This window comes from Podarcis melisellensis (assembly GCF_964234715.1).
Source record: "Podarcis melisellensis genome assembly, chromosome: 10".
Lineage (NCBI taxonomy): Eukaryota > Metazoa > Chordata > Lepidosauria > Squamata > Lacertidae > Podarcis > Podarcis melisellensis.
This window is the reverse complement of record NC_138542.1, coordinates 76,523,027-76,591,475: the sequence shown is the minus strand read 5'-3', so window position 1 is coordinate 76,591,475 and position 68,449 is coordinate 76,523,027. Positions and strand designations below refer to the sequence as shown.

Sequence of the window (68,449 nt, the reverse complement as noted above, 5' to 3'; positions counted from 1 at the left end):
GTGGAGGTGAGGATCTGCTATGATCAAGAGGACAATAAGGCCATTCCCAAGAAGAGTCACTAGATAGAGGAAGAGAAACACGACAAAGAGCACCCTGCGCATGAGTGGCTGGCTGGAGAGCCCAGTCAGGAGGAAGATCTCTGGTGTCGTTTCATTATCATCTTCAGGAACCATGGCGTTGTAAATCCTTCCCAAGATGTGGAATTATCTGCCGGGATAGTAAAGATGCCCCCAAACTATATTAATTGGAGTGTGAATCAATCCCATTACCATTATTGTTGGTGAAATGATAATTTTATAATGGTGAAATGCTTATTTTATAATGTCATCAAATAATTCATGTTTCTTTGAACAAGGGATGGATGAATATTTCAGATTCAGTTTCTCACTGTTTCTAAACCTTTTCAGTTTTAAATTCAGTTCTCCATATATCAACATTAGTTTGTGATTGATTGATTGATTGATTGATTGATTTAAAGCCCTTGTGAAATTTCATTAGCATCTTGGCTCTAATTTTTCCTAATATACACATTTTCTATGTGAAGAAAATTACACTCTGTGTGGAAAATGTATCCTTGGAGCAGAGCTATGAAACCCCAATCTTGCTACATACAATGGTGGTACAAATCCACCCCCTATGCAAATATCATATATACAGTGTATTTAAATGTTCTAGGGAAATCTGTGACTCTCCAGATGTTGCTGGACTACAACTCCCATCATCTCTGACCATCCTGGCTAGGGCTGATGTCCAACCATATGCAGGAGGGCCATGCATTTGTGCCACCACTGTAAGTAAACTGTGCCAACATACTTCCAGTGCTCCTTGCAAATTGAAGTGACCCAGAAAGGAGTTAAGTGCTAAGAACTTAACATCTGAAGGAGGATTCCCACTCCTTTGCTGTTTTATATTACCCTTCTCCTAGAGCAGCATTCATTGCTTTCTCTCCAAACATGTTGGTACCATCAGGTGTAACAAGCATGATATTTGACGAACGTGTTCTTGTTAATTGTCCTGTTTTATTTTGTACTCCACATGTAGCAGTGGACATACCATTCTTTAAGTTATATTTGCTGCCACAAAAATTCTTACAGTCATAGGGGTCACATCCAAATGCAGATGGAAGAAATTGTCATGTTTGGTTCTCTCAGGTTCTCATTTTCCCCATCTTAAAGTCAGTTCTCCACATGTCTGCTACAATTTGCATTATTATTATTTTAACAATCCTCATGAAAATTCTTCAGCATTTTAGTTTGAATTTCTCCTAAAAAAATAAATTTTATATGCAATTTTGACTGACGTTCACATTTGTGCAAGCACCTTCCCTATATATAATGCATTTTTGTATGTTATTATCAGTTCCACATTCTTTTTACATACATTTTCTTCTAATATATGCATTTCTGTGAACATTGAGAACTGCACCATAAAATTTGGATAAGTGCAAGGTCTGGAAGATGGCTGTGTTTCAGTTCTCATATTGATTCAGAAAGTGCAAATTTGGGGAGTATAGCCAGGTACTTTAAATGTATGCTGTGGGTGTGACTATAGTATGATATTGTGTGGTATTTATAGGGTGGTGAACATCTCTAATGGAAAAAAAAATTATGGGTGTTCTCCTAAAAGAATCAATTACAAAAGTCAGCTTGCTATATTACAGTTTAAATTTTTGACAAAAAATGTAAAATACATACAAAAGAAACTTGAAATATTTACCTTATGGGGTGTCCTGTTGGATAACATTTGTTGAAAGGGAAAATAGGTTGCCTGATGGATCTGAATCAAATAGCCTTGTGCAGCCTAATCTCATACACATTTCCTTAAAATTAAGTTCCATTAACCTCCATGCGGCTTCCTCCCAAGTAAATGTGCCTATAATTGCAGCTTTAGGAACACTTCTAAAAGAACATAAGAAGATCTAATCCGCTAACATTGCGAGGGGATTTCAAATGTTTTGATTAAATTAAAGAAATAAAACACTTTTCTGGTTATGACACCAGTCTAAGAAATAGCTTCTTATATCATCTGACTTAATTAGGCTGTGTTAACAATTTTTTTTGGGGGGGGCAGAATATCTCTGCTGATTCAAATGGCAACAATGGAAAGCTGAATGTATCTTCTCAACCAAGTTTCTGATCACAAGTGGTTACTTCTTGTCTTCATGGCTTGAGGAACCATCAGGTCTAGGCCCCCATCTGAACAGAATAAAATCCAATCTCTGTGTGACTAGAAAATAACAATTTTTATAATTAAAACTTGAAGACTCATTTATCATGAGTCTTTATATCCCTGAGAGATTTCATAAGTTATCTGTACAGACTTCATACTTCTGAGAATATATCCCAGACAGGCAATTAAGAGCAAACTTAGTATGGGTTATTTATTTATTTGAATGGGTTTTTAAAGACATGTTTTTCTCCATATGGCATTGAAAGCAGCATACAACAAAGCAGTAACAGAGCAGAACACAAAAAATGGCACGTCATAACATTGAAATTGGGCATATTTATATAAATTATACCAGTTCATATATGTAAAAAGAAATATTTAAGCAGTTTACATAAGACATAACCATGAAAGAAAAAGTCAATATGAATTCATATAAAAATAAAAGCAAAGTGCCATTTTGTTGCTGACATTTAAACCCCTTGAGTAACTTGAGACCAAAATACTGTACAGTGGTACCTCAGGTACTTAATTCGTTCTGGAGGTCCGTTCTTAACCTGAAACTGTTCTTAACCTAAAGCACCACATTAGCTAATGGGGCCTGCTGCTGCTGCTGCTGCTGCGCCGCCAGAGCACGATTTCTGTCCACATCCTGAAGCAAAGTTCTTAACCTGAAGCACTATTTCTGGGTTAGCGGAGTCTGTAACCTGAAGTGTATGTAACCTGAGGTACCACTGTATTGGAAAATCATGAAAGACCATTATTATCTTGAGGAGATTTGAGTCAAGCCGAGCGATTGCCCCTCACATGCCCAGACAATTCCTAGGCATGAGTCAACTAAGCAGTTCATTCAATTTCTTGTCGTCAGCATGATTCTGTGAAAGAGAGTACAGCTTAGTACCACCTGTCAAATTCTGGGCTATTCTTTATGCAGAGTCTGACAGTAGCACGCTGGATGGCACCGGAGGCTTGTCAGGCATTTAAGAGCATCTAGATGGAGAGCCAGAGAGGGATCTCCTTTGGCCCTTGCCACCTCTGGGGAGGAATCCTCTGGCCTTGCCCTCCAAAAGGGGCTCTCAGGCAGCCACGTTACCTTACAAACAGCCATAAACACAATCTGATTTCCCTAACTCTAGTTATAACCCTAAAGTCAAGGTTTTTTATTAGAATTACTTGTAACTTTTAAGAGATCACATATATCTATAGTTTTAATTCTATTAATGTTTAATTGCTTTTAATGATTGCTTCCCTCTATGCTTTTAGTTGTTTCTATTTTATCTGTCATCTTGAGTCCCTGTCAGAGAAAAGGGGGGGTATAAATCACAATACCGTATTTTTTGCTCTATAACACGCACCCGACCATAACACGCACGTAGTTTTTAGAGGAGGAAAATCCGTAGGCATGCCACCCATAGGCATTCCTTCCATAACACGCACAGACATTTCCCCTTACTTTTTAGGAGGAAAAAAGTGAGTGTTATGGTGCAAAAAATACAGTAATTATTATTTTAGAGTCACTGACCTATGTCCATTTACCCATAAAATACACCTTCCAGCAAAGTTGCTTTAGTACCCTAAGATCTCACCTTGATCTGCACATCCTTTGTGTGAGTTCCTCTGCTCATCTGTACATGCCAACTGTTACATCTTCAATTCATTTTTGTTGGTATTTGGTTAATATTAAAAAGAATTTCCCGGAAGTCTTAAATCACAAAAGCAAACAGCAAAGAGAAGTGACTTAGTTATGACTAAGTTAGGTCCATTAATTTCAGTGGGTCTACTCTGAGTAACAGTTGAATACCACCCATATTCTTCCCACTTGCCCTTCTCACCTTCTTCTGTTGTCCCCATTGTGTTCAAGTATACATTATGAGCCCCTCTGAGCAGAGACCTGACATTTAAAAGTCTGTAAGCAACATGTATCAATTAAAATTTTTAAAGCCTGGTCATGCTGCTCCACTTACAGTGTATTTTAAGACTAAGTCCAACATGCCATCTAAAAAAATTACCCTGCATGTTCTATGGCTATTTTTCTTTTCCCCCTGCACTGTCATGTATTTGTATATGATTAAACATTAGAATCATAACCTATTTACTTTTCAACAAAAAGTGTTCCAAGTGGCTTATATCGTAGATGTTCACTCCCAGTTGGTGCTGGACTACATCTCCCTCCAGCTCTCACTCTTACCCATACTGGCTGGGGCTGATGGGATTTGTAGTCCAAAATAGCTGGAGAGCAGCAGGCTGAGGAAGGCTGTTTTAAAACATTTTAATCTTAATTATGGTTCCCTCTAGAGTCTCACTCTACCTTGAGCCTTGTAGATTTCATGGAGCAGATGGTATCAACCCCTTACGCCTCACGAAACTAGGCAGAGGAGGTAGTGGGAAGTGTTTGGCAAGTATTTGTTCCAAAAGTCCTCTCCTCAGTCCTCATCTTCCTGCTGTCTTCTTGCCGGGCCACAGGGCTTTGCACCCTGGAGGCACATAACCAAGCACCAGACCCAGGCAATGCATGATGATAGTTGTCAAGAACACCACTAAGACAAGCTTTTTATTTGTATGTTTTATTTTTTATTTTTATGCCACCTCCCCACACCCCATGAGCTCAAGGTGGTGTACATGGTTAGACTATGAGATGGTGAAAGGCCTAAGATCACCCAGTGAGCTTCATGGCTGAAGGGGGTTCGAACCCTGGTCTCCCAGGTACAGTGGTGCCTTGCAAGACGAAATTAATTCGTTCTGCGAGTTGTTTCGTCTTGCGATTTTTTCGTCTTGTGGAGCGCGGATTCCCTGGATATTAACGGCTTTAAGAAAAAGGAAACAAACTCGCAAGACGTTTTCGTCTTGCGAAGCAAGCCCATAGGGAAAATTGCCTTGCGAAGCAACTCAAAAAACGAAAAACCCTTTCGTCTTGCGCGTTTTTCGTCTAGCGAGGCATTCGTCTTGCGAGGTACCACTGTAATAGTCCAACACTCTATCAAACAACAGGATAGCAGCTTCCCTGTAGAAAAATATCAGACCAGTTCACAAAGGCATTAGAAACTATCAAAAACAGATAGTAAAACACAACCAAACGTTTAACTCCACACCAGTACAGTAACAGCTTATTTCTTTCAAGCAAGTTTTCAGGCCACCATGATAAATAAATAAACCATTTCCCTCCAGTTATCCAAATTCAGTTTATGCGTTAAAAACACAAAGCTTTCTTGAAAAATAATCCCTGCATCATGCTCACCACACATAAGTAACCACACACTCCTGCTCACCTTTCTCTAAAAGCATCTGAGGTGAGCAGCCAGAGGGGTGATCATTTAGCCTTGTCTGTTCATTTTGTGAAAGAGCAGAACAGCATTTTATACTGTTTTTATATGTTTTAAGAACATGAAGTGGTTAGTGCATTTTTCAGATGAATGAGTAAGATAAAATAGTGGTTGGATCCCCAAAGATCGTCAGAGAAGCATCTTCACACTGGAACCAAGTTGTATCTTTCTCTTTTCCAGTTGGGCTGTGACAGGAGAGCAGGCTCTGTGCCTCAGCCAGGCTTTCTTTAGTTCTTATAAATACAATCTGTGAAACACTGAATTATTACACATATTTTTGCAAAACAATGCACTTGGAAACTACTTCACAATGTACATTATAGAAATGGAACTGAACTGAAACACAAAAAGACAGGGTAGGGAAATGCAGAACTGTCCATCTGGAGTCCATTTTCAGTAGAACGTTTCATCTATCCCTTAGGAAGAAGGCAACCCCGACACATCATCTTCCTAAGTGCTCCCTTCACTTCATTGTTCCTTAGAGTGTAGATCAGAGGGTTGAGCATGGGAATGAGAACAGTGTAAGACACCGCAAGGATATGGTCCTGGCCTTCAATATAGCTGCCTTTAGGTCTGGCATATGAGAAGATGGCACAGCCATAGTGAAGAAAGACCACTGTCAAGTGGGCTCCACAGGTGGAAAAGGCCTTGCGACAGTACTGAGATGAGCTCATGTTCAGGGAAGCCATAAAAATGCACCCGTAAGACAGCATGATGAAGGAGAAAGGGACAATGAGGATCATGGCAACCAAGGCTGTAACAGTAACTTCAATAGTTCCATAGCCAGGACATATCCTGCTCAGCACAGGAGGGATGTCACAGAAGAAATGGGGGATATGGTTGGGCGCACAAAATGGCAAAGAGAAAATCACTCCAGTGAGGAAGGAAGAAAGAATGAAACCACCACAGACAGACCCCATCACTAGGCCCCAACAAATCCGTTGGCTCATGAAATTCCCATAGTGTAGTGGGTGGCAAATGGCCACATAGCGGTCCCATGCCATGGCTGTCAACAGCAGACAGTCAGCCACCCCTAAGGCCACAAAGAAGAACATCTGAGCAGCACACGATGCCAAGGGAAAGGGCTTATGGGGAGCCAGCAGGTCACAAAGCATTTGTGGTATGACCACCAAAGTGTAGGCTGTCTCAGAGCATGAAAGGCTGCCCAGGAAGAGGTACATGGGTGTATGGAGGAGAGGATCAGTCCACACCACAGTCATAATCAGCCCGTTGCCTGCCAAGGTCACTGCATACATCAGGAGGAAGAGTCCAAACAGCAGTCGGGCCAAGCCTGGGTGACTAGTGAACCCCAACAGGACAAACTCGGTCACCATGGTACAGTTGACAGAAGGATCATGAACCATCCCTGAGCTGTAGCGGAAGTAACACAGAGTGACATAGATCTACATCAGTTATGAATGCCATTAGCAGAAATATGTAAGATGATTGGTAAACCTGAACTGTCATTGTTGGTTTGACCCTCTAGTCCAGGAGTCACCAATTTTGAGGGGCCTAGGTGCACATTAGAATCCTGTGAAACTATCATGAGAACCACAAATTACCCATGTTATGGAAGAAAAACCAAGGACATTCTCTCTCACACAAACCCAGTCAAAACAGCTAGCTATAACATCAGCCAATTAGAATACAGTCAAAAAAATGAGGCCAAACCTGCCAAAAAATAAGCCAACTAATTTGGGTTTGGCAATATTCTCTCATGCACCACAGTAGTTATAACTGTAGTATATAACTCTGCTGTGCTTTATCATGTAAAACAGGCTATGACCTGTGTTAGTAGTGAAGCAGAGGCGAAGCAAGGTTTCACACAGCAGAAAAATGCTTTGGAGCTATGGAAAACTCTCATATACCAGATTCAGTCCAGTGTTCACCACTTGGTAACTGTTCATATAACCACTATGAGCAATCACCTTGTGGAAGATTTTTTCTGCGCATGAGCAAAAATAGCCTCCAAAATTATCCATCCTGCTTGTGAGCAGCAAACTGGTGTATGTGTGCATGTTCTCTGTTGACCTGTGGAATTTTGAAAGATTTGGGGAGGAGGCAAAAAAGAAAATTCTCTTCTAAGAAATTTCAGCTCTGTTAATAAGGAGGGGTACTATTTACTATTTTGTGAATTCGTGCTGTTAGATGAATGAAGCAATGGGCTAAGGAAGAAAGGGATAGGAGCCATTCTTCCTGTCAAAAACAAGAGTAAGCAATATTTACGCAGGATCCCTATTCTCCACTTTGGGGGGGAAATTGGTGTGGGCCATTTTGCTAAATATTCTCAGGATGATGGTGGCATATGGCTGAAATTTTCCATCAGTTCAACAAGAACCTCCAAAAGAAAACCCTCAGAAAAATGGAAATGCTTTTCTGAGCAGATTTAAGCCCAGCTCTGGGTGGATGTGCATTCACCAAACTGGAGCTCATATTAGTATGAACTTTGCAAGCAGCATTAGAGCATGGGGGAAATGATGGTATGCTGGAGAGATATAGAACCTGTGCACCACAAGGTTGCCAGGGGCTCAGCTAGGACTTTTTACTGGACTCTGTTCCTGTGCCTCTAGCTCTTATTCAGAAGTAGTCTGGCTTCATTTCACACCAGGACTCTCTGCCAGGCCCTTCACTGCCCGTGCTTTGCACCCTCCTTGAGTGCTTTGTCCTGGCTGGAATGTGTCCTCAAAGTCTGAAAATGACTCTTGCTTCCTTGAATGGGGCATAGAGGGGGGTGAGTGTGTGTAGAAACTAACCTGTACAAATGTAAAATGTATAATCACTGTTCTCCTGCTTTTGCTTCTGGCCTCACCCACCACTGGCATTTGGCCCTCAGAAGGGAATGTGACCCTTCATCCGAGAAACACCCCCCCAGTGTCTCCTCAGTTCAGGACAGATGGAGAAGTTGTCCTTTTGCAATTTCCCATATGAACTGACCTGACCGGCTCTGGCCCAGCCTGCAGCTCCTGAGCTAATGGGCAGATCCTTCCGATTTCACCCTTCTCCAAATGTTGCAATGCAGGTCTCCACTCAAGAAGGCATTTTCAATTGCACACTACAGAATAAAATGCATAGATATGCTATAAAAGTAATCTAGAAAAGGACTGGTGAAGGTACAGGTGGGAAGCAAAACAGTCGTTGGATTCAGACCTGGGTTAGGAATACTTTCATATTTTCACTCTTTTCTTTTTTAAAAAATAAATTTTATTAGTTTTCATCCAGTTATACATTTTATCCCGAATACAACAAATTATGACTGTTTTGAACTTCCTTCAGCGTCTCTGACAATCATCCATGTTTATACCTTTAATACACATTCCCTTCTTTCGTATTTTCACTCTTTTCAGGTGGAATTCAATCATATAGCAACATATTCAGGTTTTGCAATTTTTGATTTGGCAAAAGTTGATTGGGAATTATTGTGCAAAAAAATAATTTCCTCTTCCTACCCCCCACCCCGCCACCACCAAAACCCCAGACGCTTTGCAATACAGAAAGTGGTAGAGCAATGCCCTGGGAAATGGAGGGCAGCAATTGTTTGATGCAACCTCGAATAAGCTCCCCCAAAACTATTCAGAATGAACATTCAGTGACTAGTTAATGTTATCTATGGTAATTTGCTCACAAACTTTGTGTAAAAAACAACAACACAAAAGCACTGGGATGTATAATCAATAAATAGGTCATTTTGCCTTTGGGGCAAAATATGTTTAGAATATATTTAAATATGAATGTTTGTGGAATTTTTTAAGGCAAATAAGGCAACAGGGCAGAAAGGATTTAGGAATGAACACATGCAAAAGTGGCAAACGGGAAATAGACTGTTCATTCAGGTTTTGCAGGTTTTGCAACAATGCAAAAAACAAACAAACCTGCCCAAGCTGGTGAAACTGGATGTGGGGGGGGGGTGCATATTACAAGAAATGATCCCTCTTTTGAAATGCCTTCAGCTTTCTTCGGAGAAATGTTACACACCCTTCAGCATTTCTCTGATGAAAATAGAGATGTCCTATTAAATAATAATAATAATAATAATAATAATAATAATAATAATTTTACTATTTATACCCCACCCAACTAACTGGGTTGCCACTTTGGGCAGCTTCCAACACATATAAAAACATAATAAAACATTAAACATTTTTTAAAAGTCCCTATACTATTCAGATGGCTCAGCAGTTGAATAACTCAACTGTTATTCAACAGGAACGGCTAAGGGAGCTGGGCATGTTTAGCCTGGAGAACTCAACTGTTATTCAACAGGAACGGCTAAGGGAGCTGGGCATGTTTAGCCTGGAGAAGAGGAGGTTAAGGGGTGATATGATAGCCATGTTCAAATACTGTATATAAAAGGATGTCACATAGAGGAGGGAGAAAGGTTGTTTTCTGCTGCTCCAGAGAAGCAGACACGGAGCAATGGATCCAAACTACAAGAAAGAAGATTCCACCTGACAGTAAGAGCTGTTGGACAGTGGAATTTGCTGCCAAGGAGTGTGGTGGAGTCTCCTTCTTTGGAGGTCTTTAAGCAGAGGCTTGACAACCATATGTCAGGAGTGCTCTGATGGTGTTTCCTGCTTGGCAGGGGGTTGGACTCGATGGCCCTTGTGGTCTCCTCCAACTCTAGGATTCTAGGATTCTATGAACTCCATACCCTTCAACATTTCTCTGATAAAATAGGAACATCCTAAGGAAAACGGGGCGCAGGTGGCGCTGTGGGTTAAAGCCTCAGCGCCTAGGACTTGCCGATCGAAAGGTCAGCGGTTCGAATCCCTGCTGCGGGGTGCGCTCCCGCTGCTCGGTCCCAGCGCCTGCCAACCTAGCAGTTCGAAAGCACCTCCGGGTGCAAGTAGATAAATAGGGACCGCTTACCAGCGGGAAGGTAAACGGCGTTTCCGTGTGCGGCTCTGGCTCGCCAGAGCAGCGATGTCACGCTGGCCACGTGACCCGGAAGTGTCTCCGGACAGCGCTGGCCCCTGGCCTCTTGAGTGAGATGGGCGCACAACCCCAGAGTCTGTCAAGACTGGCCCGTACGGGCAGGGGTGCCTTTACCTTTACCTTTAAGGAAAAATGGGACAGCTAGGATCAAATCAGAAACTGGGACGGCTTCTGTAAATCTGGGACATCCCTGGAAAATAGGGACACTTGGAGCGTTTGATGTTAGTGGTCCCCAGTAGGAATGGTGGAAGGTAGTCAATTTCATTAGCATTTTAAAGACAAATCTATTCACACTTTATGACACAGTACACAAATGGAAAAACAGGTACCCTTTGAAATCTGCACTTACCTGAATGTTGTGCTGCACTTCTCCAACCAATGTTTGCAAAAATGCATATATTAAAGAAAGTGTGCATAAAGATAAGTGTATTAGTGAAAATAACATACAAAGCTGCCTTCTATTAGAGGAAATTGCTTTCAAAAATGTGGACATAATTTCAAAGTGCATACAAAAATGTGTTTTTATGAGAAATTCACACTAAAATACTAATGAATTTTCATTAGGAATTTATTATTATTATTATTATTATTATTATTATTATTACAAATTGCTGAAGAAGTGTCATGAACTGAATTTGAGGTTGGAAAAATGTGAAACTGAGGAAACCAAAATGGACAAACCCTTCTACTCCTAGTCTCCTTCAATCACTAGAACAGTGGATCTCAAACATGGTGACATCCAGAAGGTAGAAAACAATGCAGCCACATAAGAACATGAATCCTTCCCCAAATATAATATTGTCCTTGAATCGTCCCACCCCAGTTGCCATCCTCTGCCACCACCCTTTGAGAGCCTCTGCACTAGAATAACAGAACAGAGCCCTAAAAGCAGAAGGCAGCTGGCCAAGAATGACATTGTTCATGGCTGATATATATATATATATATATATATATATATATATATATATATATATTATATATAAAATATTTTATTTATTTATTTATTTTGTCCAGTAGCATCTTAGAGACCAACTAAGTTTGTTCTGGGCATAAGCTTTCGTGTGCATGCACACTTCTTCAGATACACACATTGTTCAGGGCCGTGATATTAAAGTTCTGTACTGGTCCCTTTTTCGTCTCCAAAAGCTTCTATTTTTTCTCTGTCTATTGGTTGCCTCACAATAATTTCCATCCCCAGACTTCCTTCTGCCAGCCCCTGAGCCTCAAATCCCCTAAATGTGCAGCCCAGGATGTTTGGGTGGCCGAGGAGAGTGACAGATGAATATATTTGTTGTTGGTCCTTACCTCCAAGTATCCTGGGAGATAGTACATAAGATCTGTGCAGAAAATGAGAAATCGCCCAGCTACAAAGTATACCCTCCAATATTTATCTGATGAAAATAGGAACGTCCCATTCCATAATGATAATTTTGCTATTTATACCCCACAAATCTTACTGGGTTGCCCCAGCCACTCTGGGCAGCTTCCAACATATATAAAAACACAATAAAACATTAAATGTAAGAAACTTCCCTGTACAGGATTGCCTTCAGACGGCTTGGGGGTCAGATAACTCCATACCCTCCAACATTTCTCCAATGAAAATAGGGACATCCTAAGGAAAAATGGGACATTCCGGGGTCAAATCAGAAACCGGGATGGCTTCTCTAAATTAGGGACATCCTTGGAAAATAGGGACATTTGGAGGTTCTGGTAATGTATCTATTTTTAAAATAATTATTCATATGTTCTAAGATAAGTCATCTAACCTTGTGTGAAGCCTCCAAGCTGGTTGGTTGTATATATCACCTCTGGGGCCACAACAGTTCAACCCTTAAATTGTAGTTGCTGGGAGGCAAAATTATAGTTGGAGTATTCTGGGATTCCAGCCTCTGGGAATATAAATATGAGATTGTATCAGCTCTCATGTAATATGTGGCAATGGATGATTAAATGATTTGTTGATTAAGGCACTTTTAAAACTTGTGATTCTGTGTTTAGTTTTTCTGCCTATTTTAACTTTATTCCATGATGAGTACCGGTAAATGTTGAGATTTTGTTTTGTGTGCAGGTCAATTCAGAACTGCAACATTTTTTGCTATTGCCACACATGCACATATCGCAATCACCATCCTGTTTACCGTTTGGACACTCCAGGAGCTCTGGACTATAAAAGCCACTGGCAATCCAAGGGAACCCAAACATCACTCTCCAGGGACTTGCAGAGATGAAGGTTCTGGACCTCACTCTCTTCTGCCTCCTCATTTCGGTGAATGAAGCCAAAGTATTTGAGAAATGTGAACTGGCTGCACTTCTGAAACAGCATGGACTGGATGGATACCATGGCATTAGCCTGGCTGACTGTGAGTTTGCTCTCCTTTCCCTCCATCTTTGCATTTTTAGGTGTTTGGGGACAAATCCTGCCCAACCAGGATCCAGTCCAGAATCATTTTCAGTATGAGGCTAATGTTTAACTAGAGTTTTTGAAACCCTGATTAAACATACTAGTGGGGTGGGAGAGTGGAAAATAATGCCAATATAAAAAAGAAGAAGTAAAGGACCCTTGGATGGTCAAGTCCAGTCTAAGGCAACTCTGGGGTTGTGGTGCTCATCTCTCTTCAGGGTGAGGGAGCCAGCGCTTCTCCACAGTCAGCTTTCCAAGTCATGTGGCCAGCATGACGAAACCACTTCTGGCGCAACAGGACACCGTGATGGAAATGCTGTTTACTTTCCTGCCACAGCGGTACCTATTTATCTACTTTCGCTGGTGTGCTTTCGAACTGCTAGGTTGGCAGGAGCTGGGACAGAGCAACGGGAGCTCACCTCGTTGCAGGGATTCAAACCGCCAACCTTCTGGTCGGCAAGCTCAAGAGGCTCAGAGGTTTAGACCACAGCGCCACCCACGTAGCCAGTATATTTCATTCCTGGCAACAAATACACCCCTTTGCTTTCAGATAGCACATGGGTAGATGAGAATAAAAAACCTGGGAGATAAATTTTCATGGCCCTCTCGCAGCTATGGAGGCTCACTTAGCAGAAGTAGCAGCTTCTTCTAGCAGCTCTAGAAGGCTGAGTTTTGTCAGAATCGAGTATACACTTCTAGAGTTAATGCTAAATAAATTATTTCTGGTAAATAGGCCACCATAGCTGCTTGAGGGCCGTAAAAAATTGTGTCCTGGGCTTTTTAGATTCATCTACCCATGTACTATCTGAAAGCAAAGGGAAGCATTGATTGCCAGATGCGATCCCCCCCAGCTCTCTTACCCAACTAGTATACCCCATTGTGTCCAGCTCTAGGCAGCACAATTTAAGAAGGATATTCACAAGCTGGATATTCATGAGCAAGATTACCAAGGATCTGGAAACCAAGCTTTATGAGGAATGGTTGAGGGAGTTGGGTATGTTTGACCTGGATAAGAGGAGACTGAGAGGAGATATGATAGCTATCTTCAAATATCTAAAGGCCTGTCACAGGGAAGATGGAGCAAGCTTGTTTCCTCCTGCTCCAGAGAGTAGAACCCAAACCAATGGATTCAAGTTACAAGGAAGGAGATTCCAACTAAACATCAGGAAGTGCCTCCTGATGGGAAGAGCTGTTTGACAGTGGAACAGTCTCCCTCAGAAGGTAGAGGACTCTCCTTTGTAGGGAGTTTTTAAGCAGAGGTTGGATGGCCAGGGATACTTTAGTACTGCAGGAGGTTGGACTAGATGACTCTTCCAACTCTACAGTTCTATCATTCTGTGATTTTAAGAGCTGTGTCTGTCCCCACTTCCACCTTCACTGAGGATTCAAGGGGAGGGGGCTGCTTTGCAAAGCACATCACTCCAGGGCACAGTAGCATCAAATCCTTTGCTCATCAGCTGGTAAATGGAGGATTTGTTCCTCCTGGGTACTGGTTTACAAGTGCTAGGGCATGGGTAGGCAACCTAAGACACGGGGACCGGATGCGGCCCAATCCCCTTCTCAATCCGGCCCACAGACGGTCCGGGAATCAGCGTGTTTTTACATGAGTAGAATGTGTCCTTTTATTTAAAATGCACCTCTGGGTTATTTGTGGGGCATAGGAATTCGTTCATTATTTTTTCTCCAAAATATAGTCCGGCCCCCCACAAGATCTGAGGGACAGTGGACCGGCCCCCTGCTGAAAAAGGTTGCTGACCCCTGTGCTAGGGTTACCTGCCTCTCCCTCTCCCTGCTTGATGCCCCACCCAATAGCCCCATATATGCAGCAGTTCAGGGCTGCCTCCACTCATCTTGGCAAAAGCCCAGATCAGTCGGGTTCAGTTCAGGCAGTGCCTGAATCTGATGCACGACCCTAAACGTTTCTTTTCAATGCTGGGTTTTTTTTAAGTCACACACATTTGCTACAGTTAACTGACAGAATGTTTTAAAGTTACCTTGTTTCAAGTTATTGCAACTTTGAAGGGGGGGAAATAATCTCCCTCTCTCCTCTGCCCCCTCACACGATGGCCCTTTTCCTTCTCACTTTGTTCCAGGGATCTGCACAGCTTATCATGAAAGCAAATACGAAAGTAGCGCTGTGGGGCCACCAAACGCAGATGGCAGCCAGGACTATGGGGTTTTTCAAATAAACAGTCGCTATTGGTGTGACAATCAACAGGGCGAAACAGCCAATGGGTGCAGAATCTCCTGCAGTGGTAAGCAATTTGGTGCCATACAGATGGCCAGCAAAAGGCCTCTGCAATTTTCCAGAGAGGATGGGTTGTGTTTTTGAAGGAAGCACCCAACTTGTCTCCCTTCAGTTACCATTCTCCCTCTGCAATCCACACGCTCACTTAGAAACCTCATTCCCCACCTTATCACTACATTTCTATTGCCACCCACCCCCAAGACATCCCAGCCTGTGCCTCTATTCTAATAAGCAAAGACCAGGGACAGTCTAGCCTTGCTTTGCCCACCTCAACAACCTCAGGCTTCTCTCTTGTTGCCCTGACCCACCATCTATCTTGGGGGCCCAGGCTCCCTGCAGTCCAGAAGGTGAGGCCAGCCTGCTTGGGAGACCTGCCTCGTCACAGCTTCACAGAATAATAATAATAATAATAATAATAATAATAATAATAATAATAATAATAAATTTTATTTATATCCCACCCTCCCCAGCCAAAGCCGGGCTCAGGGTGGCTAACAACAATCAAATAATCAAACAGTTAAATAATTACACATTCTAAAAATATTTCATTATAAAAATTAATTAAAATCAAATTGATGGCAACCGATTAAGCAAAATTCCGTGCGGGTTGCCAGAGGAGGGAGTCAGGCTGCGCCCTGACCAAAGGCCTGGTGGAACAACTCTGTCTTGCAGGCCCTGCAGAAAGATGTCAAGTCCCGCAGGGCCCTAGTCTCTTGTGACAGAGTGTTCCACCAGATTGGAGCCGCAGCCGAGAAGGCCCTGGCTCTAGTTGAGGCCAGCCTAACCTCTCTGAGGCCTGGGACCTTGAGGATGTTATTATTTGCAGACCGTAGGTTTCTCTGTGGGGCATACCAGGAGAGGCGGTCCCGTTGGTAATTATGGGGATAGTCTGAAAAAAAAAAAGCATCTTTGGTAGTTCTGATGAATTGCTCCTCTTTGCCCCCAAATCCAGTTCTTGAACTTAGATGGGAAAGCATCATCAACCCAGTGGCTCCTTCTGTTCCCCTTTCTCCAAACGTCAGCCAAGAATGGAAGGCGAGGCCTTGAATGCCCCCCCAATTAAAAAACCCACTACCTATTCCCAGACACACTCTTTAGCCCCCCATGATTCTAATGTAAGAAAATACATTTTCAGGCTTTCATCCATTCATAATGACAGCCAGAATGCTTTGAGTAAGGTGAATTAATTGTGTGAATAAGTAGTGCTGTTAGGATTCCTACAGCTGTTACTGAGTAGCTAGCACAGGGTGGAATCTAACACAGCCCTAAATAAATGTTCCATAAGCCAAGGATTTCTATTTCCACATTGGAACATTATGCCCCTCTCCTCTCCCAGCAGGACCCCTCAATCTGTTCTAAGGATCCCCCTGACCCTCTGGAGCAGATTTGGCAAGGGCACGGGGCACACGGGATGAGGGGAGAGGGGAAACCTTTCTCTTGAACTTGCAGTCACTATAATTAACCCCCACACAGGGAGGGAGACCTTCAGGGCAAATGTGGCCTTCCAGACCTATCTCTCCACCTCACATGACTTTCCCTTGACCACGCCCTCTCTCATGGCCCTGTGCTGTGTGCAGCCCAAGTGCTTCACCTGAATGTGCCCTTGAACTGCAATGAGATCCCCTTGCTTGCCTGCCTGGAGGATAAAGAGACAAGATGGGGGTTGAAAACTCTGACTGTTCTGTGGCTACTGTAGCTGGCTGCATAAAGAGTCCTATCCTTTGACCCACCCACTTTTGCTTCTGCACTAGCATGTGGCCCCCATAAGACTTCCCAAGAGGAATTGTGGCCCTCAGGCTGAAACATACTCTCCAGCCCTGCCCCAATATCTGAAGGCCAGTTCAAAGGGGAAATGCTCTAAATGCTCCCCCAAAGTATTCCGGCTTTGAGTTTGAAGGGAAAAGCGCTTCCACAATTCTGAGGCAACCCAATTTATCCTTCCTGAGGGCAAAGGCAGGATGTGCTTTATGGGGTTGGGAAAAAGCTCTTTAGAAAACCAAACACCCTCCTTTTCTTTCTCCTAATTTTGTCAACAGCTTTCACAAATGACGACATCACAGATGACATTGAGTGCGCTAAGACAGTTGTTCGTGACCCCCAAGGGATGGATGCCTGGTGAGTCTTGCTAACGTCTCACTGCTGGCAAGACTCAAAAGCAGCTGAGATTTCAATTGTTGTGACTGCATAGAGACATGTCTTTCACAAGGCTTTGTTGCAGCTAGCAGCTAAAGATGCTTCCTCCCTAGGCACTGGTGGTGCCTCAAAGATGCTTCCTTAAACGTACAGCAATGACTTTTGGTGGCTCTTGCCTGTTGGGAGCTGTAAGTACCCAGGTGTGAGTTTAAGGGAACAGTCTAACAACTGAGCCACTGTAAAGCAGTGGTCAAAAGTGATGGACCTGGGAGGCCTGAGTTCAAATCCCAGCTTACAGTGGTGTAGCATGGGTTGCCAGCACCCTGGCTGTGCAGAGGGGTCAGTGGGAGGGAGGGAAACGGATGAAGTACACATGCGCACTGCCTAACAGTGGTGGTGTCACGCTGGAGATCGCAGCTGCAGAGATTAGAAGAGTTGTTCCGTTGTCTGGAGAGGTCACTTCCTGGTTCACACGGATAAACCATTTCCAAGAGAGCCCTGCAACAGAAGGGCACAGCAGTATTGAGGCAGCACTTGAGGTGGTCCTTGAGGTGTTGCAGTCTTGAGCCAGTGGGAGAGTCTGATTTCTTCCAAAGCAAAGTCCTAATAAATGCCTGGCAAATTGCTGAGGAACATGTTCTTACATTCAAGGCCACTACAAGGCGTGGCATTGCACAGCACAGCAAGCGGTTCAGGATGCTTCCAGAGATGTTCCTTCCACCTGATCCAGCTGGGCTCTTATTAGGCTCATGCACTGCAGCTTTCCCATTTGCTCTTGGCCCTGGGGGTAAAATGTGGTTTATGAGAAAACTAGGAGAAGGGAAACAAAACCAAGGATCTTGAGCACCTTTCCCCAGTCTGGCGCCTCCCAGTTGTTTTAACTCTAATTTCCATCACCTTCAGCCAGTGTGGCCAACGGTCAGGGATGATGGGAGTTATGGTCCAAAATATACAGAAGGCACCAGGTTTGAGAAAGCTGGTTTTTAGCAAGCTTAAAGTTCCATGACAATAAGGTTTCATCAGGTAATTCTGGGGTGTGGATAGGTAGACTCTACATTGACCACCAGCACTGATCATTCTTCTGATGGAATTGCACCTCAATATGAAGGTTCTGGTCTAATGTCCAAAGGGAACTGATTAGCATTACAAGTGATAATATTGAATTTACTCCAGAATGTTTTTGGCTTTCTATGTTTACAGGGTATAATGAGCTTATCAAGTTTAAGAACTTAATTTTGCATTTTCTAATTGCAACCAGATAAATCATCACCTGACAGGGGGAAAACCTGGGTAGCTTAAACTTAACAGTATAGTACAGACCAGTTTGGATTTTAGCAATAGAAAGAAAATTGCCCTTAAAATGCAGATTATGCAAGGAAAAGGGGAAAATAATCATTTTACACCACTGGAAGAACCTTGTTACACATGCATCTTGTAAGACTTACAAAAATACACCACAAGGGCAGTTATAGGCATTTGGCAACTTTAATGTATGTAACATGAACTTGGGAATGATTTATTTCTTGAAGAAGCCATGATGTGCCTTGTAAATTGCACCAGTCCCTTTGTTGTTAAAAGAAAAGAAAAAAATCAGGGATGGGTTTTAAATAGATTGCAGGGGAGCAGGAGGGGGAGCAGGGGGCAAAACATTATGTGATTCTGTGGTTAGTCTGGCCCAGTCAAGGTCACACAGTGAACAGGAAGAAGGAATGAGCAGCTGATGCTGAGGCCTCACTGGGAAGCTTTCTGAGGTTTTTAAAAGCAATCCATTTCACCCATTGCAGTCCAAAGAGCAGTCGCCTTACTCCCCGCCATCCTCATTTTTTGCTTTCATTTTTCTTTCTTTCAGGGTTGCTTGGAAGAACCATTGCAAAGGAAAGGATCTCTCCGAGTGGACAGCTGGTTGCAGCCTTTGAGCTCCATAGTCCTGTATGAGATCCAGCATTTCTCTGGATTTTCCCTTTAGTGACAGTGATCTCTACAAGCAAAATCCAGCTGCTTCTTTCTGTACAAGCATTTGCATACTGTAACTCCCATGGTGTAGTAGAATAGCTTTCTTTCTACAGGAAGGAGAGAGTGTATTTTTTTAAAATGTGTCTGGAGTGGGCAGCGATCTTGCTGGCCATTGTGGGTTTCTCTGCTTTAAGAACTTCAATAAATTGAGTCCAGTTAGAACTCTTTTCCTGTTTGATGGGTGAATGGGAGGGATAAGAAGCAAGAAGCCATCAAACATTGCTCTGTTCCCTGATTCCACTGAGTATTTATTGATTATTAAGGAAAAACTATTATTATTATTATTATTATTATTATTATTATTATTATTATTTCATAATTGGGAGGCAAGGTTAAAAAAAAAAAGATAAAGGACCCCTGGATGGTAAAGTCCAGTCAAAGGCGAATATGGGGTTGCAGCGCTCATCTTGCTTTCAGGTCGAGGGGGCCAGTGTTTGTCCACAGGCAGCTTTCCGGGTCATGGGGCCAGCAGGACTAAACCGCTTCTGGAGCAACGGAACACCATGGCTGAAGCTAGAGCGCATGGAAACACCATTTACCTTCCCACCGCAGCAGTACCTATTTATTTACTTGCTCTGACATGTTTTTGAACTGCTAGGTTGGCAGCAAATTGAGAGGTAATTTGGGCTGCACCACAATACTTGTGCAATAGTATCCAATAACCAGCATGGACAAGCTGATGAATTGTTGATTACTTTCATAACCATGCTAGTCTCTGGGAGGTATAACCTGTGTAGAGACAGAGCACTTCCGCCTGACCCATGCCTGGAAAGCACAGGTCCGGAAGTTTCTGCTTGTCCTGTGCTTTCTAGACACAGGTTTTGCCTTGGCCCTGCTGCTTTCCCATGGGAAACCCACTCTTTAGCTCTAAATCAGAACAAATAGCATTCCACAGAAAATCCCATTGCTGTTTGTTTCAATTCAGCACAGTTCTCTTTAGCTGATTGCAGTCTCTGGGAGCTCAAATCCAGGAGTTTGAGAGGGAGACCCGGAGTGCTATTTCACAGTGTGCATAGGACCAAGAGACATGAACAAAAAGGGAGCTGATGCAGTGACCTGCAATATCTGTGCCATGTTTCATGGGTATAGCTAGGATTTTTGTTGAGCTTTTTGGGATAGATTACTCCACCCACCCACCCCTTGGCTACGCTCATTCCATGTTTGTCCTCCTGCCTGTGAACGTGCAAAACTACTCCTCCAGCAAGTGCAAGTTGGTTGTCTTGCTGGAAGAGAAGGTACAGCCACTTGAGGCCCACCTATCCACACTTTGAGCTAATGGGAAATATGAGGAATTTCTCGATAGAACAGAGTGAAGTGTCCTGGAACAGAGACGATGACAACAACAACAACAACAACAACAACAACTTATTATTTATACCCCACCCACTTTGTGCGGCTCCCAACAGAATATTAAAAACACGATAAAACATCAAACATTAAAATCTTCCCTAAACAAAGCAGTTTTCAAATGTCTTCTAAAAGTCAGATAGTTGTTTATTTCCTTGACATTTCTGTGGGATGTAATCCACTGGGAGCAGTCAAGTACAACATTCCTTGTTCTGCTAGAGTGGACATGCAAGGGGATGTTGGCCCAGCCAGTCGAAACTTCCTGTTCCTCCTGGCCCGGAGCATCCTTCCTTTTGCATGTGACTAGTGGGTGGGAGTGATCTTTCCAGACCTGGTCAAAGGCCAAGGCATGCTGCCACTCTCTCCTCTTTTCCATCTTCTTTTCATCCTGCAAACTTCCTGGACTGAACTCCTGGCTGCCAGCCAAGCAGTTCCCCAGGTCAACTCCCTTAAGGGATAAACCTGTTAGTATACAGTAAGTTTGTAACTTTAAGCCTAAAGCCTGCCTTCAGGGGTCACACTGTGCTCTGCCTGATCATGAGTAAATTTAAAAGGGGATCTTTCCAGGAACATACAATTCAATCTGAGGCAGATTGAATTGCATAATAGTAAAAGGTTCTTACAAGCCTGCAACCAGCTTTCTACTGAAGGGGAATGTAAACTCTGCTAAGTAAAGGAACTTGCTAGTGCAAGTTAGGAAGGATATTAATAAACAATATATCCTCTCCTGCAACCCTGAACATTCCCGCAATCTGATGGGAGGGCATTCCACATGGCGGGTGTCACTACCAAGAAGGCCCTCTGCCTGGTTCCCTGTAACTTCGCTTCTTGCAGGAAGGGAACCACCAGAGTGCCCTCGGAGCTGGACCTCAGTGTCTGGGCTGAATGATGGGGGTGGAGACGCTCCTTCAGGTATACTGGACTGAGGCCGTTTAGGGCTTTAAAGGTCAGCACCAACACTTTGAACTGTGCTCGGAAACTTACTGGGAGCCAAAGTAGGTCTTTCAGGACCAGTGTTATATGGTCTCGGCAGCCACTCCTAGACACCAGTCTAGCCGCTGCATTCTGGATTAGTTCTGGTTTCCAAGTCAGCTTCAAAGGTAGCCCCACGCAGAGCGCATTGCAGTAGTCCAAGCGGGAGATAACCAGAGCATGCACCACTCTGGCGAGACAGTCCGCGGGCAGGGAGGGTTTCATCCTACATACCAGATGGAGCTGCCCTGGACACAGAATTGACCTGCGCCTCCATGGACAAAATGACTCCCAGGCTGTGCACCTGGTCCTTCAGGGGCACAGTTACCCCATTCAGGACTTCTGTCTTGTCAGGATTGTTACCGGAAAAATCCGAGGGCTCCCTTGGACAAAATAAAGACACCAACCAAGACGATTTGGAGCAAACCAGCAGCCTGTAGGCTTGGCCTTTATTTGATACTGTCATGACAGGACTCCCACCACCCACAAGGTGAAGCAAAACAGAAGCCCCAAACAAAAGAAGACCCTAACTTTTATTAGTTTCTAATCCCCTAAGTTACACCCCTAGAAATACATCATAACTACATTTAAAAAGGAGGGGTCAGGGGAGGGGTTGCACAGGTAACCTGAGTATCATGACACCTGGCCGGTGCCCCTTCTCCCCCTCCCCATGAGTTATTTTCAGAAGGCAAAAGGGTAGGTGCAGTTTCCTGCCCCCTGAGGGGGAATCCGATCACTGTTCTTTTGTCATTGTCCGTAGTCTGTTGTGTTCTTGATAGTCTTCTGTCTGAGCCCATCAAGATGACTATCAAGGTTGCCATGCCAACTGGGAAGGGCTGCAGAGTACGTGCCCCCTCGCTCAAGGAATTATGGCTGACTACTATCAAGCCCCCCCCCTGATAGTCCTTGTCATAAGAAGTAAAATAAAAGTGGTCTGAAAGAGAGAGGTTTCAGAATGAGACAGGTTTGACCGTGGTTAAGAAAGTGAAATACCTGGGGATTAATATGACAGCTAAAAATGGGAACTTATTTAAAGATAACTATGAAAAATGCTGGAAGGAAGTGAAAAAAGATTTAGAAATTTGGTCAAATTTGAAGCTTTCCTTGTTGGGTTGAATTGCAGCTATAAAGATGAATGTATTGCCTAGAATGTTGTTTTTGTTTCAAACATTGCAAATTGTGGGAAAGATGGACTGTTTCAAGAAGTGGCAGAAAGATATTTCTAGATTTGTCTGGCAGGGCAAGAAACCCAGAATAAAATTCAAGATATTAACTGATGTAAAGGAAAGGGGTGGATTTGCCCTGCCAGACTTTAAACTTTACTATGAATCAGCAGCATTCTGCTGGTTGAAAGACTGGCTGCTTCTTGAGAACACAGACATTTTGGATTTAGAAGGTTTTAACAATGTTTTTGGGTGGCATGCATATTTGTGGTACGACAAGGTTAAAGAACATAAAGCATTTAAAAACCATATTGTCAGGAAAGCATTGCTCAATGTCTGGATAAGATATAAGGATCTATTGGAAAATAAAACCCCAACGTGGTTGTCACCAATGGAAGCAAAAGCTCAGAAAAAGCTCAATATGGAGGCCAAATGGCCGAAATATTGGGAAATTTTGGAACAAGAAGGAGATAGACTGAAACTGCAGAGTTTTGAGAAATTAAAAAACAAAGTGCGAGATTGGCTTCATTATTACCAGATAATGGAGGCATATAATTTGGACAAGAAAATTGGCTTCCAGGTGGAAAAATCAAAATTAGAAACAGAACTGTTAGAACCTAAAACTAAGATTTTGTCAAAAATGTATAACTTGCTGTTGATATGAAACGGTGAAATCTGCTATGATTAAATGGGCACAAGATGTTGGACATAACATCATGTTTGCTGACTGGGAACAGTTATGGACCACAGGTATGAAGTTTACGGCATGTAATACCTTAAGAGAGAATATTATGAAAATGATATACAGGTGGTACATGACCCCAGTCAAGCTTGCAAAAATTAATCATTTGCACGATAATAAATGTTGGAAATGCAAAGAAAATGAAGGTACATTCTTTCACCTTTGGTGGACGTGCCCAAGGATTAAGGCTTTCTGGGAAATGATCTACAATGAAATGAAAAAGGTATTTAAATATACCTTCCTGAAGAAACCAGAGGCCTTTCTCCTGGGCATGGTCGGCCAACTGGTGTTAAAGAAGGATAGAACTTTCTTTATGTATGCCACAACAGCAGCAAGAATACTTATTGCAAAGTACTGGAAGACACAGGATCTACCCACTCTGGAAGAATGGCAGATGAAGGTGATGGACTATATGGGATTGGCAGAAATGACTAGCAGAATCCGAGACCAGGGAGAAGAATCGGCGGAAGAAGATTGGAAGAAATTTAAAGACTATTTACAGAAACATTGTAAAATTAACAAATGTTAGAATGATGTTGGATAGAAATTAAGTGGTTTCCAGCTGTAATGCTTAAGAGAATATGAAAAAAAAAAGGTTTAGAAATAGGTAAAAATTTAATGGTAAGGATTTGCTGAACTAACAATCTGAATTGGAATACAAAAAAGGGAGGTATGAGGAGGTCCGGGAAATAAGTTAAAGGAAAATAAGTAATGGAATTCTGTGTGTTTTTAATTATTTTTATTTTTGTATTTTTGTTATTTTTTCTTTTTCTTTTTCATTGTATTATTATTGAAAATCTTAATAAATATTCTATAAAAAATAATAAAAAAATAAAAAGTGGTCTGGTGCAAATCCAACGTACGGCTGATTTATAGTGAATTTATGAAGAAACTGTCCAAAGAGTTCAAAAGGCACTTTCACTTTTCCGGAAGCGGCTTGTTACATTTTGATAGGATTAATCACGGTCAATTAAACCTGGAAACTTTGTATTTGAGGGCTGTCAAAGTATAGAGAAGCATACGCCTTTGCCTGCAGTACCTGCGAGGCCGCCACAAGGGGCGCTGTTCGGTAACGCTGATTGGCTGAAGTGGCAGCCGATTGACCTAGGGTTCAGAAAACTGGTCTACCCATTATAAGAATAAAGCGAAGAAGCGTTTTACGGTCAACTCACAAAAAAATATACATGAAAACAAAGGGGTTCCGTGCGGAGCTGTCAAATTAGTGCTTCCTTATTTACGGAAGGCTTTTCAGGGGATGCCCCTCTAAAAGGGGCGTCTCCGGGCTCGGGGAAGGTGGGAAGTGTGTGTGTGGTGCTTGTGAATTACAGTGTAATGAAGGGGGGGTCTCCTGCTACAGGATTCAACCTCAATCTGTTAGCCACCATCCATCCTGCAACTGCCTCCAGACACTCACAAAGGACATTCACTGCCTTCACTGGTTTTGATTGAAAAGAGAGGTAGAGCTGGGCATCATCCGCATACTGATGAACACCCAGCCCAAACCCCCGATGATCTCTCCCAGCAGCTTCATATAGATGTTAAAAAGCATGGGGAAGAGGACAGAACCCTGAGGCACCCCACAAGTGAGAGCCCAGGGGTCTGAACACTCATCTCCCAACATTGCTTTCTGAACACGGCCCAGGAGGAAGGAGCGGAACCACTGTATGACAGTGCCCCCAGCTCCTAACTCCTCTAGACACTGCAGAAGGATCCAGCAGAACTAGGAAACAGCTTTTGATTTTGTCCCTAGCCTGCCAGAGATCATTAACCAGCTCGACCAAGGCAGTTTCAGTCCCATGATGAGGCCTGAATCCTGATTGGAAGGGATTCAAATGGTCTGCATCTTCCAGGTGTGCCTGGAGTTGTTCAGCAACCACCTGCTCAATCACCTTGCCCAAGAATGGAAGATTTGAGACTGGACGATAGTTGGTCATATTGGCCATACTGGCCAGGTCTAAAGATGTTTTTATGAGAAGTGGTTTAATGACCGCCTCTTTCAGCAGGTCTGGGAAAACTCCCTCACAGAGGGAAGCATTTGCTACTCTGCATTCACCACCTATCATATGTTTATGTTTTATATCTATGCTATCTTTTTCTTATTATATTATGTATGACTGTAACATAGTATGTGTTGACAACGAGATATGACAGAAAAGCCAAATAACAACGAAAGGGGGAGACCACAGATCTGGGCACAGACCACAACTCACACCTGTGCACATCATAGCCTTTGCAACCTCGTGCCTCAGATGTGTGGGACTACAAGTCCCATCAGCCCCAGCATGCAGGAGAACCATGTGAGGCTGAGGCCGATGGAACCTTTTCCAGCTTTACAATCTTCTTCTTTAGGTGAGGTGACCAGAACTGCGCAGGATTCCAAAGGTGGTCACACCATAGGTTTGCATAATGGCAAGATGATATTGGCCGCTCACATTCCTATCCTTTTCCTAATGATCCCTTGCATGGAGTTCATCTTTTCCACAGCTGCCGCACACTGGGCCCACATCTTCTTGGAGCTATCTACTATGACTCCAAAGTCTCCTTGCTGGTCTGTCACCACCAGTTCACACCCCATGAAGGTACACCAAGAACGTGCAGGCCCTGGACCCCTACAGGCTGTTGACATTTGGGGGCCTTGGCACCAAGTTATCCAGTTTCCCATCAGTAATCCTCATGTGTGTTAATGAAGTCATAGTCCTGCTCTCTTCTGCCTTGGTAAGATCCCACCTAAAGTCCTGGGCCCAGTTCTGGGCACCACAATTTAAGAAGGATGTTGACAAGCTGGAACATGTGCAGAGGAGGGCAACCAAGAGGATCCAAGGTCTGGGAGCGAAGCCTGGTGAGGAATGGTGGAATGGAGGCAGTGAGAGATTTTACTTTCTTGGGCGCCATGATCACTGCAGATGGTGAGAGCAGCCACGAAATTAAAAGACACAGCAACAAATTAAAATTAAACAACACAACAAAGCAACAAATACAGGAAATACGCAGAAGGAATTGTGGAATAACACCACCAGATAATCCAGAAAGCTGATGCTGCAACTTTTTTATTATTATTTTAAAAAATCACTAACTTAATGGAAATTAATGGACTATCTTTTTATATCAGCTCATATATATCTGCATGTTCAGAGTGTGTGTGTTGTGTGTGTGTGTGTGTGTGTGTGTGTGTGTGTGTGTGTGTGTGTAGTAGCCTTATGGATATATTTGGTGAGTTTTAAAATCTTAGTTTATCAGAATAAGGTTCTCAGTCTCATTAGAAATTATGTGAGTGTCTGAGGGCCCTGCTCCTTCCTGCCACTCACCATCTGGCCCGGGGCGGGGCCTGAAGCCTCACAGGGACAGCTGCGCTCCGCTGCCCAGGAGGACTCTCCTGTGTGAGTGTCTGGGGGCCCTGCTCCTTCCTGCCACTTACCACCTGGCCCAGGGCGGGGCCTGACAGGCCTCACTACGACAGTTGCAGTTACTGCTGGAGGGGTGCAGAGTGCTTTTAAAATGTTTTTAAATTTTTATTTTGAATTTTATGTATGGGGGGTGGGGGTGGGATGGATGTTTATTGGGCCTGGGAATTTGTTTGATTTTATGTTTTTGTAATTTTTATTGTTTTTTGTTTTTTGTTTGTATTGTTTTATTTATTGTTTTTTTAAGGTGTTATTTTGTTCTTAAGGGGAGGGGTCAGGGCTGCTGGGGAGTAGGTCCCAGCCAACAAAAGGGCTGGGAAATGTTCCACAGGGGGGAATGCACTGGGACAACCGATCTCAGTGATCACGGGTAGGAGGAGGAGTTACGCTAAGAGCAGACCATGTCATTACAGAGGAGGCAGGTTTAGTCGTTGTCTGAGGACTATCCCTGCCTCCCGGTCTGGTCCTGACCGGATGGATACTAGAATCAGCAAGGGATACCCACATGACCTGAAAGTGTTGCTGTGCAATGCCAGGTCAATGATTCATAAGACCACTGCCATCCATGACTTGATCATGGATGGAGGACTTGACATGGCATGTATAACAGAGACTTGGTTGGATGAAGCAGATGGGCCTGTCCTTGCCGCTGCTTGTCCACCAGGTTTCTCTTATGCACAGCAACCCAGGTCATGTGGGCGGGGAGGGAGGTTGCAGTGATTTTTAGGAAGTCATTAGTTTGCACCAGGCTTCCTATTGGGAAGACCCAGTTTTCCGAGTGCATGTTCTGGAAGTTGGGCAATAGGGGCAGTACAGGATTCCTTTTGGTGTACCGACCTCCCCGCTGCACCAAGGATTCCCTGCCCGAGCTGCTTCAGGTCGTGGCGGATGTTCTCCTGGAGACACCTAGCTTGGTTGTCCTAGGGGATTTTAACATCCATGCTGACACGACCTTACAAGGGGCCGCTCGGGAAAGCATGGCCTCCATGGGGCTGTCCCTGAATAAGTCTGGCCCAACCCATAGCCGCGGACATGCCTTGGACCTGGTGTTGACCTCTATGGATGTTGGTGATCTGACACTAAGTAAAAGCGAAACGAAAGAAGTGCCATGGTCAGATCACTTCCTGGTGCAACTGGACTTCTCTGCGACCCATCCCCTCTGCAGGGAGGTGGGACCGATTCGGATGGTACGCCCCCGCCACTTAATGGATCCAAATGGTTTCCAGAGAGTGGTAGGGGATGCTTTATCCCATGTTGATGGCCTTTCAGCCGATTCCCTGGTGGCCCGCTGGAATGTGGAGTTAACCAGGGCTATTGACTGTTTGGCTCCGAAGCGCCCTCTCCGATTGCATGGAGCCCGGAGAGCCCCGTGGTTTTCCACGGATCTGAGGGTAATGAAACAATCGTTGAGACGGCTAGAGCGCCGGTGGCGGATAACTCGTTCCGAATCTGACCGGACACAGGTTAGAGCTCAACGTCGAGCCTACCAAGTGGCGATAGCGACGGCGAAGAAGACTTTCTTCACCGCCTCTATTGCATCTGCAGAAAACAGCAGCAGGAGACTTTTTCAGGTGGTTCACAATTTAGCGGAACCACCTGCAACATCGAGGCCCAGTACGGGCCACATGTTCTCCTGCAATGATTTTGCAAATTTGTTTGCAGATAAAATCGCTCAGATTCGGGAAGAAGTAGACTCCACTGTGGGAGCAGGGCCAGGGCGGGAGAGTGCTAGAGTCCTGTCTAGTCAAGTTGTGTGGGATCAATTCCAATCTGTTACCTCCGAGGATGTGGACAGGCTGCTTGGACGAGTGAAGCCAACCACCTGTCTCCTGGATCCTTGCCCATCCTGGCTTATAAAAGCTAGCCGGGAAGGACTGGGCGATGGGCTTTGTGGGGTGGTGAATGCTTCCCTCCGTGAGGGAGCCTTCCCAGACCCGCTGAAAGAGGCGGTTATTAAACCGCTTCTTAAAAAAACATCTTTAGATGCGGCCACGATGGCCAATTATCACCCAGTCTCAAACCTTCCATTCTTGGGCAAGGTGATTGAGCGAGTGGTTGCTGAACAACTCCAGGCACGCCTGGAAGAAGCGGACCATTTGGATCCCTTCCAGTCGGGATTCAGGCCTCATCATGGGACTGAAACTGCCTTGGTCGCACTGGTTGATGATTTCCGGCGGACTAGAGACAAAGGTGAGAGCTGTTTCCTAGTTCCGCTGGATCTCTCAGCGGCGTTTGATACCATCGACCATAACATCCTTCTGGACCGTCTTGAGGGGCTGGGAGCTGGGGGGCACTGTCCTACAGTGGTTCCGCTCCTTCCTCCTGGGCCGTGTTCAGAAAGTGGTGGTGGGGGATGAGTGTTCAGACCCCTGGGCTCTCACTTGTGGGGTGCCTCAGGGTTCTGTCCTCTCCCCCATGCTTTTCAACTTTTACATGCAGCCACTGGGAGAGATCATCAGGAGGTTTGGGCTGGGTGTTCATCAGTATGCAGATGATACCCAGCTCTACCTCTCTTTTAAATCAGAACCAGTGAAGGCGGTGAAGGTCCTGTGTGAGTGTCTGGAAGCGGTTGGAGGATGGATGGCGGCTAACAGATTGAGGTTGAATCCTGACAAGACAGAAGTACTGTTTTTGGGGGACAGGAGGCGGGCAGGTGTGGAGGATTCCCTGGTCCTGAATGGGGTAACTGTGCCCCTGAAGGACCAGGTGCGCAGCCTGGGAGTCATTTTGGACTCACAGCTGTCCATGGAGGCACAGGTCAAATCTGTATCCAGGGCAGCTGTTTACCAGCTCCATCTGGTACGTAGGCTGAGACCCTATCTGCCTGCAGACTGTCTCGCCAGAGTGGTACATGCTCTGGTTATCTCCCGCTTGGACTACTGCAATGCGCTCTACGTGGGGCTACCTTTGAAGGTGACCCGGAAACTACAACTAATCCAGAATGCAGCAGCTAGACTGGTGACTGGGAGCGGCTGCCGAGACCATATAACACCGGTCTTGAAAGACCTACATTGGCTCCCAGTACGTTTCCGAGCACAATTCAAAGTGTTGGTGCTGACCTTTAAAGCCCTAAACGGCCTCGGTCCAGTATATCTGAAGGAGCATCTCCTCCCCCATCGTTCTGCCCGGACACTGAGGTCCAGCTCCGAGGGCCTTCTGGCGGTTCCCTCACTGCGAGAGGCCAAGTTACAGGGAACCAGGCAGAGGGCCTTCTCGGTAGTGGCACCCGCCCTGTGGAACGCCCTCCCATCAGATGTCAAAGCGATAAACATCTACCTGACATTCAGAAGACATCTGAAGGCAGCCCTGTTCAGGGAAATTTTTAATATGTGACATTTTAGTGTATCTTTCATCTTTGTTGGAAGCCGCCCAGAGTGGCTGGGGAAACCCAGCCAGATGGGCGGGGTACAAATAAATTATTATTATTATTATTATTATTATTATTATTATTATTATTATTAAAACAACGTATTGAATTTGTAATGCAATTGGTCATCAATAGTTAGCCACTTGGCCAATCTATATAGACAACAGGGGGAGCTGACCTGGAATAAATAATACAAGTGGCCTTGACCACTGAGGAAGACCCCTGGGGGGGTGTCAAAAACACAATTGGTCTCTAGTCATTGTTTGCCCCATCGGGTTGATATATGGCCATCATTCTAGACAGATATACATCACTATGTTTCAATAATTTTATTCACATTTCAATTGTATGTTGATGTTTTTTGTGGGATTAAATGTTGCTGTTTTGTAGCCATTTTATCAACACTTTATATACAATTTTTGCTCTTGCTCAATTCTGTGTAAAGCTAGCAACTTCTGTTTAACAATGACTCCCCTTTCCATGACTCTCAGTGTTCCTTAGGTACATAGAAAGCTGCTTTACTGTACTGAGTCAGACCATTGACCAATCTGCCTCAGTAAAATGGCTTTCCAGGGTTTCAGACAAGTTCTGCAACTTCATTCTCCATAGCAGATGGCAGGGCTGTTCAAGGGGATCTTGGCTGACCTCCTGGCAGTGGAGTTACTGGTGCTTACCAGGAGCGAGAGGGAGAGGTGGCAAGGGCAGTCAGTGCAGTGCAAACGCAGCACTGGGAGTGCAGGATTGGCTCACTCATTGTGTTTGCTAGAGTTGCCATACGTCTGGAATTTCCTGGACATAACTGGCATTCGGCCCTCATAAACAGCATCCGGGCAGAAATCTGCAATGGCCAGGGAATCCAGACATAGGGCATCCCATTTCAGAAGTTTTTGAAATATGGCAATCCTAGTGTCTGCAGACCTCCCCACTGCTTTGCCCCTCCCAGGAATGGGAACTGTGGGAACTGTGCTGCTGGGAAGTCAGGTCAGTTATAATATAGGGTTGCCATACGTCTAGGAATTCCTGGACATGTCCTCTTTTCGGGGTCCTACATGCCCATCCAGGGGGAACTTTCACATTTTACAGTAAATGTCCTGGATCTGGGGTTAAAAAAAATGTGCGGGGTGTGTGTGCTCTGGTTCAGGCTTTGGTGTGGGCACAGGTGACCCAGGCTCTGGCTCTGGCCTGGCGGTGGGGGGGGGGGGCTATCGGGCAATGGCCCTAAAAAACCTCAAGAACTTTTTGTGCCCATATTTCTTGAAATATGACAACCCTAGTATAATAAGTTATCAAACTAACAGCAGCACTGACTGATTTCAGTGGGATATAATTGTGCATAAATGAGTTGGAAAGCAGCCCGCGAACTTGGACATTCCTGGCTCTATGCCTGGATTACAAGGGGGTGGATGCTTCTTAGAGAGACCTCTGTCTGTGCTTCTTCCCTGCAGGAGATACCAGTCACAGAACGCCATGGGACTTGCAAATGAGACTATGGTGACAGAGTTCATCTTGATTGGATTATCCGAATACCCCAGAGCTCAAACCATCTTCTTCCTCTTCCTCTTGGTAGTCTACCTCACTAGCTTTCTTGGCAATGGCCTCATTATCATGCTAATCATTGTGGACCCCAGGCTTCATACTCCCATGTATTTCTTTCTGTGTGCTCTATCTTCTATAGACATCGCCCTCATCAGCAATACAGTTCCAGAGGTCTTGGTCAACTGCTTCATTTACAGGCCTACAATTTCCTTCTACAGATGCCTGTCCCAGATGTACATTGGTCTATTACTTGTCTCCACTGAGTGTGTTCTGCTTGCGCTCATGGCATATGACCGCTTTGTGGCTATATGCCAGCCCTTGACTACATGAAGATCATGAGCTGGAAATTTTGCCTTTGCCTCGTGGCTGCATCTGTGGGCTTTCCTTTCCTGATAACTCTGATCAATGCACTGTTGCGGCCTACTGACTTCTGTGGACAAAATGTCATCAATCATTTTGCATGTGAGCTGGAGTCGTTCCTCAAACTGGCTTGCTCTGACATTCATGCTAGTGAGCTCTTTATGCAAGCTGCCAGCATCTCTATTTTAATACCTCCCTTTGGTTTCATAGTTGTGACATATGGGCGCATAGGCCTGGCTGTACTGCGCATCCGTTCAGCACAGGGTCGCAAGAAAGCCTTTTCCACCTGCAGCTCTCACCTTGCTGTCGTCAGTGTCTTCTATGGCACAATCATGATCATGTACTTGAGGCCACAAGGGAAATCAGTTTCTGAAAAGGACAAGCTCATATCTGTAGCATATGGAGCTTTGACACCTATGCTCAACCCTTTGATCTACAGCCTGAGAAACAGGGATGTGAAGGGTGCCCTTTGGAAACTGGCTGGAAGGAAAATATCAGAATAAGTATCAAATGGATTGCATTTGATAGTGGGCAATTTCTGATAACAAGAGGAAGTTGTGGTAAAGAAGAAGAGGAGGAGGAGGAGGGGGAGGAGTTTGGACTTGATATCCTGCCTTTCACTCCCTTTAAGGAGTCTCAAAGTGGCTAACATTCTCCTTTGCCTTCCTCCCCCACAACAAACACTCTGTGAGGTGAGTGAGGCTGAGAGACCTCAGAGAAGTGTGACTAGCCCAAGGTCACCCAGCAGCTGCATGTGGAGTAGGGGGGAAACGAACCCGGCTCACCAGATTACCAGTCCATCGCTCTTAACCACTACACCACACTGGCTCTCTCAGTGGGACAAATTACACCCTCACTGTAGAGTTGAAGCAAATTAACCTTTCCTGTTCAGCCTAAGTAATTTCTGTGATAAAAATTGTGAAGGTTCCCAAGTCTGACAACCAGGCAGACACCTTTGCTGCTCTATGGAAAGCCTCCCAGCTTAACTATGCCTTCAAAACTTGGGAACACATGAAAAAAGAGATATGCTTATTCAGTATAAGAGAAAGCCAGTTGAGGAGGAACAGTGTGAAGTTGTCCTTTTGTTGAACAAAATATTCCAATGACCAATGTTGTCTGTCCTGAGAAATGCTTAGCTTTGATATACAGAAGCAAACCAGTTTTCAGTCTCATTTCTGTTCTTATTGGAATTCCCCAGCATCTTTACTCTTCCCACAGCTCTATTTCCATGTCCAGGAGCAGAACAACCACTGGATAACCCCCAGACCCACGTGTGTGTGTGGAGTATCAATTCATTAGGCTTCAGAAAAACTGAATTTTTAAAATGTCTCTACTTTTGATACATATAAAGACCTTCAAGCCAGGCTATCCTAATTTTGTACCATGAGCTGTTATCTTTGTCTCGCAAAAACACAAAAACACTTTCCGGAGTGTCTGCATAAGAAAGGGAGACGTGCCTTGCTTCATGTCCTAAACTCCCTCAAGGTAAACCCATATAAGGAAAGGAATAGAGAGTTCTTTGTGAGCTTGCTTAGTGTATATGCAATTAAGGAAAGACCATAAATGGTATACTAATAGGGCAATGTAGCCTAGGATAGGAGGGATTTTGCCGCAGTCTATGCATATGTAGTGCCTTAAGAGATAACAGAAATGTATATATGAAGGAGCCCCTCCCTTTTCTCAGGGCTCAGACTTTGGAACTGATTCCTCTGAGTCAGCTTGCTGGCTAGCCAAGTAATAAACCTTTTGTTATTCTTCATTCACTGCGTGGAGTTTTCTTTCAGCCAAAACGCTGCTATTTTGCAACACTTTGTTAAGAATTGTTGCAGGAAAAATCCGAGGGCTCTCTTGGACAAAACAAAGACACCAACCAGGATAACTTGGAGCAAAACAGCAGCCTGTAGGCTTGGCCTTTATTGAACTGTTGCAACAGGGTGTTCCCCTCACGTGCAGAAGAGAGGAAAAGACCCAGAAGAATAGTGTGCAAGGTCTTATAAAAACTTTTGAAATTCCCCTCCTCTAGATCAAGCCCACCCCCAGAAACATCATGCATACATTACAGAAAGGAGGGGCTGAGGGAGGCATACATTACAGAAAGGAGGGGTTGGGGGAGGAGTTGTGGTGGTAACCTGAGTGTCTTGTCACCTGGCTGGTTCCTCCCTTCCCCCTCCCCCTGAGTCACTTCCAGGAACTTCCAGGAGACAAAGGGAATTTTGCAGTTTCCTGCCCCCTGAGGGAAGATCTGATCAGTGTCCTTTGTTTCAGTCCATGTTGAATCCACTCCCATATGCAAGTTCTTTGTGATCTTGATTGTCTTCTGTCTGGGATCATCAGGGTTGGCATGGGCAGGGCTCCTGTGGATGTGCTGAGACGGTGAAGGGATTATGGCTGACCAGGACTAAGCCACCCCCCTTTGTTAGTTCTTGTCATATGGAGTAAAATAAAATGGAACAGTGCAAATCCGATGTATGGTTGATTTTCTATGAATTTATAACAGAAATGTGGTGTATATAGTGTGTGAGTGTGTAGTTTATACAAACAGAATGATTGGGGTGGGGGGGTTCCTGCTACAGTTCCCCCCTTCGGAGATAAGATTGCAAAGGTGGTTACTTTGCAATCCTTTTCTCCGCACAATTTAAGGTGGTAAATATTAACCTGCTATTCTCCGTCCCAGATGCGTGTGTCCATGTGAACTTGAAAGGGACTTGGATGTCATGCTTCTTAAGGATATTTGTATAGAAATATAATGGTGTAACAGTGCACATAGTTAGACACAGGATATCACGTAAAATTAATATTTTGTTGCTCAGTTACTTGTGGTATTTTAGCACCTTGGAATAAATATTTTCTCAATAGTGCCATATGCTTTACATTTAGCAGCAAGGTCCACTAATGACTGAAAGATGCAGTTTGCTTTACCCTCCCACCATTTTGTGTTCTCAGGTGTCAAGGTAGCTCTTCTGTGGTCTCACACCGGCCTGGTGTAACAGTAGTAGCAATCCCTGGTGAATAGGGCTTTCATATTGACCATGTTGCCTGGCACTCATCACAGCTGGCACAGGTTTGGGCACGTCAGGAGTGAAATGTCCTCGCCTGGCCATTCTATGGGATTTTATTATTATTGGCTATGGTCTTGCAGTCATGGGACTTGCACTTAAAGGACCAAAAAGCTAATTGCAGCCTGGATACACTTGCCCAATTCAAACTGAGTCTAATTTGAATTTATCTTGCCCCATGGTTCTCAACTCTTCAAACCAATCTGTTAAAAGAAAACCATTCTTAAAAGGGCACTTGTCCAAATAAGTCAATTTAACTCTATAAGGGATTCTTCCTGCTAAACCAAAGCATATTCACTTTCATGTATCTTAGAAGCTTCTCATTGGTAAAGTGAGTTTTTAGCACATTTTTTAAAAATGGGTAGGGAAGCTGGCAGAGTGCCAGGTGAAACAACTAAATGTAGTTATAAATTTATCTGATTCTAAACATTGGACTACATAATAGCCTGATCTGTAAAAAAAAGCATAAAATGTATGAGAATGCTCAACTGGGGTGTAAGGAATAAGACATTAAACATAAAAACAATTACACACAAAAATAGCCACAAATAGCCCCCCCATTTGTGGAAATAACACACTGTCAGACACATTTCAACATTCCCACACAATAACACATAATACAAAACAAACTAATTAAGTATCAGTTACATATCTTGAGACAATTGTGATATTTTTACGCATGTATCTTGAGGTTCAAAAGTCAGAAAATGTCCTTGCAATTCAACTCCACCCCCCATTTGTCAGCCCCACTCCCCTGGCAGTCTATATCCTTTGAAAGAGATAGCTGTGGCCACTTTGAAACTTTGGTGTCTTCTTGGATCTGTAGTAACACACTTGTAGAAGTGATATCCTGTAAGGGGTTAGGGTTTGTTTTTTGTTTTTTTTTAGGGACTTAAAAAGACAGTTAGAAAAGGGAGAAGCAAAAACCCCCTCCCCAAGAAAATCTCCTTGAGTTATTAGCTGCAAATCATAAAATCTTAGCATGTTAAGCATTTTACTCATTTTAATATTATTATCACATTTTCATATAATTACTGTTATTATCTGCTAAGTTTGTTTGCTTTCCTTCACTTAGTTTTTTGTTGTTGTTGTTTTTTCCTTCATATTATTAAAAAAAATTACTCCACATGTAAAAAAATACAACAAAGGTTAAAAATAAAAAAGAAAGCCAAAAATTAGATTACCAGTCAGATGAAAACACACTTGACACAAAGATATCAGATTTAGAAAGGAATTATTATTAAATAATACAAAGATATTATCAGAACCACAGATTACTACTGGACTGAAAGAATGAGAAAACAATGGAAAAGGGCTTAAAATGACTTTCAATATGTGATGGACATGTCCCCAAAGTAAAACACACACACAATGACCTATGAGGAACCAAAAATAATAATACTCAGGCAAAAGGTAAACAAATACAATTCCACAAACAATGTTTGGTTGTGCTTCGATTAATTTCATAGACATCATGGAAAAACTGATTAAATAAATGAAAAGAGATTATTTGTAACTTAAAGTGTCCAAGCCACAAAGAGATGGAAGTCACTAATACAGCAGGGATTCAGACTTGTTTCACAGAACAGGAAAGAAAGTTGCTGTGGGAGAAAAGAAGGGACAAACACTTTGTTATCGGGGTTCACATATCCTGTTAAAAGGGAAAATTATTTCATGTGAGAAGTCTGTCAGGAGATGCTGTTCCTAAAATGCACACAAAGTCTGTGATTTTAATCCCTTGGGGGAGGGGAGTGCTCTGATATTTACCTGTGAAAAGAATTTGGCATGTTAATCATGTTAAGATTTGAAACTACTTAACACCTTTTGTCTTATGTAGCCCCTGGAGCAAAAGAGACATTAAGGGTGATTTCCCTCAGTGGCTCCAAGTTTTTTTTTACATAAGGAAATTTGGATACATTTTCCCCTTCAGCCCAAGCTCCACTCACTCCCTACAGTTCCCCCTCCTTCCTCTATCTCTCTCCCCCCTTTGTTGCTGATCTAGCCTCTGTGCATGTGCCATCTCAGCAAACCTTTTATACTATTGAAAATGTTGAAACCTTTGGCTAAATTACCATTTGAATAAAAGAAATGAAGGGTAAGGAGTAGATTTAAAAAAATAGGGTTAGATTTTTTAAAAAAACAAAAAAGAGAAACTGAGCAATTAAAGTATTCAATAAAGTTAGCAATTGTAGCCCAAGCAAAAAGGACTGCTTCCTTTATGTACAGGAAAGGGCTATCATTTTGTGTGATTTCCCTCTGGTCATTCACGGAACAATGCCACGCCCTTATATATGGGAAAAAATGGCCAGAGAGTCAGAATTTATAGGATTTTTTTAACATTCTCAGTCATTTCAGCCTTACCATTTGCAGACAAATTTTTCTGCCCTTTATTTACAGGATAAATGGTCAAGACTCATATGTATTTTATGTGCTTAAACTTTGAATTGACTTTGAAGTTTGATTTTTTTTAATAGTAGAGAAAATGATAAACACTGTAATCACTCAAATGCTTGAAATTACCAGTTCTGCTTCAAAACATCACGGATTTTACCTCTCACCTTTTTTTTTTTAAGTAAAACAAAGAGCAAAGTTGGGCTGAATTTCAACTCATCACATGCTTGCAGACACATGGCCCTCCACACAGCCACAAATTGGTAAAGCTAAAAGGGACCCTTGGGTCATCTAGTCCAACCCTAAATACAGTGTTCATAGCAAGATTTTCAAAGCAAGATTTACACTACCAAAAGGACATATACATTTGAGTACAGATTTTCAACTGTGAAAGGAAACATCTATGCTCGTATCATGTACTAAGGAAGAGAAAAAGAAAAGTAGCCAACTTTACACAGAACCGTTTTAGCAGATCTTGAGATAGTTTGAGTTTGCTTCCTTCAAGTTCCTAGAGAAATTATCTTTAAAGGAAGATTGAAGTGAACATTTTTCCTAAGAGGGAGAGGATCTCTTATAAAGCATAGTTAAAACAGCCATAGATTTGATTTAAAAGGAATACAAAAGTGAGTTTTTCCTGAACTTGCAGAGGAATAGTAAGCCTAATCTATGCCCCCCCCTTTTGCAGTTTCCTTTAAAGGAAGCTTACTTGGGAGTAAATTTACCTGGCACAGAAGTAAGAAGGAGAAAGGGGAAAAAACCCCTGAAAGAGACAGAATGAAACAAAGGGGCATTTTTTTAAGAAAAGAGGCTAGGAAGACTGATATCAGGACTGGACTCAGATAGACAATTTTGCTGGCTATGGAAGCTTCTACATTTAATACCAATTTTAATACCAATTTTTCTTAGAAAGAACACATTTTTATAGGCAGACGCTTAATGAAATACATACACTGCATTTTAGCTTGAGAGAGCAGTTGGCTCTACTAGGCTTTTGCAGCAGAAACATTAGTTTCTTCACAGCACATTTCAAAATACTGGGAAAAAATACTGGAACACGGATATAAACTCATAAACTCAAACGTTGCAACATAACATTATCCACCATCAACTTAAAATCATACTCCTCACTCAAGCTACTTGGAGGAAGACTCATTGGAGCCTCTCTCAAATAAACATTTGCACACTTCATTCTCAATTTTTTTTGTCCTGTTTAAGATTGATAAGGCCCAACATGGCTTCCTTAGATTTAAAAAATTTTTTTAATCAAGCTTGCAATTTAAAAACTATGTGCATTTAAGAGCAGTCTGTGGATGTCGGAGCCAATGTAAACACAAACACTTTAAATATTTCCAAATCTTTGAGTACATCTCTTATCCTTTTTTTTTCTTCCTTTTTTTTGGAAAAACTAAGATCTCAAATGCGTGGGCTCCCAGGCTGGGCTATTATATCTACTGCCTTCTGAGCACCATTAAATTTACGGTTTCATGTTCTAGCTTTAGGTTCTAGTTTAACAACACAAATTTGATGTGTTCAGCTCTCCCTAAGGGTTCAAACCCTGATTTTGTTGAAGGATCCCTGGGGTGGCCACTGTGCCCTGGGTTCCAGGTGGTGGGCCTAAGCCACCCACTAAAAGTTACAATGGTCTCGTACTTTGCACTTGGAAAGACCATTTTGCCCCTTTATTTTTATTTTATTTTTATTTTTTTTTCCCAATTGGAGATGACAAGCTGGAGGGGCATATTAGAATCCTCTCTGGGGCAAAAAAGGCTTCATGGAAGCTTTGTTGCCAGGAGGAATCCAGTTAAGGTGTTTAGTGAGCTCCCATTCTCTCATATGTTATTGTTAGGCTTTTTTCTTTTCTTTTCATTAACGAAGTACGCTAAAGACAGAAAGAGTGGACGCACACACATAAGGGAAGAGGGGCAATGGGAAAGAAAGGGGGGACAGACAAAAGATCCTTTCAGTACTCGAAGTATCCTTGACTAACACAATTCCTACTTATCTATAAACCACGAATTAATTTCTGGAAATCTCAAACCTGAACCTGAAACAAAACCACGGGTCTCTGCCCGGAAACTAAACCATGGGTCTCTCTCTGCCCGGAATTCCTTTACCTCAGCGCTGCTTACAAGACTAATCCTAGTGTGGGGCCCCAATTCCCCCCTCTACCCTCCACGACAGCCTCCTGCCTAGCCTTTGAGACTAAGTTCAGAACCCCTACTGGACGCTTGCGCAGTGCAATGCCAGATTAAGGCCCGAGAAAATGAAGGTTTGGAAAGGAAACAAACAACCTTGCGTTCTGACGTACCCGGGTCATCCCTAACAAAGGTCGCCAGGCAGCAGGGGCGGCTTTGTTTGCATAATAGACGAGAAAAGAGAGAGAGAGAAAAAAAGCTTGGATGGGCGCCTCTGGACGACTCCGAAAGAGGGACGTCAGAGAAAAACAGTAAAGAGCCACGCTTTCCCGGACTCAATTCCAAGACGGAAAATGGGGGAGAAAAGGGATAGAGAGATCAAGACGTTCCTGGACGACCCCGAGGGGGAACGTCGGAAAACAGCAAAGTACCACAATTTCCCCGGTCACATACCGCGTAAGAAATTGGGGGGAGAGAAAGGGAAAGGTTTTGACGTTCCTGGACGACCCCGAGGGGGAACGTCAGACAGTAAAGTTCCGCAACCTCCCTGGCCACTTTCCGAAAGGGGAGAATCGGGGAGAAAAGAATAGAGGAAGAACGTTCCTGGCCGACCCCGAGGGGGAACGTCGGAAATTATAGAAGGAAAGTCTGGCTGTCGTGAGGACGTTACTTCTCCACCCCCCTCCCAATGTATTTACTTCAAACCATACTCACGTTCGAAGATGTCCCCCGCGGATCCCGGGATCCTTTTCTTTTTTAGCCGGCTTCACCTCGCCTTTGCTCGCCTGGTTGGGCTTTTGGTGACGATTGATTACCGCCCGCAAAGAGGAGGCAGGGAGAGGAAGAAGGATCCCTGGGCTAAGGTTGCCCAGTGGCGCCCGATCCCCTCTGTCTCCCCTCTCACCTCTGCAGGAGAACCAAGTGTCCCTGAGAATGGTCGCCAACTGTTGCAGGAAAAATCCGAGGGCTCTCTTGGACAAAACAAAGACACCAACCAGGATAACTTGGAGCAAAACAGCAGCCTGTAGGCTTGGCCTTTATTGAACTGTTGCAACAGGGTGTTCCCCTCACGTGCAGGAGAGAGGAAAAGACCCAGAAGAATAGTGTGCAAGGTCTTATAAAAACTTTTGAAATTCCCCTCCTCTAGATCAAGCCCACCCCCAGAAACATCATGCATACATTACAGAAAGGAGGGGCTGAGGGAGGCATACATTACAGAAAGGAGGGGTTGGGGGAGGAGTTGTGGTGGTAACCTGAGTGTCTTGTCACCTGGCTGGTTCCTCCCTTCCCCCTCCCCCTGAGTCACTTCCAGGAACTTCCAGGAGACAAAGGGAATTTTGCAGTTTCCTGCCCCCTGAGGGAAGATCTGATCAGTGTCCTTTGTTTCAGTCCATGTTGAATCCACTCCCATATGCAAGTTCTTTGTGATCTTGATTGTCTTCTGTCTGGGATCATCAGGGTTGGCATGGGCAGGGCTCCTGTGGATGTGCTGAGACGGTGAAGGGATTATGGCTGACCAGGACTAAGCCACCCCCCTTTGTTAGTTCTTGTCATATGGAGTAAAATAAAATGGAACAGTGCAAATCCGATGTATGGTTGATTTTCTATGAATTTATAACAGAAATGTGGTGTATATAGTGTGTGAGTGTGTAGTTTATACAAACAGAATGATTGGGGTGGGGGGGTTCCTGCTACAGTTTGTAATAATCTCAGAACGATCTACTGCTTCATAATAATCCAGTGAAAAGACACAGGGCCTAGAGGTCAGACTTAGATCTTATGTAATAATGGATATTTCTCTCTTTTACTTATTTCCTTTCTTGGTTGTGTAATCCTTATCATGAAGCCATAATTGCTTTTGTTTATGATTATCTACCTTATGAGAGAATATAAAAAGACCACAGCGCCACCCGCATCCCATTGTGAGGGGAATACGTTCCATCAAATGAAAGATTGGAAGAAAGAATAGTGAGGCAGAAGAAAAGTAAATTTATGTTGCTAATATGTTGGTGGTGCTTACCATATAATTTCCCTCCTTCCTACCGTGTTCATAATATAGTCTTATTTAGATTATGAAATAATAAAGTCCAAAATGTTAATGTGAAGTATGTTCCCCCTGGGTTCAATTACATACCATTACTTGTGGGATTCACCTCTGGGCTTACCTTACTTACTCCAGAAGGACCTATAATACAAATGCAGCTTACGAAAAAGGGAAAGAAAATGAGAGCAAAATACTTACATTCTTTATCTCAAGGACTAAGCAGGACTCTTCCGTTTACATGGAAGTGAACTAGATTTCAATTCATTTCACTGACCTTAAAAACAAACATCACCCTCTTAACACCAACTTTCCCGCTACAACTTCTTTGTGTTCTGGGTCTGTGATGTATTGTGGGGAGCATATTGTTATAAACCTCTCAGATCAACATTAGGAGAAGTACCAGCAGGTAAGCATTTTAGTGAAAAGGGGATGACCATGCTTTGACTTTTCAGTAGTATTCATACTGTTTCCAACACTTGGCCTGATGAAGAATCAGAGGCATAACTATTCAGGGCTTTGGGAGTAAGTGAGCTTATTATCTGCATGTAAATGCTACATCTGTAGTTCAGATTCAGTAGCTCTATAGCAGGGACAGGGAACACTTGGCCCTCCAGATGCCGCTAAACTACAATTCTCATCAGCCCCAGCAAGTCAAGCTGGTTTGTGCGACTACCTACAATTGAGATGGTAATCCTATCTCAATTCTTCTTTCTTTATTTTCTTGATTACCTGACTAAATAGAACTGAAAGGTTGGGAGAAATTTGTGTTAAAATTTTATTTTGGGAAATGGGCCACTTATTTTTTTTTTTTAAAAAATATTTATTAAAGTTTCAAAAAGTTACAAAAAAAAAGAAAACAGAAAATACAAAATACAGAAGAATAAAAACAATTAAAAACAAGTCAATCTTTCCATGTCTTGTCTTTCATTTACTTGTTTCCCTGACCTCCTCACACCTCCCTTTTTTGTATTCTAGTTCAATTAGTTATTTCAGCAAATCCTTTCCATCTTTACTTTTATCTTAATAATTTATCTTAATATATTGTAACTTTACATTCTCACCTATTCATATTCCCATTTTACTTAATTCTATAACATTACTGCTAAAACCACATAACTTCATTCCGGCATCCTTCTAACATTCCTTAATTTTACAATGTTTCTGTAAATAGCCTTTAAATTTCTTCCAATTTTCTTCTACCGACTCTTCTCCCTGGTCTCGGATTCTGCCAGTCATTTCCGCCAGTTCCATGTACTATTCCATTCTTCCCGGGTGGGTAGATCTTGTGTCTTCCAACACTTTGCGATAAGTATTCTTGCTGCTGTTGTAGCATACATAAAAAAAGTTCTATCCTTCTTTAACACCAATTGGCCGACCATGCCCTGGAGAAAGGCCTCTGGTTTCTTCAGAAAGGTATATTTAAATACCTTTTTCATTTCATTATAGATCATCTCCCAGAAAGCCTTAATCCTTGGGCACGTCTACCAAAGGTGAAAGAATGTACCTTCAGTCTCTTTACATTTCCAGCATTTATTATCAGGCAAATGATATATTTTTGCGAGCTTGACTGGTGTCATGTACCACCTGTATATCATTTTCATAATATTCTCTCTTAAGGCATTACTTCATACCTGTGGTCCATAAACTCTTGGCCCAATCTTTTATTAATCAATACTTTCCTGTGTAGCCTTATCACATGTGTTTCTTGTAGGCAAATCAAGTCCAATTGTTCCTTTTTTAATAAATGAAAGACTCTTTTCCTTTTTTAAGGGGAGTTAAGTCCATTAGTATTCCAGCTTAGTAGTTGCAGAGCCATGATGTAGTTACTCTGATTTTCCTCCAACTGCACCAAGTGCTTGCTCTTGTTCTGTCAGTGGTATTGTCACTTTCTTTGGACAGTCCAATCCGAAGGGTAATCTTGCTATGTCTAGTATTCCTCTTTTTGGTAATCCTCTGTCCAATGCTTTTTGTTCTGGTCCTCTGTCTGATGGTTTTCTGTCCAATGCTCTTGGCTCTTCTCCAGATTCTTTCTGCAAATCTTCTCCGTAATCTTTCAAAAAAAATTCTTTATTCTCTACTGATCTTATTTTTATCTTTCTTCCTTTAAAGCTAAAAGATAGGGGAAATGCGCCACTTATACGTAAGACTATAAGTTTACAACTTCTGACTGCCAGTGGAGGCAAAGCATTTCCACAGTGGGTGGTTTGTTTGGGTTTTTTGTCCTTTAAACATATGCTCAGATATTTGTCGATGAGTTTATGACTTCCACAAGAATTCATTTTTTTTTTGACAGGGTATCTACTGAAGAAGGAATGGCTATCTGGGTGTTCCATATAACCTTTTTGATTTCTTAGGTGTGCATTAATGTGGGTTTTGAACAACACACAGCAGATATCTTCAAAACCCAAAGCAAAGCAAAGCAAAATAGGCACCCATGGTCCATACATTTGTCTTGGCTAGGTCTTCTGTCTTGGATAGAGCAGTTTTTTAGGGATGACCAAAATTGCATACCTCCCACTGTGACATATTTCTAAATACTTCATTCTTTTCACCCTGCAGGAAAATGTTATGGCTGCTGAAAATGAGACTGTGGTGACTGGCTTCATCTTGATTGGATTATCCGAATACCCCAGAGCTCAGGCTGTATTCTTTTGGTTCCTCTTGATTGTCTACCTCATTAGTGTGCTTGGCAATGGACTTATTATCCTGCTGAGTATAAAGGATCCTGACCTTCATACTCCCATGTATTTCTTTCTTTGTGTCCTCTCATCACTTGACCTTATCCTTACTAACAATGCACTTCCAAATATTTTGGTCAACTGCTTCATATACATGCCCACAATTTCCTTCTCCGGATGCCTGCTGCAGATGTACATTGGTTTGTTAGTTGTCGCAACAGAATGTATCATCCTGGCCATCATGGCATATGACCGCTTGGTGGCTATCTGCCAACCCTTATACTACATGCAGATCATGAGCTGGAGAGTTTGCATAGCCCTGGTGGCTGTCCCTGTAACACTTTGCTTCCTCTGCACCGTAGTCACAGCCCTGTTGCAACCTAGGGACTTCTGTGGCCGACATATCATCAACCATTTTGCATGTGAGTTACAGTCATTCCTCAAATTGGCTTGCTCAGATACACGTATCAGTGAGTTATTTATGCATATTTCCAGCCTTTTTCTCCTAATACCACCGTTTGGTTTCATAGTTGTGACATATGGGCGCATAGGCCTGGCTGTACTGCGCATCCGTTCAGCACAGGGTCGCAAGAAAGCCTTTTCCACCTGCAGCTCTCACCTTGTTGTCGTCAGTGTCTTCTATGGCACAATCATGATCATGTACTTGAACCCACAAGGGAAATCGGTTTCTGAAAAGGACAAGCTCATATCTCTATTGTATGGAGCTTTGACACCTATGCTCAACCCTTTGATCTACAGCCTGAGAAACAAGGATGTGAAGGGTGCCTTTTGGAAACTGGTTGGAAGGAAAATATCAGAATAAGTATCAAAATATGATGATAAGGCCATAGCTTTCAATTAGTTTTATTAGCATAGGTCTGATCTGAAGATACTCGAGGGAAAATGATGTCCTTCACCCATATTTTTTGTTAATGACATTTAACCAGCCCCTGTTCCATTATAGCTCTCAGTTCTGTTAACCAGTTTCCCTCCCAGACATTCATGTCCCCTAGAAGTGCCCCCCCCCCACATCTACATCCAGAATTGAAGGAAACTGCAGCAAGCGGTGACAGCTCTGGACTTGACTTAATTTGAAACCTTTTCCAAATCATATAAATGTTTGGAGTGACAGAGTTTCATTAAAAAACTGTATGTTCTCTCCTATATTTATGGCATAGGGATTTTTTTATTTCAGCAGGTGAACCATTTTGGGTTTTTTTTTGTTGACAGAAAATTTTGCAAACCATTTTTTTATATTCTGAGCATGGCTGTGTTGTAATAGCCTTATATGTTGGAAATATCAAACCACCTGATATTTGTTGACAGAATATTTTTGATGTAATTCTGAGTTTCCTGCATGCCCATAAAAAACTTAGATATTCCTATTTTTCATTCATTTGTCACTCATTGTCAGGGGAGTGCCATTGGGACAGGGGAGGGAGGCAGGGGGATACAGAGAGCCTCCAACGCTTCTGAGGAGCAGCTCCTTGTCCAACGGTGGGGAAAGCCACACCTCCAGTGCAGCAGAGGGGGAAGGGGGAAGCTAACTGAGAGCCCAAGCGCCTCACCTAGCCTGGCCAGCCGGGAAACAGGCACGCCCTTTTGTCGCCCAGTTTGAGCAGAGGGGTGAAGTGTAAGGAGGGGAGGCAGAGTTTGGGGTGTCTAAGTATTTATGCTGGGGGAGAAACCAGAAGGGGCCACTCCCGGAATCTGCAAGTGACTAAGACGGACATGAACTTTGGGGTTCTGCACTGTAAATAGTTGCACAAATAAAAAGCTGCAAAAGACAGGTTGGAGTCCTGCCTGGTTACTCGTGAGCAACCACATCACCACCTGACACTCCTGTTTAATATAATAGTATTAGAAACAGAATATCTGTATTTTTTATAAAAGAGCTTCTTCCTGCCCCTGAGAAATTTAAACTTTCCCAGTTTGATAGATCTATTTTTATTTCTCTAATTGATTTGGAATGATTGACTTGACTTAGATCTTCCAAATCTCCAGATTCTCAGATATCCAGCTGGGGTCTCCTTTAATCTACACTTTCTGTTTCCCATGTGTGTTACAAAGTTAACTGGCTGGCGCTGTCCACCACCAGCCACATCAGCCCCCCAGGGAACAGTGGGCAGTGCCCACTTAGCCAATCGGAGGCAGGGGCTTGGGGGTTGCAAGCAGCCTGCCCCTACCCTACTTAAGAGGGCGGCCAGGTGTGAGGATCGTCGTGGGATTTTTCCACCCACCTAGTCTTTAAGGGCCCATCCATGGGGGGGGGGTGAGCACGTTGCCTATGAGCCTTGCTATGGTTTATTCAGTCGCCATATCCAGGGCCAAGGGACTTTTCTCCTGCAAGCAAATAGGCTAGCTTGCAGGTTTTTGCCTACCTCACATCAGCTTTCACAACTTTGGCAAATAAGGCATTGGTCTGGATACAGTGGTACCTCGCAAGACAAATGCCTCGCAAGACGGAAAACTCGCAAGAAGAAAGAGTTTTCCATTTTTCGAGGTCCTTCGCCAGACGAATTTCCCTATGGGCTTCCTTCGCAAGACGAAAGCCCATAGGGAAACCTCCGGGGACAGCGGGGAAGTGCAGCGCGTCTTCCCCACTGTCCTCGGACCTCCTCTGAAGGCTGCCGGTGGGGCGGAGAGACCTTCTCCCCCCGCCAGCCTTCGGAAGGCTGCTCCAAAGGCTGGCGGTGGGGCGGAGAGCCCTTCTCCCCGCGCCAGGGAGGTGTGAGGAGGTCAAGGAAACAAGTAAATGAAAGACAAGACGTGGAAAGATGGATTTGTTTTTAATTGTTTTTATTTTTTCCTGTATTTTGTATTTTCTGTTTTTCTTTTTCTTTTTTTTCTTTTTGTGATCTTTTGAAACTTCAAAAAATATTAAGTTAAAAAAAAAAGAAATCGTGCTCCAGAGGCATGGCAGCAGCACGAGGCTCCATTAGCTAAAGTGGTCTTCAGGTTAAGAACAGTTTCAGGTTGGACATCCGGGGTGGCGCCTCCCTCTGAACTGGAGGGACCAGCTCCGCACGAAACGGGCGGATGAAGCCTGTGACCATGGGACTCGGCGGGCACCTTTAGCGCCCCCCCCAACCCACTAAGGAACCCACCAATGGGCTCCAAAGTGAAGAGGGGAAGTGGCGCGGTGCTGAGAGTCATCGGCTATTTCCGTGGAGCGAAGCCGCATAGTTGTTGCCAGAGAGCGCTGCCTTTTTCCTGGAACAATTGGGACTTTAAAACAACAACCCGTGAGTAGTACGGAAATTGGATTCTTTAAATATCTTTAAATTCGACACTGATCGGGGAAGGTCCAAACAGGAAGTCTGCCTCCCCTTTCTGTAAATATTCTAAAGCAAAGAACCTCCAACTAAGGTCGTGGAGAGCTTTATCTTTTGCAAAAGATTTTAATTCTACCGATTGAGATCACAAGAAAATTTATTTGGAACCAGGGGAACCTGCGGGAGAAGAACTAAATTTAAAAATTGATGTGCCCCCCCCCCCGGACCTGGGAGTGGGCTGTGGGAGCCGGCTGATGAGCAATTGAACAATTTGACAGCTGTCAAGTTAGCTGTCAAGATACAAAAAGAGGACTTTGTCTCTGCTGCTTATATTGGCTACAAGTTTATGTTTTAAAAGAAGGAAGGACTGCTACAATTTAACGTATGGAACTTTTGGTTTTGTGCTGAAAGGAGTAAAAAGAAACTTAAATCCCCCTAGAGGGAGTCTTGGGACATTGCATTAAGAACCAGCTGAGAAATTGTTTTTTGACCTTGATATGCTTAAGAATGGCAGCTGGTAAGGAAATCCAGTCTGAACTGAACAGGACTTTCTTTCTCTTGGGAAAGTTGCAAGGTCAAATAGGTGTTTTGACTACAAATGTTACAACTTTGGGCACAAGAGCTAGTACTAGCAATGAACTTGATAAGAACTTGGTACAGGAATTCTACTTAACTGAACAAACAGAGAAAATTGAGAAGGAGAATAATGTTGCCTTTGAAGAGAAAAAAGGGGGGGACTCAACACTGCAGATGCAAAAGGTGAGCTGCAACTTGAGGCTTGACATGATGGTAACAAGAAGAAACAAATTTCTGAAGATGGAAGCCTGGCCTGAATTGGAAAATGAAACATGGAGAGACCTCCTTATCTGGAGATCATATGACCCTTGGATTATAAATTTGATCCAGCTGGAAGTTGGAGCTATGGGGACATTTGGAATTCAAAGGAGAATGAAACAAGATGTGGAATACCCTATAGGCCTTATCTTCAAGTATGTAGGCCTGGCTGAAAGAAACGTGGATGCTGCAGGGTGGGAGTCTCCCCGAGATTTGGTCTTGAATATTAAAGACTATCAAAAAGACTGGCAGAGGAGTTATGAGAGAGATTTAAGAGCCTCGGACATAAGATCACCGGGTTGATGGTCTTATTTTGAGATTTGTTGGGGACTGAAACCGGGAAGGGGGTATGGGTGGAACGAAAAATGGGAATTTAAAGTGTACATGTCAGGGGCTCAGGAGCAGAGGCACAGGAGAGGGAGGAAATGGAGAGCGAGGGGGAGGAATCCGAGGGAAGCATAGGCGATGACAGTGATCCGAGGAATTCCCTGAGTCTTTCCAGTGAATCGGAAGATTCGCAGAAGGGGGCGCCCATGGCCAGCGCAAGGGGAGTGCCAAGGGGGACACCCCAGAAGGAAGGGGCCAGCGGGAGCTCAGAGAGCAGCAGTTGGAAATCAGGACCAGCTTCCCCACCAGAGCGCAGTGGGGGGGAGGAATCCCAGGTATCGGGACCAGGGTGTTCACCACCAGCGAGAGGAGATGAGTCAGGATGAACCACGCCTCCATCGGAGAGCGCGGAAACGGTCAAGAGGAAAGTTGGCGCCTGGGCGCGCACGCCAAGTTCAAATGTACAGGCGAGCGGCACAGCAGGTAGCCCGGGTAGGGAACCAGGTCCTAAAGCCCGCCGAAAGGAGGGACAAGAGTCAGGGGGGTCAGCGTCAGAAGAGTCCAGAAAGGAGGAGACCCCGGGGGGCAGAAGGACCCAGAGGAGGAAAGAGCAACGGAAGAGGTGGAGTAAGGCTAGAGCCTTAAACTGGTGTACAGGGGGTGGAGACTCAGACGGAGCTTCGCCGGTCTAGGTTCTAAGACGTAGAGCTGCACGCTGCGGCTTGTAAATGGAAACTGAACTTCAATAAAGACTTTTGTACATTACCACCGGCTGGCGTTGGTCCTCTGTGAGCTGGGACCTGGAGGCAGCTCTGACAGTACATAATATAAGTTGCTTTTTTGTTTGTTTGTTTGTTTGTTTTTTGTCTTACTTTTAGGAGAATTGGAAATTCGTGGAAGGGAATTTTCTTTCGACCTTAGGGAAATGTTTTAAGAACAAGTACCATTATATAAGTTTGGGTGAGAGTTAAGTTTGGATAAAATTAAAAAGTGGTTTTTAAAAATATGGTAAAATTAAGGTTTTTGTTGATAAGTTGTTTGAGAAAGGAATTGGATAAGGATTTGCTGAACCAACAATTTGAATCAGAATACAAAAAAGGGAGGTATGAGGAGGTCTGGGAAATAAGTTAATGGAAAATAAGTAACAGAATTTTATGTGTTTTTAATCATTTTTATTTTTGTATGTATGTTATTTTTTATTTTTTTATTTTTTTGTATGTATGCTACTTTTTCTTTTTTTCTCTTTGATTTTTATTGTATTACTATTGGAAACTTTAATAAATATTCTTTTAAAAAAAAAGAACAGTTTCAGGTTAAGTACGGACCTCCAGAAAGAATTAAGTACTTAACCCGAGGTACCACTGTATTGGCTTGTCCACGGGAAGTGAATCAACAAGGCTTCATGGTAACATAGTGGCTTCAATGTTCTCTTGTTGAGTTGCCCTCACCTCTTGAGTTGCCCACTACTCTGCCAGGAGTCTTCTTCTTTGGCGATCCCTCGTAGCCGAGTAAGATTGTCTTCCATAAACATGGTTTTAACAATGAGTCCATAAGTGATTGTGGAGGCCAATTCTGGATCCACACGTCCTTCCACAGTGGGGACCTTGGTTTCCAGGCGGGAGTTCCTCTTGGCACAGTTCTCCCTTGCGTCCTGAGTTCAAGCATCTTCAAAGCCCATGACACCTTTGGTGAAGGCTGTTCTCCAATTGGAGGGCTCACAGGCCAGTGTTTCCCAAGATTGATAATTTTGGCATCACTAAAGTCTGCTGGGATCGCTTCTCTTTCCCAGATTTTTTCGATTAGCTTGTGAAGTTGTTGTGCAAGTTCGATTCCACCCACTTTGAAAATTTTAGCAGGTATCCCATCAGGTCCACTGGCTTTCTTGTTTTTCATTTGGTTAATAGCTGTACACAACTCTCCTATATTTGGAGATACTGCAAGCTCGTCTCTAATTTGTTTTTGTGGAATTTGTGAGAGGACTTCAGCAGCTACGGGGGAGATGCAGTTAAGGAGATGTTGGTAGTGTTCTTTCCAGAGCAGTGCAACAGCTTCTTTATCTTTTAGAAGTGTGGTACTATCTGCTGAGTGTAGGGGGCATATGCCATGATTTATTGGCCCATAGATGGTCTTTGAGGCTTTAAAGAAACTCTGTACATCATGAGTGTTGGCTAAGTGCTGGATCTCTTGAGCACTTAGATAAAGGTAAAGGGACCCCTGATCATTAGGTCCAGTCGTGGCCGACTCTGGGGTTGCACCCTCATCTCACTTTACTGGCCGAGGGAGCAGGCGTACAGCTTCCGGGTCATGGCAAACCAGAGCAGCACACGGAAACGCCGTTTACCTTCCCGCTGGAGCAGTACCTATTTATCTACTTGCACTTTGATGTGCTTTCGAACTGCTAGGTTGGCAGGAGCAGGGACCGAGCAACGGGAGCTCACCCAGTCGCGGGGATTCGAACTGCCGACCTTCCAATCGGCAAGTCCTAGGCTCTGTGGTTTAACCCACAGTGCCACCCGTGTCCCCTTGAGCACTTAGTATAAACCTATTGGATATAGGTAACCCAGATCAGAGGGAAGGAGTCCCACAATGAAGTCATCTAATCTGCTTTTTTTGGAATTGGGCAGATTACTCAAGCTATGTGATGAAGCCATCCTTTTCCTCCTTTTGATCATATTAGGGAACAAACACTGTTCTTATATAGGGCAGCAAAATTCCAGATTCTATGGAGTCCTGTCTAGCTGCTAAGCCAAAAGTGGTGTCTTTGCTGTTGTTAAATTAGGCAAGCAGTCAATAAGCAGTAGAGGCACAATAGTCTTGCAATAATTTTGCAGGTGTCAGCAAATAACTTGGCAGTGAGACCTTAAGTCATAAACTATTGAGTTGCAGTGAAGGCAATAACATCTGCAAAACAACAGGCAGACGCAGTGGCAGAGCAGTAAAACAGTAAAATTAAGCAAGAAAACAATAAAACACTAAAACCAGTCCATAAAACAATAAAACTTAACTAAAAAATCGGAAACTCAGTTGGGGCTGCTGGCGCTGTCAACATCTGACTGGAAGTTTTGCATTTTATGATTCTAATAGCAGAGGTTCACAGAGAGAGAGAGAGAGAGAGAGAGAGAGAGAGAGAGAGAGAGAGAGAGAGAATGAGAGAGTTATATAGATAGATTGATTGATATTTCTTTCTTTGATGGTGTCTGTATGGTTCTGTCATGGCCTTGGGCTAGTAAAATAAAGCTTATCTTCTGAAAGGTTCTTATCAGGTAGCAGGTGGGCTGCCTGATGCTGGATACGTACATGCCCAATGCCATAGCCAAACCTACTGTTTCCTGTAATCAATAAAGCTGTGGCTTAATTCTGTCTGATCACTATTGATCCAGAGTGGATTCCAATGTATAGCTAGCAGAGTAAAAACTTAAACACACTGCAGGATTCCCAAAAAAATAGACCAGAGGCAATTGTATTTCATCCAGCAGAACTTTACTGAGGAATGATGAGGAATGGTGGAATGGAGGAGAATAGTAGGTCAGGCTTAGCTCGGAAAGAAGGAGATGTGAGAGCCATCTTCAAATATCTCAAGGGCTGTCTCATGAAAGATAGAGCAGGCTTGCTTTGTCCTGCTCTGGAAGGTAGGGCCCAAACCAATGAATTCTAATTCCATGAATTCTAGGATTCTATGATAAATGCCATTTTGTTCCATTTTGACCTGGCATTGCTACCCCCCACTCTCACCAACTGCCCCCCCACCTCCTTCTGATCTGGGCCAATGCCCAATTCCACTCTGCTGCTTGGAAGCAGCTGCCTGTTACTTCACACACCTTTGCTGCCTGTGGACATTCGATGCTCATGGAGCAATCTTTGTCTGACTTGGAGCCAGACGTGGTGAGGAAACAGAACTTAGCGGTGTGACCACAGGCTTCCCACCTGGCCTGCTGCATTGTGCACTTCAGTCTCTTGGGAAAGGATGCTGAAGACATCCCATGTCTGTGTAGGTTGCAAAATATGAGCAAATGCCCTGTAAATTTCACAGGACAGGACACAGCACAGACCAACAGCTCACAACTGGCACTAATAATCCTCCCCCAGAATAATATGAGAGCACGATCCTCACTTTGGAGTGCCCCTCTTCTGAGCCCCCCTCTCTCTCCCACAGACACACAACAATGCACACAATTTTATGCCAATGCCTGCCATTGCACTACAAGTAAAATACAAGCAGCACAACACACACATTCAGACCAGTTCAGAAAGCAGCAGGTTGGTGATCAAAGAGCATTCGGGGGAAAGAGAGGATTGTACCTGCCCTTCCTTTGGAAAAACGGATATAGAGGATGATGGATGGCATGGAAGACTTTGGTGCTGGAATGACTGGGTTGTTTCCAAGGCTGCTGTCCTGTTCAGGCAAGAGATTTCTGCTTGGTATAGGACATTTCCCTCCTCCCCACTGAAGACTCCCCCAGGCAACCTCAAAATCTGCTCTAAAGATTGGAATGACTCTCCAGAACAGATGTGGTGGTTCCTGGGGCAGAGATGGGTTTAGGGCAGTGTTTTCCCACATGAGGTGTGGGGTCGGGGTGCTGAGTTTTGTCCTTGCACCAGGCACCACTGAAATTTGAAAGATCAACGTCCACCATTGTCCAGGGAGAAGAGAGGAATCAGGAGTCAATTTGTGAATTTGGAGACAAGCCACTGAGTTGCAGATGGTGGAGAGAAAGCCCAGGCAGAAATGATGGTATGAGGTGTGGATCTGAAGGTCTTAGCATGAGAAGAGCCCTGAAATGGACCAGCCCAAAAGCCTGTCTAGTCCAGCACTCCTTGCTCTCTCCCACAAGCTCACACTCTCTTTTGTAAACCAATAAGAGGCTGTTTTCACAAGCAAGTGGCATAGAAATATAAAAACTCCCATCAGCCTCAGCCTCACATGGTCCTGCATGGGGTGATGAGAGTAGTAGTCCCAAACATCTGGAGGGCACCAGGCTGGTGAAGGCTGTGATGTGACCTGTGTCCAGCTCTCCCATCATCCCCTTTGGTCTCCATCCCAACAAGGACTTCAAGACTTGCGTTCTCGCTCTCTTTCACAGTGGACATTTTTTTTGTTGTCCACCAGCATTACGCTTTCCATTCTGAAGTTGGGAATGGAGTAGTTGCTTTGGAAGACGCTAATCAGGCATCTAAACCACATGACCAGTCCAACAAAGTTGATGTTGAAGAATCATTGTTTTGACACTGCTGTGGGGGCAATAGAAAAGAACCTTCAGCATCCAAAATAAACCAAAAATGGGAAGTAGAAGAATGACATATGGCTATGAATTTATTTACAAATACTGTAAGCCCATTGGTGTTTTGGCCCTCATCAAACTTTGAAATGCAAAGTTGAAGCAAAGTGTAAGAATCTCTGAGAAGATATGCCTTTCATTAATTTAATATAATATAATTTCTATAAAATTTTCTCTTTTGCAATTTAGAATATTCATTTAGACAATCTTAAAATATCAGTGACTTCCCGTCTTCTCTCTCCATGGTTCATTTTGCATAGCATAAATCCCTGCATATTTTATCTAAACTAAACCATTCATTATTCCATTATTATTTCCATCAAAATTTATTTACACAGTTGAATTTATCTTAATGCTGCCAACATTTTCAAGTGCACACAATTTCCCCCATATATTAAAAAAATGTTTTCCAATCTTCTTTAAACAAATATTCTTCTTGTTCTTTTATACTATAAGTTAGATCCTCAAGCTGCCACATATTCCATCAGTTTAAGTTACCATTCTTCTTTGGTTGGGACCTCGCTTGTTTTCCATTTTAGGGCTGCCATAGTGGCATACATAAATAACCTTTTTTGAGGTGTCAAAGAAGATACGTCTTTCCTTTTCCCTGCTATTTGTCCTCCAAATATGGAAAAGGAAAGGATGCTAAGAAATCACACTGGCATTCTTCAATGGATTGCTTGCCAGTGGGGTCCTCTTTGTGTTTTTGCCAGGGAAATGGAAGACATTAAATTCAGCTGACATTTAAAGGTCGCCCAACTAATTTGCACTTTCCACAATGTTATGTGAACCAGAACAGAATCATCCTTCCAAATTCACTCTTCTTTGAATTTTCCAAGGCAGTTCTCAGGTCACATAACGGGTACCCAAACACACACAGTGAGGTACCAGTGCCACTGATAACCCACAAGGAAGAGCCTTTCAAAACCATCTAATTTTGTGGCACTATCTCTTGTAGGAGCAAACTCCATTCTTTAACTATGTGCTGTGAAGGATCTTTTTTAAATGCATTATCTGAAGAAACCTTAACTCTGCAAAGGGCATAAGGAGATCCCTGCTGGATCAGACCAGCAGCCTACAAGAGTCAACCATTGTTGGGAATGGTAACTAGAAGTCTACCAGAAACACACATGTGAGAAACAGCCACACCCTCTCTTGTGATTCTGAGCAACTGAAGTTCAGAGACCTACAGACTCCAGCAGTGGAGGGGAGACAGAGCCCTGGGGGCCAGGAGCCCTGATAGCCCTCTCCTCCAAGAATGTGCTTTTCCTCTATTAACTTCATGGTAAAGTCAATGCATTGCTGGGAAATTAATTCTCCAATGCCATAGTTTCAGAAACAACTCTCTCTGCTTCTCTTTGTCAGTCAGTGACACTAGCCTGGTTTGTGGTCATTCTTCCATAGATGGTTTTGCACAAGAGAATTACTCAAATCTGGACGGCTCTTCTCATGTTCTTCTGCCCCGCAGGGTTTGTGACATCTATCCTGTAAAAGACATTTGGCTTCCCACAAGGTTTCATCAGTCCTCCATCCACCCATAAGTAGAGGAGCCTCTCCTTCCCCAGACAACTGCTCTTCCACTTGGCTTCTGGCATCTCCAGGATTCCCACCAACCTCCAGCCATGAAGATCTTCTGCCTCCTCTCTGTCGCCTTCCTCCTCCTGATGCTGGTGGCTCCAGGTATGGCCTTCTTCTCAGATGCTTCTTCTCTGAGCTCCACAGCTCTCAGCTTTATTCCTTTTAAACCTGCCTCTGAATACAAGTTGCTGGGAATTCCAAAGGGATGGGTAGGGAATTCTCTTGCCCCTCAGTCCCCCTTGAGAGCGTCCCAAATGGGGCATCTGGTTGGCCACTGTGAATCTGAATTGGTCCCACCTCCCTGCAGAGGGGAAGGGTCACAGAGAAGTCCAGTTGCACCAGGAAGTGATCTGACCATGGCACTTCTTTTGTTTTGCTTTTTCTTAGTGTCAGATCACCCACATCCATAGAGGAAAACATCAGTTCTAAGGCTTGTCCGCAGCTATGAGTTGGGCCAAACTTATTCAGGGACAGCCCCATGGAGACCATGTTTTCCACGAAGTCCCGAGAGGCCCCTTGTAAGTTTGTGTTGGCATGGATGTTAAAATCCCCTTGGACAATCAAACTAGGTGTCCCCAGGAGAACATCCGCCAAGACCTGAAGCAGCTCGGGCAGGGAATCCCTAGTGCAGATGGGAGGTTGGTACACCCAAAGGAATCCTGTACTGCCCCTATTGCCCAGCTTTCAGAACATGCACTCCGAAAACTGGGTCTTCCCAAGAGGGTGCCTGGTACAAGCTAATGACTTCCTAAAAATCACTGCAAATATGACCTGGGTTGCTGTGCATAAGAGAAACCTGGTGGATAGGCAGCAGCAAGAACAGGCCCATCTGCTTCATCCAACCAAGTCTCTGTTACACATGCCAGGTCAAGTCCTCCATCCACAATAAAATAATGGATGGCAGTGGTCTTGTGAATCATTGACCTGGCATTGCACAGCAGCACCTTCAGGTCATGTAGATCTCCCTTGTTGATTCCAGTGTCCTTCCAGTCAGGACCAGACCCGGAGGCAGGAATAGTCTTCTAACAACAACTAAACCTGCCTCCTTGGTAATGACATGGGCTGGTCTTAGCGTAACTCCTCCTCCGGCCCGTGATCACTGAAATCAGGTGTCCCAGTGCATCCCCCACCCCCACCCCGGTGGAACCTGCCCCAGCCATTCTGTTGGCTGGGACCCACTCCCAAGCAGCCCTGAGCCTCTCCCCTTCAGAACAGAATACAAACTATACAATAAACCAATAAAACAGTAGAAACTAATTAAAAAACAACGACAATTTACAGCTATACTAATATTAAACTAATCCCCAGCCCCAACTAAATGTTTATCCCACCCGCAACAGAGCAGAGAAAAAGAAAAAAATAAACCACCAAAGATTAAAAACTATTTAAAAACATTTAAAAGCATTTAAAAGCATTTTTGACATTTGCCCCAACCCGAGTTTGTTCCATTGAGTCTGGGCTCTTCAGCACTCACGGCAGGACAATGTCCCTCTGTCCCAGGAGTCTGCTTTTTTCCTGTTAGGTAATTATTTACTATTACACAGATGCTATATATTTAAGAGCATACATGCTGCCTGCTTTAATCTCTTCCATTGAAAATGATAAGTAAATATTGAGATATTTCCTAAATTGCACACTGTCACCCTATATCAAACCAGAATTGCACCATGTGTCTGTTTTTTTGCAGGGGGTGGGGTTGCTGTCAATATTTATTTCTTCCCCCCCCCCCATTATTGTTCTGCTTGCCATCTGGACTCTGCCCAAAACTTTGGTCTACAAAAGCCACTGGGGACCCCAGGGAACCAAGCATCACTCTCCAGGGAGCCGCAGAGATGAAGGTTCTGGCCCTCACCATCTTCTGCCTCCTCCTTGCAGGGAATGAAGCCAAAGTGTATAAGAGATGTGAACTGGCTGCGCGACTGAAACGGGCTGGGATGGATGGATATCGTGGCGTCAGCCTGGCCAACTGTGAGTTTGCTCTTCCTTTCCCTTCAGCTTTGCTATTTCTGGTGTTTTGGGACAAAGCTGAAATGGGGACTTCTTTTCAGGAAAAGGTTCACACAAACCCTGCTGCCCATCAGAATGCCCCAACTTTCATTAATCTTTGAAAGATCAAGAAGCTGCACATCTATAGGGCCAAACCAAATTTATCCTCCTTACTAATGTGAGATTATGAAAAGTACTAGTCAGCTGGAATGCAAGAAACTTACCGGTAAGTGACAATGTCTATTTAAGACCATTGGGGGGGGGGTTTAGACGTTACAGACAGCTTTTACAGTGAACATTGTAAGAATGTTTTTAAATTATTCTGTTTCAAAATGCTGCGACTTTGACAAAAAAGATTGCACACCCAGCGTGTACCCAAATTGTAAGCCTTCTCTTGTTCACTTTGTTCCAGGGATCTGTACTGCTTATCATCAAAGCTCATTTAACACTAGACTCGTGGGGCCACAAACCTCCAGCGGCAATCGTGAGTATGGAATCTTTCAGATAAGCAGTCGCTGGTGGTGCAACAATGGACATGGCTCAACAGCCAATGCGTGTGGGATCTCCTGCTATGGTAAGCAACTTGATACTGCAGGGAATGCTAGCTTCCACTTCTTTAATTCAGTTCAAATCTACCTAATTTGCACTTTCTGAAATAATACACGGACAAACACACTGCACATTCTTCAAAACTCACACTTCTAATCTTGCAATGCACTTCTCAAGCCAACTGCATTGGGCACAATATGCCTATAAATATATATATTTACAAAAAATTGCATACAAAAGTGCATTAAAAAGGTAAAGGGACCCCTGACCATTAGGTCCAGTCGTGGCCGACTCTGGGGTTGAGGCGATCATCTCGCTTTATTGGCTGAGGGAGCCGGCGTAAGTGCATTAGATTACAGAAAATTGCATACAAAGCTGTCATTCAGGAGAATTTCACACAAAATAACTGCTAGATTTTTTAAAAAAGAAAAGAAATCCACAACCTCCACCCCCAGGTGTATCTGTCCAGCTCTCAGGACTGTCCTTAGTCAGTGTCCCCAATGTTTTCGGTATGGTGACCCACAAATCCAAACTTAAAAGACCTAGTGACTACAGATTTATTGTCAAATGAATTTTGGACCTTACGACTTCCAGAAATGCTGGTACTAATATCTTAATAAATTTTAAAATGTGTCTCCTATACTTCTTGTACCCCCTTTTTTGTTGAATTTGTGGTGAACTTTTAATGACAGGGTTAATAATAAAAATTAAAACTACATAATGAAATTCAAAATGTTTCACATAGTATAGGTTCCATTTATTTGTTAGAGTTAAAGCCATTGGGGTGAACATAGGGAAAATTGCAGAGAGTACAGTACAGTCATTGCTGCTTCCCTCCCCGCAAACTTCATGTTTATCATGGAAAGCCAGCTGTGTGTGCCCTCTTTGTCCTGACTGTGTCACTTAATATTGTTTTTACATGCAAACGTACACACTGGTACCACTGTTGTCCAATAACACCAGGGAGCACTCCCTGTACCAGGAAAATCTATACAAGGTAGCCGCACGACACTATTGTGTACACACAGAGCACACACATGCCCTCACATATACAGACCACAGGCATACATGCAAGTTTTGTGTCTCTCGCTCCACCTTATACTGCACAGATATACATTCACTCAGATATGCCTCTCTCTCTCTGCTCAGGCGCTTGTCTTCCACTCTCTCTCTCTCGCACCACATGTGCATGCATGCATCCCTCCGCCTGCACCAGCAGAGCATTGTGGGTTGCTGCCCCCCTCCCCTGGTGGACAGGGCATTTGGGGCGGGCGCCAGGGGGTGGCACAATGGAAGACAATCTTACTCGGCTACAAGTGATCGCCAAAGAAGAATGTAACCCCTTTTTCTCACTTGCATGAAGCAACATGTAAATCTGTCCCTCCCTTCTATCCATCACACACACAAACATCACACATAACATCTCTCCCACCTTCCTCACACAGCTTGCACATCTCTCTTGCAGTAACACAAACATTACTTGAGCGCTAACATCCCAATTCTAAAAAGCATCTTCATAAGGCTAAAGAACCATCTGTCAACAGCACCACCTAGCGGGCTGCGAGGAGACCTAGGCCTCTCCTTTACTTTCCCAACCCTTTTTAAAGAAAACGTCGCCAGCACAAGGCAAAAGAGGCACCTGCTGGTGGTTGGTGGATAGCAGAGTCCTGAAAGTGCCGAGACGTCCCTGCTGCTCCTCCCCATCCCACCCCTTCCATTTAGCCTTACTTACCGTGGGACAAACAAGGCACTCACTGCTTGCTGGCAGGCAGCAGCAGCCTGAGCATGCAGGATAACCCCACAGCTCCTTCCTTCCTTTCCCAACCTTTCATTTAAAGTAAACATCTGAAGGCAGGCAGCTGTGTGAACAAAAGTCCTAGCACTCCTTGCCAAAGTTTTCCAACAGGGGGAGAAAGCACTGAAGCAATTGACCCACTTCTACATGTTTGGCTGCCCACTTGCAGGTTGAGACCCACAGGCTGGGAAACATTGCCCTACGCCAGGGGTAGGCAACCGAAGGCCCATGGGCCTGATACGGCCCAATCTCCTTCTCAATCCGGCCTGCGGACGGTCCGGGAATCAGCGTGTTTTTACATGAGTAGAATGTGTACTTTTATTTAAAATGCATCTCTGGGTTATTTGTGGGGCATAGGAATTTGTTCATTTTTTTTAAAATATATGGTCTGAGGGACGGTGGATGGGCCCACAGCTGAAAAAGGTTGCTGACCCCTGTCCTAGGCCATGACCTCTCACTAGACCATGCTCTGCCCCACTGCCTCTCCTCTGTATCCCCCTGCTTTTACCAGGTTGCAATGTGTCCTGGAACTGTGACCTTGCTTGTCTGGATGGAGGATGAGATGGCCATTTTTAAAGAACTGATTTCATTCTCTGGCTAGAATGCAGCTGACTAGAAGGGATCCCCCGCTTGGTGCTATAATGACTGAATGCCAGCTCAAGGGGGAAATGCTTTAAGTGCCCCCCCCAAAGTATTCAGGCTTGGAGTTGGATGGACCACTAGGAAAAGGTGTTCCACAGTTCAGAGGCAGCCCCTGCAACCTTGGGGGTGTTTGTATTCTGGGGTTTGCATTTTAGGAATCCCCAGTAACCTCCTTTGCTTTCTGACAAATCTTTGCCAGCGTTCTTAAATGATGACATCACAAATGATATTAACTGTGCCAAGAGGATTGTCCGTGACCCCCAAGGGATGAACGCCTGGTAAGTGCTAATGTCTCAGTGCTTGGAACATTCAATACCAGCCAAGTTTTCAGTTCACATAACTGTGAAGAGGAAGGTGGTTTCACTTGACTGTTGTATAGCTGGCAGCTAAAGATCCTTCCCCAATAGGCACTGACAAGGGCTAAAGATGCTTCCTTAAATGTACAGCCAGTAGTGCCCTCACTGCTCTGGGACCCTGCTGCCCTTCTCCACTTCCTCTGAGTAACTGGCAGCATCACACAGTGCTGGGAAGCCAGGAAAAGACCGCAGCGCCCCCCCCCCCCGCATCACAAAGCCAGCCACCACTGTATGCAGCAAACACTTGGTAGCTGTCTTGGTGGGGATTTAAGGAAATGATTTGGCAACTGAGCCAATGTGGAGTAGTGGTAAGAGAGGACCTGGGAGACCAGAGATCAAATCCTGACTCAGCCAGGAAGTTCACAGGTTGACATTGAGTCAGTCACTGTCTCACAACCCAGCCTACAGTGTTTTTCTAAGGGGAAGAACCATGTATGCCACCTTGAGCTCCTTGGAGAAAAGGTGGGGTATAAATGTAGTAATACATAAATTGGAATGCAGGAAAGGAGGAGACAGTCTGAGTTCTGTCATGGGCTGGAGCGAAGTCCTGGGGCAGATGGTTCACTTCCCAAGTTTGCCTGGAGGTCTTTCACAGAAGGCTATCAATGCTTAGCAGTCACAATGACTCTGTTCCACCTCCTTTGTTAGACACAATGTGCCTCTGAATGTGCTTCTCACTCACTGGATCATCACCTTGTCGTGGTGTGTGGGCTTGCACGTTCCTATGACCCTTGTGAGCGAAGCTGTTGGGAGTCGCGTACTCCCAGCAGGGTCACCCAAAGCGGTAAGGTCAAAGGGAAGGAGCTAGACAAAGAATGATCCAAGAAGTCCTCAACAGCAGAACAGGAGGAAGATAACAAGTGGCATGTTACAATGGCTGTGAAGGCCGGTGAAGGCTGCAGCAGATAAGAATTTACCGGTCATTGTTATACTCATGCCATTGGAATAGAGCTTTACTGCGAAGACTGTGTGTTGATCGGCATGCACTGATCTACACACATACAACAAATTCACACACAGGCATCTTCTAAAAAAATCCCAAACCCAAACCCCAAAAAGTCCCATAGTGGTTGGCAAATGTTTATGTGGGCAAGACCATGAAATCTAGAAGCCCCTAGTCAGGAACTGGCACGTGGGTGGTAGATACAGACAGATTCAGCCATTCTGACTCAAGGAATGAGGCAGTGAGCAGCTCAGCAGCTCTGTCCATGACTGAGCAGTAAAGTTCCATGGAGGATGGGAAGCAAAATTTTGCTAGAAGGGCATCATGGGCTGTTAATAGATGGACTTCCCGTTCACCACCAAAACTGATCATCAGCAGGGACAATGAACGGGAAGAAATACTCTGTAGCTGACACGAATGCCTCACTTGGAAATGTTGTGGAGCTTTTAAAGAAGATCCATCTCACTTGTAGTTACTTGGAAGCAACAGTCATGTGACTTCCCTCATTTCATTTTTTACTCTCATTCTGACTTTTAGGTATGCTTGGCAGAAATTTTGCAAAGGAAAAAATCTCTCAAAGTGGACAAAAGGTTGCAGACTCTGAGTTCCATGGTCCTGAATGAATTCCAGCATTTCTCTTGAGATCCCCTTTGATGAAACATCTACCTACTGCCATATAATCAAAATCCAGTTGCTTCTTTCTGGGCTAGCATTTGCATGTTGTGCCCCACCCCATGGTGGAGGGAAATGGCCCTCTTTCTATATGAATGAGGGAAAGTGGTTATTATTTGTAAGTGTGTCTGGGGTGGTCAGTCATCTTGCTCTGGATTGCAAGCTTCTCTGCTTGAAAATCTTCAATAAATTGAACATAAACAAAACTCTTTTCTTGCTTGATGAGTGAATAGAAAGAAGAGAATTAGGTCAAGCATCATCATCTCATCATAATTTGAAGGGAGGTGCAGAGGCATACCAAGGTCCCTTGCACCCCTGGCAAGGAGCTTTATGGGCACACACACCAGAAAAGATCACTTCTCCCCCATTTGATCTTGCTGCGACAGCAGCAACGCACTGCCACACACATGCACATCATAATCTCCCGCAGTCTACCTTCATGCTTCCTTGCCATCTCTCCCACCACTCAGCTCCCAGCTCTGTCTAAACTCATGACCTTATACAGATAACTAGTGACAGATTTCTGGGGTGACTTACAAATGTCAGATTGGAAAATGGGCCCCAAGTTTGCAGTCAATTTAAAATTGGAACACATCCTATAATGTTCCCATTATTTCCTGACTGACTTTCTCCTGCTTATTACTTCTGGTACATCCTATTATGAAGTTTTCCAGGCACTCTATTATCCCTTCAAATGGCCAGGCCTGCCTTGATTTGGACTGGGTCTGCAGTGCTGAGGAAGAGGCCTAACCCTTTCTCCCCACATCAGGTGCAACTGCCTTCCTGAAGCTGTCAGCTGAGGGGGAAACTCACACGTCAGGTGTGGCACCGCAAGATAGCTCTATCCGCCAACACACGTCTCTCCTCTTAAGTGCAGGGGCACTGCTGGGTTTAAGCAGGGTTGGGCAATGGGGGTCAGGGTTAGGGTTAGGATGGATGAGGCCATACATTTCCCACTGCAGTCATAAATGCCCACGTACTACAGCGAAATAGTAGTCGGCTAGGAAGAGAATTGCTGTGCTTGGACAGAGAATGACACATCAGACGTGAAACCTAAAACAGGACGTAAGCAGGAGCCCAGGGCCCTTCTGATCCCATGTCTTTGTGCTTGAGCTTTAAAAATGGGGGAATTCCAGCTTCACAAACAGTTATTGGAAATATTCCTTATTTCCCAACTTAATCAAACCTTGTTCTGGTGGTATAGATTTATTCGGTTGGGGTGGTGCACATCTCTTTGTTTAAGCAATCCCTATCAGTTCAAAAATTGATGCTTTCGAATTATGGTGCTGGAGGAGACTCTTGAGAGCCCCATGGACTACAAGAAGGTCAAACCTCTCCATTCTTCAGGAAATCAGCCCTGAGTGCTCACTGGAAGGACAGATCCTGAAGCTGAGGCTCCAAGACTTTGGCCACCTCATGAGAAGAGAAGACTCCCTGGAAAAGACCCTGATGTTGGGAAAGATGGAGGGCACAAGGAGAAGGGGACGACAGAGGACGAGATGGTTGGTCAGTGTTCTCAAACCTATGAGTTTGACCAAACTGCGGGAGGCAGTGGAAGACAGGAGTGCCTGGCGTGCTCTGGTCCAGGGGGTCACGAAGAGTCAGACACAACTAAACGACCAAACAACAACAACATCAGTTCCCCATTGCTGGTGGCCAGGAAATATACAGAACATTTCTTCTCTCTTTTTTTTCACCAGAGCTTAAGTAAAATTCCAGTAAAACACTTAAAAAACAACAACACAGTGTTGCCCCTTAGCTGTACATTTGGCATTCACTAACTGCAGTTTTCTGCATATCCTTTGGCTCTTCAGCTTGATGTCAATGGCCACATGCTACGTTCTCCACTGATGAAAATGAAACAAACCACTGCATTTGGAACCTAACATCATCATCATCATGTTGGTCACTTTATCTTTGCCAAGGCAACCCAAAGTTACAAAAAAACAACAACCCAAAACCCCACACCTAGATACATTAAAACAAGAAGGGAAAGAGAGAGAAAATCTCACTTACTTCTAAAAGGCCACAGATAGTTCAAGGCTAAAGGCCAAATGCCTGGTTATAGAGGACAGTTTTGCCTGATGCCTAAGCATATAAATGATAGTGTCAGGTGAGCTTCCCAAGGGAAAGCAGCCCGCAAGCAGGGAGCCACTGCAGAAAAGGCCTCTTCTTGTGTTGCCAGAGGCGGCACATGAAGAAGGACCTCAGATGATGATGGCAGCATCCAGGTCGGTTCATATTGAGAGAGGCAGTCCTTGAGGTATTGTGCTCCTCAGCCATTTAAGGCTTGATAGGTTAAAATCAGCACTTTGAATTGGGCCTGGAAACTACCGTATTTTTCGCCCCATAGGACGCACTTTTTCCCCTCCAAAAATGAAGGGGAAATGTGTGTGCGTCCTATGGGGCGAATGCAGGCTTTCGCTGAAGCCTGGAGAGCAAGAGGGGTCGGTGCGCACCGACCCCTCTCGCTCTCCAGGTTTCGCGCACCTCTCCGCAAGCAGCGGGAGCCAGCGCTGGGCTCCCACGGCTTGCAGAGAGCTGCCTGTTTGGGGGCTGGGGTCGGGGGAAGCTCGGGCTTCCCCCACCCCAGCCCCGCGCCTGGGGCGGAAATAATTTTTTTCCCTTTATTTCCCCCCCAAAAAACTAGGTGCGCCTTATGGGACGGTGCGTCCTATAGGGCGAAAAATACGGTAAATGGCAGCCAGTGCAGTCAGGCCAGGATCAGTGTGAGATGCTCAGTGTAACATACTGGAGGATACTGGAAGCCAGGACCTCCAAGGTTGCTTTCTCTGAAATGCTGCCAGTTCCACGCACAAAGCCAGACAGACTCTGTGGTCTCAACGTGTGGACAAGACGATGGGATCAGGAGAAGGGGTTTGGATTTGTTAGGCACTGAGAAACTATCTGGGGCAAGCCAGGCCTGTAGAAAAGCGGCAGGCTCCCCTTCAACCAGGGATAGAACCAGACTACTGCTGGCACCAAAAATAAAAAAGGTGGCAGAGCAGCTTTTAAACTGATCAAGGGGGAGAAAGCCGAGAGGAACTGAGAGAGATCCAGTTTGGATTGAATCTCTCTGCTGGGATGCAGATGATAAAACTGATGAAAATTTAAATGTGGGCAGTTGAGAAATGAACTTTGTAAGTGCAGGGGCGCAATATAGCAATTCAGAGAGACCAAATCACCACAGGTCTCTTGCAGTAAGAACAGTCAAAGAGTCTTGTGACACACTCCTAGCTAGAGGCAGAAACTGGGACCTCCAAGGTCTAGGGAGCAAGTGGGTTTGGGGATCCCTGGCTAGGTGGGACCAGAGACCCAGCTGGCCTGCAACTCAGTGAGATGAGGAAGGCACTTCAGCCCTGTGGGGTTCAGGCAAAGGTCTGGCCCTCAAGGCCCAGCCCTGCTGGGCTCAACCTTCAGAAGGCCGGTCATGGCCCTTGGTCCCTGGCCCTGCCCTCGCTGCCACAGCCAGATGGGGAGCCCAGAGGAGACTGCAAGGAGCGTCTGACGCTGGCCTTGGAGCCAAGCATTTCCACTGCAATGGCTCTGGATTGAAGGTTTCAGGGGGTTCAGGGCAGCCCCAGGTGTGTGCCCAGCTAGAGAACCCCAAACCCCTAGCTTAGATTACTGGAACATGTTATCCTTGGGGCTGCATCTGAAGGTGGTTCGGAAACTTCAGCTGGTGCAGAATTCAGCAGCCAGGTTGCTCACTGCAGCAAGATGGTCTGAGCCTTTGACACGGATCCTGGCCTGACTGCGCTGGCTGCCTATCAGTTTCCCTGGGCAGAGCGCTGATGACCCAGTCAGGCGACTTTTAAAAGCTTGTCATTGCTTTTGCATTTATTTATTTTAAATTTCTTGCAAAACCATTATATTGAGGTTCTCCCTCTCCAGTAGTGACAGATCATTCAAGCATAGTCCATTCACATTAAGGGGGATTAGCTTTACAGTCATAGAATAAAAGTTTATTGCGGTAGACGTTTTAATTTTTTTCTCGGAGCCGTAAGACAGCTCTCAACAAGAAGCCAGTGGACACAACAGTGAGGACTGGGATTAATGCAGGCAAACAGCCTAAATAAAAAAAACCCAACAAACCTTATAAACGGTAAAGTGAGGGTGACTGAGCAGCCAGGGGCAGCCTGGAGCAGTTGGAGGCTGCACTCCACGTCACTGAACAGCATGGAGCAGGCAGGGACTATAGCTGTGCCTCAGACCCTCTTCTCCTGTCAGGAGAACCAAATGGGGGGGGCAGTGCCCCTCCCCCCAAAAAAAATAATAATCAATGAGGGGGCTGGGTCCCCTCAAATTTGTGCAGTGGCATTTTAGGGATTGCTCTTTCTGCCAATTTTAGGAATGTGCTTTGACCAGTCTTCTGCTTCTTTATTGCCATCACATGCCAGATCTTGAGGGGAGGGGTTCAATTCCAAGCATGGCTAATGCATGGATCTCATTGCTTGCTGCCATTAGATGCCCTTTGGATGGGAAGAGTGACTTGGAAGGGAAGGCCCATCAGTACACATAACTGACTTAATTACCAAATAATTACTGCCTAGTCAGTCTGACATCAATACCAGGGAAGATTCTGGAGCAGATCATTAAGCAAACAGTCTGTGAGCACCTAGAAAGGAATGTTGTGATCACCAATAGTCAGCATGGATTTCTGAAAAATAAGTCATGTCAGACTAACCTGATCTCGTTTTTTGACAGAATTACAAGCCTGGTAGATGAAGGGAACGCAGTGGATGTAGCCTACCTTGATTTCAGCAAGGCATTTGACAAGGTGCCCCATGATATTCTTGTAAAGAAGCTGGTAAAATGCGGTCTTGACTATGCTACCACTCAGTGGATTTGTAGCTGGCTGACTGACCGAACCCAAAGGGTGCTCATCAATGGTTCCTCTTCATCCTGGAGAAGAGTGACTAGTGGGGTGCCACAGGGTTCTGTCTTGGGCCCGGTCTTATTCAACATCTTTATCAACGACTTGGATGATGGACTCAAGGGCATCCTGATCAAATTTGCAGATGACACCAAACTGGGAGGGGTGGCTAACACCCCAGAGGACAGGATCACACTTCAAAACGACCTTGACAGATTAGAGAACTGGGCCAAAACAACCAAGAGGAATTTTAACAGGGAGAAATGTTAAGTATTGCACTTGGGCAAAAAAAATGAGAGGCACAAATACAAAATGGGTGACACCTGGCTTGAGAGCAGTACATGTGAAAAGGATCTAGGAGTCTTGGTTGACCACAAACTTGACATGAGCCAACAGTGTGACGCGGCAGCTAAAAAAGCCAATGCAATTCTGGGCTGCATCAATAGGAGTATAGCATCTAGATCAAGGGAAGTAATAGTGCCACTGTATTCTGCTCTGGTCAGACCTCACCTGGAGTACTGTGTCCAGTTCTGGGCACCACAGTTCAAGAAGGACACTGACAAACTGGAACGTGTCCAGAGGAGGGCAACCAAAATGGTCAAAGGCCTGGAAACGATGCCTTATGAGGAACGGCTAAGGGAGCTGGGCATGTTTAGCCTGGAGAAGAGGAGGTTAAGGGGTGATATGATAGCCATGTTCAAATATATAAAAGGATGTCACATAGAGGAGGGAGAAAGGTTGTTTTCTGCTGCTCCAGAGAAGCGGACACGGAGCAATGGATCCAAACTACAAGAGAGAAGATTCCACCTAAACATTGGGAAGAACTTCCTGACAGTAAGAGCTGTTTGACAGTGGAATTTGCTGCCAAGGAGTGTGGTGGAGTCTCCTTCTTTGGAGGTCTTTAAGCAGAGGCTTGACAACCATATGTCAG

The 68,449-nt window shown here is 44.2% G+C and overlaps 4 protein-coding genes and 1 pseudogene across 5 annotated transcripts; 4 read left to right on the top strand and 1 right to left on the bottom strand.

Moving 5' to 3' along the window:
* Positions 1-5,897: 5,897 nt before the first annotated feature.
* LOC309379408 (olfactory receptor 10R2-like) lies at positions 5,898-6,821 on the bottom strand (the record flags this gene model as incomplete). The annotated part of the gene is made up of 1 exon (XM_081928513.1): positions 5,898-6,821. The coding sequence occupies one exon, from the start codon at positions 6,819-6,821 to the stop codon at positions 5,898-5,900; it is 924 nt and encodes a 307-aa protein (XP_081784639.1).
* Positions 6,822-12,557: 5,736 nt separating this feature from the next.
* On the top strand, positions 12,558-19,368 carry LOC309379546 (lysozyme C, milk isozyme-like). Its single transcript, XM_081928789.1, has 4 exons — positions 12,558-12,782; positions 14,917-15,078; positions 17,108-17,186; positions 19,054-19,368. The coding sequence occupies exons 1-4, from the start codon at positions 12,647-12,649 to the stop codon at positions 19,118-19,120; spliced, it is 444 nt and encodes a 147-aa protein (XP_081784915.1). The 5' UTR covers positions 12,558-12,646; the 3' UTR covers positions 19,121-19,368.
* Positions 19,369-31,660: 12,292 nt separating this feature from the next.
* On the top strand, positions 31,661-32,625 carry LOC309379544 (olfactory receptor 13H1-like; annotated as a pseudogene). Its single transcript has one exon. The product of its transcript is annotated as an olfactory receptor 13H1-like (transcript).
* Positions 32,626-41,943: 9,318 nt separating this feature from the next.
* Positions 41,944-45,232, top strand: LOC309379543 (olfactory receptor 13H1-like; the record flags this gene model as incomplete). Its single annotated transcript, XM_081928787.1, has 2 exons — positions 41,944-42,137; positions 44,291-45,232. Exon 2 carries the CDS (start codon positions 44,300-44,302, stop codon positions 45,230-45,232), a length of 933 nt encoding a protein of 310 aa, XP_081784913.1. The 5' UTR covers positions 41,944-42,137; positions 44,291-44,299.
* A 12,256-nt stretch (positions 45,233-57,488) lies between these two features.
* Positions 57,489-62,848, top strand: LOC309379545 (lysozyme C, milk isozyme-like). The gene is made up of 4 exons (XM_081928788.1): positions 57,489-57,667; positions 58,098-58,259; positions 60,871-60,949; positions 62,508-62,848. The coding sequence occupies exons 1-4, from the start codon at positions 57,532-57,534 to the stop codon at positions 62,572-62,574; spliced, it is 444 nt and encodes a 147-aa protein (XP_081784914.1). The 5' UTR covers positions 57,489-57,531; the 3' UTR covers positions 62,575-62,848.
* Positions 62,849-68,449: the final 5,601 nt, after the last annotated feature.

Coding starts and splice junctions, on each gene's coding strand:
- LOC309379546 (XM_081928789.1), top strand. CDS start 12,647: ATGAAGGTTCTGGACCTCACTCTCTTCTGCCTCCTCATTTCGGTGAAT. Junction 12,783..14,916: donor TGGCATTAGCCTGGCTGACT/GTGAGTTTGCTC, acceptor ACTTTGTTCCAG/GGATCTGCACAGCTTATCAT. Junction 17,187..19,053: donor CCCCAAGGGATGGATGCCTG/GTGAGTCTTGCT, acceptor TCTTTCTTTCAG/GGTTGCTTGGAAGAACCATT.
- LOC309379545 (XM_081928788.1), top strand. CDS start 57,532: ATGAAGGTTCTGGCCCTCACCATCTTCTGCCTCCTCCTTGCAGGGAAT. Junction 57,668..58,097: donor TGGCGTCAGCCTGGCCAACT/GTGAGTTTGCTC, acceptor ACTTTGTTCCAG/GGATCTGTACTGCTTATCAT. Junction 60,950..62,507: donor CCCCAAGGGATGAACGCCTG/GTAAGTGCTAAT, acceptor TCTGACTTTTAG/GTATGCTTGGCAGAAATTTT.